General features: G+C 41.5%; 2 protein-coding genes across 2 annotated transcripts; both read right to left on the reverse strand.

The window, feature by feature from the left end:
- Positions 1-28,164: 28,164 nt before the first annotated feature.
- Positions 28,165-44,007, reverse strand: LOC127651263 (carboxypeptidase Z-like). Its single transcript, XM_052137014.1, has 11 exons — positions 43,820-44,007; positions 42,840-42,869; positions 41,998-42,372; positions 41,222-41,437; positions 38,873-39,108; positions 37,804-37,965; positions 32,838-32,999; positions 32,590-32,725; positions 32,104-32,243; positions 31,205-31,304; positions 28,165-30,094 (listed from the first exon to the last, which is right to left on the reverse strand). The coding sequence occupies exons 1-11, from the start codon at positions 43,959-43,961 to the stop codon at positions 29,748-29,750; spliced, it is 2,046 nt and encodes a 681-aa protein (XP_051992974.1). The 5' UTR covers positions 43,962-44,007; the 3' UTR covers positions 28,165-29,747.
- A 6,400-nt stretch (positions 44,008-50,407) lies between these two features.
- LOC127652133 (G-protein coupled receptor 26-like) lies at positions 50,408-53,313 on the reverse strand. Its single transcript, XM_052138191.1, has 3 exons — positions 52,646-53,313; positions 52,459-52,572; positions 50,408-50,689 (listed from the first exon to the last, which is right to left on the reverse strand). The coding sequence occupies exons 1-3, from the start codon at positions 53,311-53,313 to the stop codon at positions 50,428-50,430; spliced, it is 1,044 nt and encodes a 347-aa protein (XP_051994151.1). The 3' UTR covers positions 50,408-50,427.
- Positions 53,314-72,089: the final 18,776 nt, after the last annotated feature.

A 72,089-nucleotide genomic window follows, 5' to 3' on the forward strand; every position in this document is an offset into this window, starting at 1 on the left:
ATACTTTTAGATGATAAAGGCCTTGCGAATGACAAATAAGATTTGCAAACATTCCATTCCGGCCTATTAAATGATTGAACCAAAACTGTGAAAAGCAGATATACCAGAAAAGTCTAGGCTATTATTTAAACAATTATATTTAATTTTATTTCCTAATTGTTTTTGCCAAGCTTTGTGCTTAAATTGCTCCAAGCTTCTTAACAATTGCAAACAAAGATTTTAGTTTCCCCAAAGAACAGAGAATTTGATGAGCATACATATGATGTGATAATATTGTACTGTACATATTCACATAAATATAATGAATATATAAAAATATATTTGTCATAATATTATACACACGGTAATGTTTATTTTTGTGTAATGGAAAAAGCAATATACAGTAGGTTGCATCAGCTTTACTCACACTCCACTCTCACTGTACATTTTCTCTTTGCTACAGATATACTAAACCAATGAAATAAAAATGGCAAGAGAGAGAGCACATTACAGCCTACATTTAAATGAGACAGAAGCAAAATGTCTAGGTTACTGTTGTAACCTCCGTTCCCTGATGGAGGGAACGAGACGTTGTGTTGAGTTAAGCAACACTAGGGGACTTTCTTGAAGGCCTCGGTTACCTCTGAACTTAAGAAAAGGTCAATGAGAATTTGTCAGACAACATTTGCATGTCCCTCCCCAGGACATACGGGTATAAAGGGAGAGAATCATTAATCTGTTCATTCAGGTTTTGAACTGAGGAGCCGAGAATAACGTTCGGTCATTGCAGTGGCTCGGTTAAGCGTCGTGGCCAGGGGGACACAACGTCTTGTTCGCTCCATCAGGGAACGGAGGTTACAACAGTAACCTAGACATTCCCATCTGTCGCTCACTTCAACGTTGTGTCGACGTTGTGCGACGTGCCAAGCATTGGAGCAGGCAGCGCAAGCCATGCCTTTTCTCTCCCCATGTTTCTTGCATTGAGTTAAAGTGGATAAGGCCATCTTAACGCTATCACACACATCAGGGAAGGCGTTCTTTTCCAACTCCTATTTGTTTCAGGGGGAAAAGACCCCAAGGAGACCATCACCTGCCCAGGCAGGAGGGAGGTAAAGAGTGGCGAAATACATCACATGGGTTTTCAGGCCACACGTGGAAATGGCGCGGTGGTAGATCCTACCTGCTGCAAGGGAGGAGTTACTACAAACACGGCGATCGGGGGGCACCGTGGAATGCCCAAGGGAGATGGGGGTCCTCCAGTAGGGGGACTTTACTGAGGAAAATACACACAGGGGGATTAATCTACAAAGGCCCATCCTGTGGAGCACCTATTCCAGTACAGAGTAATTTTAGTACCCGTAGTGGGTCTGGTCGGGGAATTCCTCCGCTGAATTCGCAGACCAGAGGGCTAGGGAGGAAGAACATCCAGGGAGCGCAAATCTAGTGGACTCTCCTGGGGGGAAAGGTATGCAAAGCATGCACTGGACACAGCAAAGAAAAGGCTGGGTCTGCTTCCTCCCGGTGCAGTGCTTGCAGGTTCCCTAGGGACTTACCGTCCTCTGCGTCGTGGTGAGCCGATATGGCGGCTACATAAACCTTCAGCCTCTCCTACAGAAACGAAAGCACTGAACCGACTGCGCATCTCTGTGTCTTCTGATCGGGAAGGTATGTACCGAGGTAAAGCAGATGCCGCCAAAAGGAGGCGAAGGCCCGGTGAACTGAATCGCGTAGCTGAGTCGGATGGTCCTGGCCAGCCAGCGCGACGGGTTGGGAAGTGAGAGCCCCGCATCCAAACTCTGTGCGAGGGGTACTAAGGTGACGTTAGTTTTTGATGTACCTGGCGAGGCTTCGCAGCGGGTCGGAGCAGGTAGTTTGGCATCTGGAGGCAAAAGCGCATCCCGAGGCTTTGGTGCTGGGAGAAGACTCGAAGCACTTACCTTGCTCTGCGCACCCAGCAGGAGGCAGGTTAGTGACTGAGGAGGAGGTCCCATCAAGGCGTCCTCTAGACTTGTCAGAACCAGCCAGCCATCGGGCAGCAGTCGTGGGTCCGGAGGTGAGGGGTCCGTGACCGGGGTGCCGGGACTGCTGGAGTGTGGCATCGGGCTACCGTGAGAACGTCTCGGGTTACTTAACTGTAACCCCTGTTCCCTGAAAAAGTGGAACGAGATGCTGCACTGATTTAGCACTTTGGGAACATCTTTTAGGTGTGACCAGCTGTAAATATGTGTGCAACACATCAATTAAATTGACAGGAAATTATAGCCTCTGCTGGTGACATCATCAGGATGCGCCAGTACCAGGGGCTATAAATAGATGTGCCACAGGTGCATCGTAAGGTATTTTTGTCTGAAGAGCAGTCCTGGGGCATCCTCAGTGCGGCAATGAAGCGTAGCATCTCATTCCACTTTTTCAGGGAACAGTGGTTACAGTTAAGTAGCCCGAGACGTTCCCTATCAAAAGCTACACTTTGATGCTGCACTGATTTAGTGCTTTGGGAACGAGAATACCCACGCTGCCGTACTGCGGGTGTCTGGACCCTTACGGTTGTGTAGTTGTGCTCACAAGAGTGCGAGAGGTCTCGCCCGGAATCACCCAAGGCGAGCCGTCGAGGAGAGACATTATCTCTGAGAACCATACCCTGTTCGGACAACGTGGTGCTATTAGGAAGAAGCAGGACCCTTACTGGATATCCCTGAGCTGTAATGCCAGTTCTTGTGACTGTGTTAGTATCAGCCAGTCGTCTAAATAATTCAGAATGCAGATACCCCAGAGTCGCAAAGGAGCCAGTGCTGCAACCATGCACTTTGTGAATGTGCGGGGTGATAAGGCTAGGCTGAATGGAAGAACCCGATATTGGAAAGCTTCGCTCCTGAAAGTGAATCTCAGGAACTTTCTGTGTTGTGGCAGAATTTCTATATGGAAGTATGCGTCCATGAAATCGATCGTGACCAACCAATTGTGATGTTGGATTTGAGACATGACCATCTTGACAGTCAACATCTTGAACTTGAATGCCTTGACTGATCGATTCAAGCCTCGAAGGTCTAAAATCAGATGGAACACCCCATCCTTCTTGGGAACCAGGAAGTATCTGCTGTAGTAACCTGACTCTCTCTCTCTAGAAGGGGCACATGTTCTATGGCCCCTTTGACCAAGAGATATTGCAGTTCATTCCACAGTAGACATGCTTGTTCTGGTTTCACGGTAGTGGGAACCACGCCGTTGAAATGTGGAGGACTGCAAACAAATTTAATTCTGTAGCCTTTTTCTACTGTTCTCAGGACCCACATAGAACCACCTGGCAGTAGTTTCCATGCTGCCAGGTTCTCTGAGATGGGTATAGATTCTGACACTTCCTCCCGGCCCCTCCCCCTGAGTGTGGCGAGGAAGGAATTACCCGAAGGCTTCCTCATGACCGTGTTCATAGAGTCACCGAACAAGCCAGAAGGTGAAATCGGGGCATCAAGAAGGAACAATTTGTCCTTGTCTTTGATGCCCGAAAGGTTCAGCCATAAGTGTCTCTCCATGCTGACCAAAGCAGCCAATGGCGCGAGCCGTCTGTTTGGTCGCCCCGAGAGACAGATCCGTGGCTCGACGAAGCTCTGAGAAAGCCTCTTCATCGACCGTACTGCCCCGCACTCAGGTCCTTCAACAGGTCAGCCTGGTACGCCTGCAACAGTGCCATAGTGTGCAGGGCAGCACCAGCCTGACCTGTTGCCTTATAAGCTTTGTGGGGAGAGTAGGTCTCTTTAGAGACAATGCCGAGCCAGGCAAGAGAAAACCCGCAAGTGTCTCTTCTACCTGCAGCATCATGGAATACCTCCATAACTCAGCACCTGCCATAGTCGAATATGTTGACGTTGAAGGCACGAAAACACAGGAAGTATAAGATTTCCACCATAAGCAAGAAAGCTCGTCATGGAGGTCTTCAAAGAAGGGAAGGGACTGATTTTATGTTCCCTTCCCCTGCCACCAGACAGGAATCTGTCCTCTAGTTTAGAGCGTTTGCGGGTCTCTTGTTCATGCGGCCAGTCTAACTGTAGTCTGGCCACTGCACGATCTAACTCCTATCAGAGGAAAGTAGAAAGTTTGACAGTCTTGTGAAGCACAGCACACACAGAATGGTCTGAAGACAAAAGACCTGACAATGCACCTGTGGTGCATCTATCTATAGCCCCGGGTACTGGCGGATCCTGATGATGTCACCAGCAGAGTCTATAAATTACTGTCAAATTCATTGACATGTTGTACACACCTTCACAGCTGGTCACACCTAAAAGACATTCTCAAAGCACTAAATCAGCACAGCATCAAAGTGTAGCTTTTGATAGGGAATGGCATTTGCAGGCCAGATGACCCAGGGAATGAGTAAATCGCTCTTTTATTGAGAATGTGGGTACCGCAGCCTGAAGGGTATGCAGCAAAGGAAATCATTTAAAATAAGGATTCTCCTCCCGGCCCTCCACTGGGAGACGGAGTGGTCTGTTTACCAGCTCTGGAGCAAACATCTCGTTCCCTGGGTCGTCCATCTCAGGAACAATTGGGAGCCTTCCGAGTCCTCGAGGACGTTCGGGAGATGGGGGGCGTGAGCTTTCTATGGGGCGCTCGATGCTGGGTCTGAGATTTGGCCCAGGTTGAGGTGGAGCTGCCTGGTGTTTGGAAACCGCAGGAGGACTCCCTCGGCGAGCAGACGGAGCATGGCCCGGGCTGGAACGCTGGCAGGGCATGATGTGGGCAATGGCCTCCATCTGTTTCTTCACTTCATGGTGCTACATAAAAACAACAAAGGACCAACATAGGACCACATGAGACTACACAACGAAATAAAATACCTATATAAACTACCTATATATACCTATATAAAGTGCACGTGCAAACATGTGCAAAAAGTACAGGACAGTACAACAAATTACTGACAATGAACAGGACAATAGACAGTGCAGCGCCAACCAGTACTCAGTAGTGCAAAAAGATGACAGTTTCTAAAAATGTAAACATAACATACTATGAGATAATGTTCTATGCACATAGCAGTTATTGAGGTAGCAGACAGTTATAAAGTGACAGTAATTAAAGTGCAACTCAGGACACGTGTGTGTCAAACCAGTCTCTGAGTATTGAGAAGTCTGATGGCTTGGGGAAGAAGCTGTTACACAGTCTGGCCGTGAGGGCCCGAATGCTTCGGTACCTCTTGCCAGACGGGAGGAGGGTAAAGAGTTTGTGTGAGGGGTGTGTGGGGTCGTCCACAATGCTTGTTGCTTTGCGGATACAGTGTTTTTTGTAAATGTCTTTGATGGAGGGAAGAGAGACCCCAATGATCTTCTCAGCTGTCTTCACTATCCTCTGCAGGGCTTTGCGGTCCGAAACGGTGTAAGTCCCAAACCAGGCAGTGATGCAGCTGCTCAGGATGCTCTCAATAGTCCCTCTATAGAATGTAGTGAGGATGGGGGTTGGGAGATGTGCTTTCCTCAGCCTTCGAAGAAAGTAGAGACGCTGCTGGGCTTTCTTGGTGATAGAGCTGGTGTTGAGGGACCAGGTGAGGTTCTCCGCCAGGTGAACACCAAGGAATTTGGTGCTCTTGATGATCTCCACAGAGGAGCCGTCGATGTTCAGCGGAGTGTGTTCACCTTGTTCTCTCCTAAAGTCAACAACCATCTCTTTTGTTTTGTCGACATTCAGGGACAGGTTGTTGGCTCTACACCAGTTCGTCAGCCGCTGCACCTCCTCTCTGTATGCTGACTCGCTGTTCTTGCTGATGAGACCCACCACAGCTGTGTCATCGGCGAACTTGATGATGTGATTCGAGCTGTGCATTGCTGCACAGTCGTGAGTCAGCAGAGTGAACAGCAGTGGACTGAGCACACAGCCCTGGGGGGCCCCAGTGCTCAGTGTGGTGGTGGTGGAGATGCTGTTCCCGATCCGGACTGACTGAGGTCTCCCAGTCAGGAAGTCCAGGATCCAGTTGCAGAGGGAGGTGTCCAGGCCCAGCAGGTTCAGCTTTCCAATCAGGTGCTGGGGAATGATTGTGTTGAATGCTGAGCTGAAATCTATGAACAGCATTCGAACGTATGAGTCCTTATTGTCTAGGTGGGTGAGGGCCAGATGGAGGGTTGTGGTGATGGCCGTTGAACGGTTTGAACGATACGCAAACTGCAGTGGGTCTAGTGAGGGGGGCAGCTGGGTCTTAATCTGCCTCATGACGAGCCTCTCGAAGCACTTCATGATGATGGGTGTAAGTGCGACGGGACGGTAGTCGTTGAGGCAGGACACTGAAGACTTCTTTGGCATGGGGATGATGGTGGTGGCCTTGTAGCACGTTGGAACAACGGCGCTGCTCAGAGAGATGTTGAAGATGTTGGTAAGAACATCTGCTAGCTGGTCTGCACATCCTCTGAGCACTCTGCCAGGAATGTTGTCTGGTCCAGCAGCCTTCCGTGGGTTGACTCTACGTAGAGCTTTCCTCACATCTGCCGTGGTAAGACAGAGCACCTGGTCGTTGGAGCGTAGAAGTCGTTCAGCACATATGGAAGGGAGGCATCTTTGTCACAGGCAACTGATGTTGTCCTGTAGTTGGTGATGGCCTGGATGCCCTGCCACATGCGCCGCGTGTCACCGCTGTCCTGGAAGTGACTGTGGATTCTCTGGGCGTGTGCGCGCTTTGCCTCTCTGATTGCCCGTGACAGTTTGGCCCTAGCTGTTCTTAGGGCTGCCTTATCGCCTGCTCTGAAGGCGGAGTCTCGGGACCTCAGCAGCGTGCGGACCTCCGCAGTCATCCACGGCTTCTGGTTGGAGCGTGTGGTGATGGTCTTGGAGAAAGTGACATCATCAATGCACTTGCTGATGTAGCTGGTCACTGATGCTGTGTATTCCTCCAAGTTGGTAGAATCGCCATATGTTGCAGCCTCCCTGAACATGTGCCAGTCAGTACACTCAAAACAGTCCTGAAGAGGACGTTCGCCCCTCTCGTTGCAAAGTCCACATACTGATGGAATTTAGGGAGCACTGTCTTGAGATTTGCATGGTTGAAATCTCCGGCGACAATAAACAGTCCGTCGGGGGTGAGCGTTCTGCAGTTCGCTCATAGCCCCATACAGTTCACAGAGCGCTTCCTTAGCGTTAGCGCTGGGGGGAATGTAAACTCGGTTATGCAAACAGTGGTGAATTCCGTGGTAGATAAAAAGGTCTGCATCTAACAGTCACAAGCTCCAACAGCGATGAACAGTAACTAGAGACTAGCATAGAGTTCTTGCACCATTCCGTGTTGATGTAAACACACAAGCCACCACCGCGAGTCTTACCGTAGAGAGCTGTATTTCTGTCAGCACGAAACGAGGCGAGCCCGTCTAGCTGAATGGCGGCATCCGGAACTCTGTCGCTGAGCCACGTCTCCGTGAAAACAAAGACGCAGCAGTCTCTAAACTCACGCTGCGTAGCCTGCTGGAGTCGGATATAGTCCAGTTTATTGTCCAGGGAGCAAACATTTGAGAGCAGGATAGACGGGAGAGCCGGCCGGCTAGGGTTTGTTTTTAGCCTAGCATGGACCCCGCCCTCTTTCCGCGCTTCGCTCGCACACCGCTTACGACGTCCTCTCCCCGGCCACCGGCATCAGGCGACGCCTAGGGCTGGAGGCCTGGTCTCCGCAGCAAGCCGAGTACGCGTAGCGCCTCCTGCAGGTCATCATGCAGCTTGGTTTTTGCATGAGTCTTATATTTCAGTAGTGTCTGGCGATGGTAGACACGAACACTGGTTGCTCCGATGTCCATGTGTTGCAAAAGTCGTGCTTTTTTAACAAAAATAGCACCATTGTGGATCCGGAGTGGCCGCTGCATGCTACCGCGCCACCATCTTGGATCACGAGGGTGGCCATCGCCTGCCCGAGTGTCTGCGCTGTGACCTTCGTGACCCGGAAGTCGAGGTCTTTGAGTGCCTTGGCCTGGTGAACCTGCAGGAAGGCCATGGCATGCAGGGCGGAGTGGCCTGTCCAGTGGCACTTTAGGGTTTGGCATCATCCTACAGGCCTTGGAGGGGAGCATATGGCGATCCAGCCCGGTGGCAACGTTCTCGGGACACAGGTGGATCGCAACCGTTCTGTCCACCTGGGGGACCACCGAGTACCCATGGGCCACCACGCCATCGATGGTAGTGAGAGCGGTTGAGCAAGGAGGTCAGTTGCGGGCAGTGAAAGGTGCCCTCCACAACCTTGTCAGCTCATCATGCACCTCCGGGAAGAAAGGGACCGGCGGCCAGGCCAAGTAAATGAAGCCAATGAAAAGTCAAGGCGATGTAAAGCAGAGTGCTGATACAGTTGGGATGTAGAGCAGAATCTGAGCTGATGTGGTCAAACTCAGCACAGACACAAAAAAATTATGAAGTAACATTGATGAATACTTGGTAACAGGATTGAAAATTGTGGAACAAGGTTGAACATAGAGGAAGACTTGGTCTCTATTCACTCAGTTTACTGTGTTTGTGTTCTCTGACTTTGCCCCTCTTTTTCACCCCCTCATCTTCTTGGGTGAGTAACAGGATTGAAGATAACATGATTGAGTTTTTAGCATATAATTAGCAAACTATAACTAACTTAAAATACAGATTTTAAAGAACTTACCTTTCATATTCCCATGGCATTTAGGAAATTAGAATGATGTAACTTCCTTTTGAACATGTGATTTGTGGAATATTCCAAATATTTAGTGAGTGTTCAGGTAACAGGGTTCAGTCAATATTATGGGACACAACTATCCCCCAACCCCCGTCCCCCAATTCATTTCCTCAAATTGTTGTGTTTTCTTAGAGTCAAATGGGTATTTTCAAACACGACAGTTATCTCACTGACTGTCTATAGCTCTCTTTTCCCAAAGAGACACATACAGCCTTTTTAGCAGACACTTGGTATGAGTTACGCCATGAATAAACTCACTAAATAAAAAATCATCCCAATCTGATCCACTTTCACTCACTAAACCTTTTCATCCAATCTGGGTTGCCATGGGGATGACCAATTGAATATTGTATGCATGCCTGAGCTTTGGTGAGCTCAGAGCACAACACAGAAATGTGTTCTACTTAAAGTGCTAATTTTACATATTTAATGCCAGACACAGCCACTTTAATATGAGAGAGAAAAGGAGAAAGAGAGAAAAAAAGAGCTAGAACTAGATTACTCATTTCTTTATTCTATTACTGCACTTCATGTCATTTCTGTCCACTTATGGCACTCCATTTATAGCCTGTCCCATTCTTAGAAAATGACAAACTACATTTCTTTTTGATTTGTTTCACTTTAGAAGTATAACCTCTGAGCTTTAAGGAGAACATAAGCAGACTTAATCACATACACATTAGAGAATAAACTATTAAGGGGATAAATAATCCATAAATGAAAATTCTCTCATCATTTCTCGACCTCATCCAATGCAAGCGAATAGTGGCCAGAACTTTGAATCTAATAAAATCACATAAAGTCAGCATAAAAGTAATCCAGTGGTTAAATCCATGTCCTCTGAAGTGATACGATAGTTGTGGGTGAGAAACAGTTAAACTTGTATGTGCATTTTACTATAAATCTTTTTTAGTATCTTTCACTTTTACTACCACATTCTTCTTTGTTTTTGGTGATTAGCATTCTTAGTGGATATTGCCACCTATCGGTCGAGGCGGATCAAATTACTTAAATAATTATCTGTTTTTCTCCCACACCTATCACATGGATTCAGAAGACATGGATTCATGTGGATTACTTTTATGCTGCCAATGTGATTTTTGGAGATTCAATGTTCTGGCCACCATTCACTTGCATTGCATGGACCTGCAGTACAGAGCTGAAATATTCTTCTAAAAATCTTTGTGTTCTGCAGAAAAAACAAAGTCAGTCACATCTGAGATGGCATAAGTGGACGTAATTGATGAGAGAATTTTTTTTTTTTATGTGAACTATCCCTTTTCAGGTAAATGAAAAACTGATTTTAATTTATTTTGGTGAACTATACCCACTGCCCCCTGCTTTCATGGTTGATTAAGTTGATTAGTGTGTGGATGGGGGCATGTATCTGCCTGTGGGAGAGGGACAGCGGTAAGGCTCGTCACCTGGGGTTTCATTATCTCTAACACCTGTGTCTTGTTATAGTGATGGAGGAGGGAGACCTGAAAAAGCCAACAGATGCATCAGATAGCAGAGAGAGAATACAGAGAGAGTTGGCTGCGTGTGTCTACTATTATAGACTGAACTCTCATCGACTCGTTTGTGTATATATATATGTGTGTGTGTGTGTGTGTGTGTGTGTGTGTGTGTGTGTGTGTGTGTGTGTGTGTGTGTGTGTGTGTGTGTGTGTGTGTGTGATGCTGAAGGAGTAATACAAATATTCACCTTGACTGTTTGCTGCCTCCTGACTCCTCCATTGCCCCGAAAACATGAACATTGTCACTGTGGTGCCAAAACCTGGGAAGGCTATCGGAGGATAACGTCGTCATGGAAGCTTCACCACTGGACGAAGTAATCAAGTCCCTCATCAGCATCCAACAGAATCAACACCAAGCGCTCATGGACTTATGCCTGAAGCAGGAACAGCATTTCCAACTCCTGCTCAAGGCCAAAGCGGAGGATCGGCAGGAGTTCTGGAGCCTGATTGACAGAGAAGGGGCTGTAGCTGCGACCCCGGAGCCCACATCACCCTTTACCCTCATCAAGATGGAGCCGAGCGATGATGCCATGGCCTACCTCGACTTGTTTGAGAAGATTGCTGAGGTGTGGAAATGGCCACCCGACCAGTGGGTAGCCTGCCTGTTACCATTGCTCTCCGGAGAAGCGCCGTTAGCAGCCTAGCAACTTCCTGCTGCCAGCCTCCTCGACTACAGAGACCTGAAGAAGGCCTCTCAACAGGCCACGGTTAATTCCCGCCACAGCCATCCATTTATTTTAAGATTTTTATTAAGGGAAATAAGTGTGGATGAGTCCTGTGAAATTATGTCTCGGTGTGTGACGTGCAATACGGCTGGAGAGGCAGTGCCAGGGCCGTCTACATCTATGTGTCAAGATGATGCAAGGGAGGGAGTTCCCAGCTTCAGGGGGTTCCCTGATTGAGATTTCCCTCTAGAGCAGTCACGTGACAAGTCCTGCAAACACAGGTTTGACCAAGTGAGAGTCATCGATGGTCAACAGCTCCAGCCTAACGTCGTACTCACATACCCATATTTTTCAATTATTAAAGATTGGTTGTATTGAGTGACGCAGGACCCTCAAACAAAAGAAAATACAACCCAATTATTAGTACCTAAAAGCTGTTGGGAAACCCTCTTCCAGACGGCTCACCATAATCCAATGACTGGCCATTTAGGACACAAAAAAAACACTAATGGCCTGTTTGTTTTGGATGGACAGGGGTGGGTCATGTCAAATTTACCACCTCAACCTCCTAAAATCATGGAGGGAGGCGTCTCTGTGGCCTTGGCAATGGTAGTCCCAGAGAGGGTGGAGCTTGGGCTGGAGGTGATTCTCAAACCTAATTCATTCACCCCGGTCCCATGTGGAGACCACCTCTCACAGTCGCAGCTCACAGACGTGGCCAAGTTGCAAGTGGAATTCGCAGACGTGTTCTCCCCGGTCGCATAAACCTCATAGACACCAAAACGAGACCACCCCTGGAGTGATAGTTTGTAGCCACCACTATCACCCTCCTAAACACAAGAAAAGGGTTGTTCAGGAAGAATTGGAGGCAATGCTCAAGATGGGCGTAAAAGAACAGTTGCACTGCGATTGGGCCAGTCCGGTTCTGGTACGTAAGAGTGACAGGACTGTCTGGTTCTGTGTAGACTGTCGCAAAGTGAACACGGTGTCCAAATTTGACACTTTCCCAATCGTGTTGCTTGATCGGTTGGGCGTGGCTCAATTTAATTCGACACTGGATATAACAAAGGGTTATTGGCAGATCCCTTTAACTCCAATCTCCTGAGAAAAAAATTGCTTTTTCCACACAATTTGTGACTCTTCCGTTCGGTTCGTTTGGGGGCCCAGGCAATGTTCCAGCGTCTCATGGATACAATTCATATACCACATACAGCATATGCCACCACTTATTTAGATTCTATTATTATTTATAGTAATGACTGGTAGTGGTACATGCAACATCTGAGAGCTGTCCTGAGATCGGTGCGATGGGCGGGGCTCACAGCAAACCCAAAGAAGTGTGCAATTGGGCGGGTGGAAGTTTGGTATCTGGGGTTCCACTTGGGTCATGAGCAGGTGCAACCCCAAGTTAACAAAACCACAGTGATTAGGGCCTGCCTAAGGCATAAGACCAAAAAGGAGGTGTGACAGTTTCTGGGGCTGGCTGGCTGCTACCGGATGTTTGTCCCTTGTTACCCTGACGTCACCAGCCCTCTGAATGATCTTACTAGAAAGGAGGCCCCTGATCCAGTCCAGTGGACAGAGTTGTGCCAACAGGCTTTTTCTAAATGTGGAGGGCTGCTTTTTCATTCTCCTAATGTCTCTCTTCTTTATTTTGCAGACGGATGCAACCAACAGGTGGCTGGGTGCGGTGCTTTCACAGGAGGTGGAGGGGGAGGAACAGCTGGTTGCAAGCTCTCCTTGAGGGAGGTTAAGTACAGCGCCATCGAAAAGGAGTGTCTTGAGATCAAGTGGGCTGTCCTCACCCTCAACTACTACCTGCTGAGGTGGGCCTTCACCCTCTGCTCAGATCACACCCCACTCCAATGGCTGCACCTCATGAAAGATACCAACGCACGGATCACCCATTGGTACCTGGCATCCCCAGACCAAGGGCGCAGATGCTTTAGCTGACTTTCTCTCCAGAAATGGAGGGGGAGTTGGCAGGTCGGATGTTTCCCTGGCCTTATTCGGGTGGTGGGGGTATGAGGGGATGGGGACGTGGTCGTGTATCTGTCTGCAGGAGAGGGAGAGCAGTAAGGCTCATCATCTGGGGTGTCATTATCTCTAACACATGTGTCTTGTTATAGTGATGGTGGCGGGAGACCTAAAAAGGCAGACAGATGCATCAGATAGCAGAGAGAGCAGAGCGAGTTGGCTGCGTGTGTCCACTATTATAGACTGAACACTTATTGACTCGTTTGTGTATATATTTTGTTTATGTTTTGTGTGACACTGAAGGAGTAATAAAAATACTCACATTGACTGTTCACTACCTCCTGATTCTATTGTCCCGAAAGCATGAACATTGTCATTGATTTAGTAGTGTTATTTTTGGGGAGATTAGGGCTAAATGGGATGAGTGTAGTGAGGTTGAAGACTGAGGGGCTGGTCCCAGTTCTCACTGCAAAGAGTTTGGGTGGTACAGACTGAGTTAATAGTTGTTTTTATCTCTCCTCCAGCTGGGGTCTGACTCTCTCCCTCTCCCTCTCTCTCTCTCTCTCTCTCTCTCTCTCTCTCTCTCTCTCTCTCTCTCTCTCTCTCTCTCTCTCTCTCACTGCATCTGTGCCATATTTATTAAATCACATACACAAATATAACACACTGAGGGCGAATGTGCCATTAGAAATACTAAAGTGATTGTCTGGTGAGTAATGAGTATAAATGAGAATCAGAAATGGCAGAGCCACATGACATTTTACACAAATGACATCTAAAAGGAAACCCTCAGATGCTAAACTAAATTTAATAGGCATAGTCACAGTAACCGTAACCAGTGTTAGTCTTTTACCTAGAATTCCAATTAATGGTAAAAGCTGAAAACATATTTGTGCGTATTCAACCTAATGTATAACAATCTAATGTGTCTTTCTGCAGTTAGACTTGGCTCTGAATGCCTTGTCTCCAGATGCACAGATGGTGTGCTGCCTTACCCCAGTGTGGTCATGCTGCTGTCTTTTTGTCTTAAAAGTAGGATGCCAACTTCAGGCCCAGAGCCATACGGTTGCACTAAACCGGGGGTCCCATTACTGAAGCCTTCTAGGTTTAAGCAATTAGCTTGTGTATATGGGGAGGGGGCGATTGGCATATTTTGTAGCTATTTGATTAGTATTTATTGTCTCAGTAACTCAAAGGCTTTGGTTTTTATCTGAATTCATGTTCCAATCTGAATTTCTCAATTATAATTTCTCAAAGTACCATATAATGACACCAAGTACTGAGATTGATATTTATATTGCTAGGGGCCATATTTTACTCTCCAAACACACTCACATTCTCCTTACCTCTAAAAAGCTTTGCACTTGTTTAAATCTCTCCCTCTTTTCACCATTTCAAAGCTGAACATGGTGACTTTACTCCCCATGAGCTTCAACTTCAGTGTAATTAGATCACTTTGTGCTAGCAACAGATCATTGGGAGATTTTCTACTAGCTTACGGGTCACATGCAGAGGATTTGGAGGGGTTAGAGTCTTAAAGGTGCTGGAATATGCTTTACATCCTCCAAGTTCTGCAGGAGATTTAGTTTTAAAAAATCAGTGTTTGTGTAACAGTTTTTCAGAGTTTGTGTAACAGATTTACTGTGTGTTATTATTATGTAATGATCTGTATCTTTAAAGATATGGCTGTAGATTGATAAAAGTATCTGAACAAAGTTAATAACAATGTTTAATTTAAAGCACTTCCCCTTGATTGTGTACTGTTAATATGTTGAAGATTCTGAGACAAAAATTCCATCTCACCATCACACATGAGGACACATTATGACCTACAATTCATAATTTTCCTGTGTATCATTTCCAAAGACTCCCATTGTGGAGGAAGAATAATATTAATAAATATAGCTGCAAGCAGCAATTACGGGGCCAAGCACCAACATGGCAGCCATTGCACAAAATTAAGCACAACCCAAAGAACACATAGAGTGCATGTGACATACAGAGTAAACACACACCACAAGTAACCTCAGGTTGGATTCAAACCAATCCATTCAACATACTGTGCACAATCCACAGCATCACAAAGCCACAATATTGACAGTCACTAAAGGGACATACCAAGCAGTGAATAATCACAGCCAAGCAATAGTCACCATGATCAACTTCATAATCATATAAATTATTATTGTAACTCACTCTTCTATGGTTTACCCACTAAGACCCTAAATCGCCTACAATACATCCAAAATTCTGCAGCTAGAGTTCTTACTTCTAGTAAAAAGTCTGCACACATCACTCCCATTCTGCAACAGCTCCATTGGCCAATAATGACATATTGCATTCAATGTAACATATTGTTGATAACTTTTAAGGCTCTTCACACACTTGCTCCTCAGTACATCAGTGAGTTGCTTCGCCCTTACAATCCCACTGCCACTCTACGGTCTGCTGGTGCAAATTTCCTGTTTCTCCCGAAGTTCAGGCTGTCTTCAATGGGAGGTAGGTCATTTATGATTGTTGCTCCTCAGCTTTGGAATGCTCTCCCACAATCCCATGTCTGGTTTGAACCTACACATTTCTGTTCCACTGGTTAGTGCACAATCCACTGCTTCACGCAACCACAACATTGACAGTCACCAAAAGGACATACTAAGCAGAGAATAATCACAGCCAAAATATTGATGTGGATCTAAAAAAGTCCATGGACATGTTATACATCAACTACACTGAAAACAATTGGTAACCTGCAATTGTTACCACATTGATCTATTTATATTATATGGATACACTTTCTTTGATCTCTCAAAGGGGAAATGTGCTGCATTTTTGTCCCAGGCAGCAGAGTGATCAGGCAAGCAGATGTGTGACAGCTGAGTGTCTCAGGGCTCAGAGAGGCACTTGCAGAGCTCAGTTATTGTAACTCAGCCAGAGTGATGCACACAGACAGAGAACTGCAACTGAAGAAACAAAGCTCTGCTGCCTGCGCAATGCTCTGTGTTTAATGTAGCTTGATTCATCAGTTAAATCATCTATAAGTATAGAAGAGAGGGAAAGAGAAAGAGGAATGTGTTGTATGCAGGGTGAAGGTGAGAAAGAATGGATAGAATGAGCAGAGACTGGTTACACAGTCATATGTTGTCTTGTGACTCCCTTTATGCTGACACACTGCTTTCCATTCCTTCACCTCAAGCCTTATGAAGCTAATTATTATTCAACAGTTAGTCAGACCTCCAGTCTGATTGGCAAGCACTGTTTCAAAAGTCCTGATATTTAGTACAACAGCACTGGGATGCATCACTGTTTGTGTTACTCCACTTGTCAATGTCAGTGATTGATTCTGCTTTGGATGCATTTGGAACTATTTCGTCCACATTTTGATAATCTTCCATTTAGTGCTAAAGAAAGAGCAGAAAATAATTTTAATTGTTTCAGGTTAGGGGATACAAGTATTAGCAAAGGTCAGGGTTGCTTCAACAAAAGTGAACACATTCCTTGCCCTAAAGCCTCAACCCCAGGTAACAAGCATTAAGTATGATATATATTTAAGGTAACAGAATCCTGCCAAAGACGTACCTGAAAGCCTTCACTAGTCTAACTGAGCTGAAAGGATGCCATTGTGTGACACCTGAAAGAAACAGTCAGATAATTGATTCACTCTGTCGCTCACTGATGTGTAGACAATGGCCTCGTGAAGAAACGGCAGTCTGTTGCTTCACTTTAATATCCTAAAACCATTTTATTTGTTGAAAAATATATCATAATTCAATTTAATCACTAAATAGGCGGTAAGCCACTCAATCAATAGTTCTTTTGACGTGCTGGGTTGAGCATTAGACATGCGATGACAACTAAATCCAGAATCCTAATCCTTGGTGACAAGAAAATATAAATCCCCCAAAATAACAATACTTTCGAGCTGCTATTCTACCAACGCACAGCCTTCAACCATCTTTTATTTGTTATTCTCTGGGTAGAAGCACTTAAAAACAGTGAGTGTGCAGTAATGGATGGACTTGTTCCTGAGAGTTATGTAAGATAAATATGTGCGATGGAGAGACGCAGGAACACTACAAGCCTGAGGGCAGTATCTAATTGAATTGCATTTACTTCACTTGTCCAGGCCGTATGACTGAGATACACAAATAGGCACACATACACACACAAATGGTGCAGTTACATGAGGATGAAAGGAATGAAAGAAAAGCAAGGGAGAAGGGAATGGAAAGTCGAGAGAGAGAAATAAATTAAGCTTCATACGAGCAATTTTATAAGGCCAGTGACAGCGAAATGCAACAGGGAATGGAGTCCTGGTCCTGAAATGCAACAGCTTTTGTTGGGAGGACTGCGGTCACAAGACAGACATTCAAACTGCACTTCTCATCGAGCTGTCTTTAAAATATGTCCTCAAGTCAGTTTTGGAAAAACAGCACGGGACACTTAATTATTCCAGATAATCAATCTTTTTACTTTGTGACTCAAACATTCTATACATTTCATATCAATTGCAAATTAAGTAATCCAAGGAAGACCATGTGGCTTTTTTGCCATGCTATATTGAATATTAATTTAGTAGTTCTCAAACTCAGTTTGTATATATGTTGAAGTCTCAGTAGCTTGGATTACGTTTTATGTTTTTTCACTGGGTTTCAGTGACCTTCAGGCATCAAAACCATTAAGCTATTCAGAGGAGTTAATGCACCTAGAACGAGTCACTGCATTACCTTGCAAACTGTTCGGCTGAGTTAACTTGACAAATGCTCTTTGTGGTGGAGAACAAAAGAAAGTGCATACAATAACACAGAGCACTCATATTCCTTGATGATAAGGCATACTGAAGATTGTTAAAAAATAAACAGTACACTGCATTTTCTTCATATACTGTAAACCGGGTGGATTTTAGACAAGCATTTCATAAGATAGTAAGTGCAAACTAGAGGTTGAAGTGGGGCCACAACAATACTATCACACTATGTATTTCAAAGAAATTCAATTAGCAGTAGATGCTGTGCATTTTCCAAACACCTACATGACTTACTAAATTCTTTAGTAAGACTTGCAATCTTTACTTGCAGTTTATAACCAGAATCCAATAGTTGGTTTACTATTTCCTGCAATGTAACATGATTGTCTCTGTTTGAGTTCTTAATACAATTTAGTAGCAGTTACCAGCAAGGGCGTAGCCAGGAAATGCTTTTTGGGTGGGCCTCAATAAAAATGGATGGGCGAAGTTTTCGCCCAAATTTATTTTATCACATTTTCCTTAACAATAGAGAAGCGGTGCATTCAAACAGTTCTTTCACACTTTCAGAAATAATAATCTCTAATATACTGGGTGGGCCTGGGTCTAATTTGGGTGGGCCCAAGCTCACCCTTGCCCACCTTTGGCTACACCTACACTCAGGCCAACAAAGTATAGTATACTGTGTCAGTATAGGCCTATTGTATACTACAATATTATTTTACACTATTTAAAATCCTTTAAACAGATATTATGTTATTTTAAACATCTTTGATTTTGTTATTATTATTTATTTATTTATTTTGAAGAATGACCTGCCTCAAAATGGCAGAAATTAGTGGGTATTTAAGAAAAGGTTTTGGTGGAGGCACATGTCAGAATAATATTTTCCCAATGCCTTATGATTTTATGGCAGTCATTACCTTTTTTAATGTCATACATTATTTATGGCGAAGGGATATGGTAAATTATCAGAACATATCAAATTACACATAAAATGCAACATTTATACGTATCAGTAATGTTTGTTAGTGTCTAGTTGAACTGAACTGAAAAAGCTTCACTAGGGAAAATATCAACAGAGCCTCAGTTGAATAATCACATTACAAAAGGAAGGGAGAAATTCCAGAAACGTTTTTATTTTCCTTAAATCAACCAGATCTATAGGAAAACAGTGTTAAAAAGAAATCATCACAAATAGACAGAAAAACGAAGAGGAAATGTAAATAAAGACTGTTGACTGAAACCTCCACTGTGAAAAGACTTAAGCTCTTAAATTACTTTAGGGGTCAGCGCCTTAACTACGCATGCTTTGTGTCGGATGACACGTGGTCGTCATGCCTCTAGAGCTGAAATCAAATAAAACAATACCCACGTTTCAGATAAATCAGAGAAATTTCACTAAGCACCGTTGATGGCCATAGTGATTTAAGGATGTGTAACCGCCAATGTGTTTTTGATTACAGTAAGTATAGCATGTCAAACTGGAGCAAATGTCAACTTAAAAAAAAAAGAAACTATTTTATGTATTTCATAAACAATTATGCATCTATTTATGTCCAGAGTTCATGATGACCAATATAACATTATTTGTTCAAACAAATTTTGGAAAGTTGGGATCTGATTCCAGAATTCCTCACATCACTATAGCTTTCATAACACCAGTCACTCAGACAAGTTAAGCTGTGTGTTCATCGTTCGAAAACTCTCTCCCAACTCTGTATAAAGAGAGGAAAAGAAAAGAAAAGTGACCATTGTTCAGGGCCGAGTTTGCAGAAGGCGAGCCCTTTGCACTTTGTGAATGATTTAAGTCTCAATGGGTCTAATTCATTGTGTTTAGCCAAACCAGCATAATTTGCAAAAAAAGCACTTGATTTTCCAATGAAGATCCATTGTCATCTTCAATTGAGTCCTGCTGCTCAGTGGCAGTAATTACAGGGGCCTTCTCTGGCTCTCTCTCTCTCTCTCTCTCTCTCTCTCTCTCTCAGAGCTAATGCTAATACGCTCTTTCCAGTAAGCTACATAATACATGTCCACAAAGATAAATGAGAGACAAGTGTTCTGATAGACACAATATAAAAAAATGTGTTGTAATTGAACACATTAGTTTGCTTATACCAATGCAAATACAGAAACATATGTAAACAAGCATTCTGAAGAAAATGGTAACTTAAATATGGTGACTTATGACAGATATGTACATAGACACGAACAAGAGTTGAAACAGAGCAATGTGGTTCTGACCACACACACACTATTGTCTTGTAAAAGAATATTGTCAAAACTTCTGAGGCTTCACAAAGCCAGGTTTAGTTAGTTGAGAGATATGCCAAGACTTTGTTACAGTTTTTCTAAAATTCTAAAACATATTTTTTTGAAACCTTCACCCATTTTCTCACAACTTTAAACACAAAAACAAATCTTCAAATTACATTCACAAAATCCCTGAAACGTCTGGCAGAATCAAACAATCGCCTAAAAAACATTTAATCTGTTTTAAAAATCAAACAACGCTTTAAGATCATACACACAGCAAGTCAATATATAAGCACTACAAAGCATTCATTAGACACTACATCAGAGAATGGAGAGCACAGCATCCAGGGCATGTAATTAAATACAAAAATTTTATTAACGTATATAGTAAGCGCATTTTGCAATTACTGTCAAAATCAGTATAGTTCTCACGGTAGTAATTGAAATAGTAAGTTACAGTAGTACATTGAATATATTGTATACTGTAAGTACTGCAAGGAAAACAGTATTGAATGTCTGTATATTCAGCACTTGCATGCTGTAAAAAAAACATTAGTCCAACTGCAAAACCCCAAAGATCAAAGAACACTCTATGAAATGATGAAAAACACATTACTGTACAATCACTCAAAAATGTTGTGCAACTGCAAAGTCAATGAGAGATTACTGTAATTCTACCTCAGCGTCACGTTTTCACATTGTTAGAAACAAGTGTGAAAATGAGTCGTTGTGTGTAAATATGACAACTGATGACAAGATGTGTTTAACTTTTGCTGCCTGTGTTTACCGTTTTGCAAAACAAGTGCATCACAATGTGAAATGTGTATTAATGAGTGAGAATGTGTTTAGGGTTTTGCAAAAAGAGTGATTGATTTGACAAATGGGTTTAGGCCACTGAGCATTAGCTCAGGAATGGGGTTTAGTGTTTTAGCAATTCAGAAAAATCGTAAAATGAATGTAAAGTATAGATTTTAGGTGCCAAATCATGCTTTCATCTCAGTTTACAGCTGAATCACAGCTGTGATAAATGATATTGTGAGAAGTGAATTCTATCAGTTTTCTGATAAGAATAAACATGGTAGTTTTATGTGCTTTTGTTCTACATATGTCTCAGATTTCCTTGTTTTACCTGTACCTGACAGTATGTCCAAAAAAAAAAAAAAACGTTTTTACTGTATGTTGCAGTGTTTTCAAATGAAATATATTGCATGACTGGGCTATAACATAAAAGGTCCACTGAGCTGTAGTGAGGTCTGACTGGTGACTTCCTACCTGTAAGCAAGAAGACATTAATTCAACATGGCAGCTGTGGGTTGGCCCCTGCACCTTTCTCAGCCTCCCCAAGTAATTGGTGACCCCTGAACTCTGGCTCACATAGGGGAGCTGTGTATGCGTGTGAGAGAGAGAGAAAGAGAAAGAGAGAGAGAGAGAGAGAGAGAGAGAGAGAGAGAGAGATTTTGAGCTTTCTGTATAACTCTCTTTCACAGCAATTTTGAGGCAATCTGATCTACTATTTCATAATATTTTAAATGTTGCAAATTTATGTAGCTAATGAAATTAGCTGAAAATGTGCAAAATGTGAATGTGAAAATCCCTGAAATGTTCATATATGTTTTGAGACAAAATACATATTTGTTATTTTCAGTTTTGCTCAAGGTGATTAAATTAAAAAAAATTCAATTACTGTCCAGTAAATTAAAATATCATATTTGGGATAAAAAGTCCCCCTTTTGCAATGGCTAAAGGCCCTTATATAAGACATTGTTTGTCTTAATTGGGGGAATAGGTTCATTCCTAAAATGTTATGAAATGGCAAATGTGATTTTCTAAAATGAATTTTTCCTTAATGTGTGCCTTTAGCCCCATTTTACCCTAAACAAGTGTTAGTTTGGTGTACTTGTCTCTTGAGAGCCTGATCACACCATTCTGCATCGGTGTTGATTGTAACTGGTAAAACCTACACTGAAAAATACTTGTGAATGATTAATTTCTGTGATGCAAAGTGTATGGTAAAGTGTATGCACGCCAATGGGATGAAGTAAACAAAAATAACAAGGCACTATATGTCCCTGCTGCAGATAATTTTGGGGAGCAGAAGAAATAGGGAAATGGGGAAGTGACCTATGACAAAGTTTACATTTGACTCAAAGTAGCTAGCCCTTTTCCACCAAAATGGGGATGGTTTGCGTGCCGAGCCTGTGCTCCACTGTTTCACGGCCAGGGCAATCTGGAGCCTTTCGTAAGTTTTGCCATAGCATATAATATTATGTTTATATCTTGATTGAGAATCCATAAAGTTACTTTACAGACAGCCATGATCTTCCGAATTTAGAGTAGCTGGTCAAAAATGCCCTTACTGAATAAAACAATGTACAATTAAGATGACAACACTGTTAGAAAAGCTAACAAAGTTGACAAATATAATAACTTACTGAGATTCACATTAGAGTACACCTGCGATTCTGTGTTTATCTTGAGCGTGACTGGCTGAATTTAATGTCTCGGTCAGATAGTAGGCTGTTCGGAGTCCAAAACATTGTTGCTTCGTCCACTGTCTTTTGTTTAGGTCCTTCTTACGGTGCCTGCACTCCCTTAAGTGTTTTTCAATTAGTTTATTATTTGGTCAATTGTCTGATTCAAGTCGGCGTGCATCATTTCGTGCTGGATCTTCTCGTAGACTCTCTAGTTCATCTCGGATCTCCTTAAAGACCATATCACAAGTACATCACTCATTTCGTCATGTTATCTGAAAGCTTTTGATGTCTGATAATTTTGGAGGTTTTATTTTTGTTGTTGTTTTTTTGTTTTTATAGAGTGAAGAAGTACTCTTTGCTTTGTTGTTTGTGGAAAATTTGTTGACGAAACATGACGTAATCGGTTCCTGTGTGGAGACCAGCAAGTTTTTGGGGCCAGTATCGAACCAGGTTTTCAGCCCCGGTACAGCCTTTTCTGTGGTGGAAATTGCGTAGTGCATTACAAGAATTCGCTCCGACCCAGGAACCAGCACCCGAACCATGTCGGTGGAAAAGTGCAAAGGAAATCAAAAACCCAAGCCACATGGAGCCTTTGTGATTTGAACCCTGTGATTTGTAACAAAGCAATGGAAAAAAATGTTTTTTCTTTTTTTCACAGAATCTGTGAAAATAAGCAAAGCTTCATAGTTGTTCTTTAATTGAATAAAAAAAAATCCAATAATATTAGATTTCTTCTTATAGTATTGCAAAAGAAAATTAACACATCCATACTGGGATATGACTTTATATTAAGGTAGATTTGAATATAAATATTGAACTCTGTTCTCAGTATACAGTACACATACTGAAACGTGTGTTTTAAATTGCAACTTTATAAATTGTTTGTGCTTCATAATTGTTTTACTGTTTAAATTAACCTAAAAAGCCATTAAATATCCTATATAATGCTTCCCATTATGGCAAATTACCCCATACAGTGTACAGTACCCCGCTGTTGAGGCATGTTGTAAAGTCATTCAGTCACTCAGTAGTTAGTTATTATGAATGGAAATTGGAAAATGTTTAAAAAGGCTGTCTTTTTCAAACGTTAGTTTTCCAACTTCCAACTTTAATTTTCAACTAAACTTACACAAAAACTAGGAAATCAAAAGACAGAAAAGTATACAAATTTTAAATGAATTTTAGAAGAGCTGGCATCTCAACTTTACCAGCACATTTCCTCCCGGAAATATTGTATGTTAGTCATGCTAGCATGACACTCACTCACTTACTTAGAAAACAAACAAACGTAAAATACTTTTGTTCAATTTTTTATTATAAAATAGAGATAAAAACAGAATTTTTGACCAGTCATGTTCAGCTTAGGGTTTAGAAACTAGCATGGGCTAAATATCACACTAATGTCAAACTGAACAAACTAGACCTACAGTACTGATCAGGTGGTTGTCTCACTCTATCAAACTAATAGAGAATTAAATAAAAATGTCCTAGTGCCAGTTACTGATACAGTCATCCACACTGGTCTCTAACTCAGTAACTCTCATAAAGCCTACAACATTTTACATTGCCCAAACTGAAATTTTAGATTTTAGAGCTCTACAGTTGTTTTCTCTTAGGTGCACCATCCACTGAGTTCAACAGATAGTGAATGACAGGAACAGTGCCATTGTCTGTCAGACGTTGGCATAAGCAAGTTAGCGCTGATCTGTCTGAGCTGCTTAGAGCGCACTCTGACTGCCGCTTTATGCTGTACGAATCAATTTGTCTCCACTGATGGAAAATAATTGCAAAGCAAACAAATTATCTCTGCTACATTGCGCGCACCTCACTGCCGAGACAGAGAGAAAGAAGAACGCAGGAGAGCAAAGAGCTCTTTGACACAGAAGCGTAGGCCTAAACCGTGGATTCCATACTTACATGCTCTAACTGAAGCTGCTTTGTTGATGTTCTGCCTCCAATTATACAGAAAAAAAGGAAACTGGGGAAGGGTTTGAATTGCTCTTCAAAGGGAGGGGAAAATAAAAACTGAGAAAGCAGGAGAAAGGAGAAAATGCGAAAGAAAATGATGACAGTTGGTCGGTATTCACTGTATATTCATGATATGCTAAAAACAGTAAGATGATACGGCCATCCAAAACTTAGCAGTAAAATCCATTTTTATTCTGTTAAAAACTACATAAACTGTCAAATTTACAAGATACTTGAGGCATTATTTGGGGTTCCTCACATGCCACACTGGAGGGAAACATCTGGAGAACCTCAAGACACTCTTTAAAGGAGTCTCAAATATCCAAGTATGTACTCAAGGAACTTAAATGTTTATTTCCCTATCTTAACTGTGCAAAAGCTGAAAAATCGGCCATCTGACTGAAGGGCCCTTACAGATGTTGAACATCACTATGTGTTGATCAAGAAACAAATAATAGATGTGGTGTTTGCTGCATGTACAGTACATTTCATCAGTATGTGTTTGGATGTGGTGATGCGGTTGAATTTCAGGTGATTGGAGACTCGCTGGACAGCCACTGGGACAGACACCTGCTCAACTGCAAAGAATAGGTCTACTGCTGCAGCTGCAACTTGCACATCAACTGCATTGTACTCCAGGATAGGCTATGCAGATTGTGGATGCCTTATAATAGAGGGCTACAATAGCTCTGAAAGAAGCCAAATCTTCAACCACAACTCAATCTTTGCACCATTCTCATGGGTTTGCACTAGAGGCGTTTGTTCATGAACAAAACGGTTAATTGAGTGAATAATTTACAGCAAGTTAACTTATTACACGGTTCTCTGAAATACTGATTCTGATTGGTAGATGGTGCCCTCTAGCAGTCTGGTATTTCTCTGTAACAACCGTACAACCATGTATTGGACCTTGCACCCAGGTATTTGCGAGTCATCTTTCCTGCTTCTGAGATCACTGTGCAATCTTTACAAGTATCAATTCAACTCAAATAATGTTTCATGTGCATTTAATTAAGGAATGATCCAGGTTCAGTACAAGTTAAGCTCAATTGACAGCATTTGTAGCATATGTTGCATGTTGATTACCACAAAAATAGTTTTCGACTCATCCTCCTTTTCTTTAAAAAAAAAGCACAAATCTGGGTTACATTTACATTTATGCATTTGGCAGACACTTTAATCCAAAGCGATTTACAGTGCATTTATTACAGGGACAATCCCCCCGGAGCAACCTGGAGTTAAGTGCCTTGCTTAAGGACACAATGGTAGTGGTTGTGGGGATCGAACTGTCTGCTTAACAGTTTAGTGCTTTAGCCCACTACGCCACCACCACTCCTTACAGTGAGGCACTTACAATGGAAGTGAATGGGGCCAATTTTTGGAGGGTTTAAATGCAGATCCTCATGTATTATTTGAGCTGTAAAGTTGTTTAAATTGTCATTTTAGGGTTTGTTGACATAACATCGTCATGGCAACAAAGTTGTAAAATTGGCTATAACTTTACACAGAAAATGTTAGTAAGTGATTTTATCTAACTAAAATCATGTTTTAATGCATATCGTCTTGTCTTGTGGCTATACTTTTGAAAAAGTGAGTATTATAATGTTTATAAAAACTGGCCCCTATTGACTTCCATTAAAGTGCCTTACTATAACCCAGATTTTTGCTTTTTTTCAAAGAAAAGGAGGGGCAAGTCAAAATAATTTTTTTGTGGTGATCAATATTATGGCACAAATGTTGTCAATTGAGCTTAACTTCTATTGAACCCAGAATATTCCTTTAATTTATTTGGCAACTAGTCTTTCAATACGATGTACAGTGAGCAGTCAGACAGTCGTTAATCACAAAATAAACACCAACAGAATTCTGACGCAAACCAGAGGTGGATTTCAGCTGTTCAGCAATTTCTTTCTTCTCACATAATTACATAATTTCAATGCAAATCAATATTTTATGTCCATGTATTTATTTATTTGGTTAGTAGCCATGTAATAAGCAGGGTAATGTACAGTCAGTCAGTTGTTATCGCAAAATAAACTCCTTCAGGCAAATACAAGACTCCTCTGATTTGCATCAGTCCTGATAACCCTGTCGGGGTTTCATTTGCAATAACAACCGGCTGACTGTACATTATCCCTTATGTATCATTCTCGTTTATTTCCATTGTTTCAGTGGTGAACCGTTGCATTTTTCAATGAATCAAATGAGTCTATGACTCACTCATAACATATAAGACACTTATTTGTCACCACCTACTATATGTAATCTACACAGTTGGTCACTGAAAGAAATGAAATTAAACAATGAATCAAAGTCTGTTTAGAACGCCATGCATGAACACTGTCTATTTGACTGTGAATCTAAATAGTCATTAGAACACTGATGTGTGTGTATTGTAAATCAGTGATTAGCACTCTTGAAACGATGCTTGTCCAATCAAATTCGAGGGCTGGATTTTAACAGTTCTATAAAGAAAAGCACATGAAGGAACAATGAACAAGGCAGTCATATTGGTTAGCACAAATGGAACATTCAGAAGCCTATCATTTGTTCTTGTGGAAGGAAATAGGTTTTTTATACATTGATAAACATCATATACTGAACGTGTAAGCATGCAGCAAGCCATTTTTATTTGTGTTTATTATACATGCTAATTAGAACATTTTTAATGCCTCAAATATTCAGAGGACTTTGTCCTCCTAAGCCATGTAGTGCTGAAATATAATATTCTATGGAGGGAGGATTCTGTTTTTGTAGCATGTTTGCACTCTCAAATTACTGCTATAGCCTATACACTTTACATTAAATATTGGGCTCTCAGTTTGGTGGTCAGATTATTGTTCTTCTTTGAAGGTGTAATATTCTGAAATAATACTGTTATAGTATAGCTTTGAAGGCTAGTGCCTTACATTACGTTAACTGAAAAACAAAATGTAAAGCTACAATACCCCTCCTTCAACACTTGGCTAATGCCATACTTAACTCTTTCATCTACCGGAGGATCAAAGTGTATGAATTCTTATGGATATGTTACTATACTATAGGTCTTTCTAAACTTAATTAAAGTGAATGGGGCATTGGATTAACCCATGCCACTGAATCATTTATGGGTCAGTCATAAAGTGGTTTGAAGGCAAATGGATCATGGCGTGCTAAATCCAGCAGACTATGGCTTCTCAGACAGAGCCAAGATCAGTAATTCAAGGCACAGACTTTTGTTTCTCTGTTCTTGGATTAGTTTAAAAGAACAACAGTCAGGTCCAACAGCAAAACTAAACCAAACATTCAAGCAATAGACAGAAATATCCTGTTTGTAATATAGCAGAAACACTATAGCTATTTAGTAACTTTAGCCACAGAAACACTACAATATTCAAAGTATAAGAAAGTGAAAAGTGTTGTAGTTTACATAGTAAATAGTGACTTTGCAGGAATCAGGCTAAGATTTAACAAGAGCAGAAATTGTGTAGTTTTGTTAGACTTCTGTGATAGATGAGGTGCCAAAGATTCCAGCAGAGCTTTTGTTAGCTTGATGTTAAAATGTATTATTTATTTTACATTAACAAAATGTGCTCAAATCATACTGTAGCATTCTCAGCAGTGGCTTACTTACACTTATGCTCCATTAGCTTACTCTAGACATCAGGCTCAGCTGGACTTCATTATGAAGTCTTTGTTGCCATCTAGTGGGTCAAGAAAGTAGCATGCAAAGTGCATAATAGGATCATGCATGGATTTTACATAACAGCCTTCTAAATAAATGTTTAAGTGAAATTGCCATAAATAAATAAATAAAAAAACACAGAAAATTATAAGAGACTTAATGAAGAACACTTTATTGGAACTAGTGTCAAAGATCATTATATATATATATATATATATATATATATATATATATATATATATATATATATATATATAAAACAGGTTTTTAAAATTGTATTCCTTGATTTGCACAGCATTTGCTTGCCCTATCTCAAATATTGGAGGTGATAAAACTCTAATACTAATAGAATAGAAAGAATGTAAAAACAATAAAGAAAATCAGAAATTTCACTGAAGTTGAAAGTTTGTTCTTTTATTTACCTCTTGCAAACTAGTGGACATTCAGTTCTTCGTGTTTAAAGGGCAATACAAAATTGCTGGTTTAATTAAAATGAACAGTTCTTCTAAAACTTAAAGGGATAGTTCACCCAAAAATTATCATTAAATTCTCATTATTTATTCACCCTCATGTTATCCCATCTCTGTATGACTTTCTCTCTTCCTCAGAACACATTTGAAGCAAAAAATTGAAAAATAGCTTAGCTCAGTAGGTCCTTAAAATGCAAGTGAATGGAGATTTCTCATATGAAGCTTCAAAAATCACAGTCAGCATAAACATCACCGAAAAGACTGCAGCAGTTAAATGGATGTCTCACTTTTGTTGCAAAAAATATCAATATTTAAGTACTTTTTTATTATAATCCAATGCTTCACGACAGCGTGGAGACCAAGCAGTCTCTTGAGTGATATATTCACGTTGCCATGGATACAGATGTAATCTCACGTTCTCCACTCGGCTGAAACATGCAGGATGAGCACACACCATTGTGAGTAAAGAAACAGATCAATACATATCTAAACCAAAACCAACCAACAGCGTTCCTCCTTCTCACATGTAAACAGCGCTGCTCTTCCAGCTGTGATGCACTTCCATCAGTTTTCCTTCCCGTGTGTTTCAAATGCCAATGCGATTACGTCACGTGTGCGTACCACTGCTCACCGGAAAGTACTTACATACTTATGTTTTTCACACCAAAAGCGATCATGTCATATTAGAAGACATAAATTTTACAGCTGGTGAATGGATGAAGTTTATGCTGGCTGTCTGTGATTTTTGGAGCTTCAAAAGTGAAATCACCATTCATTTGCATTTTAAGGACCTACTGAGCTTAGATATTTTTCTATTTTTGCTTCAAATGTGTTCTGGTGAAGAGAGAAAGTCTTACACACCTGGGATATCATGAGGGTGAGTAAATAATGAGAGAATTTTCATTTTTTGGTGAACTATCCCTTTAATGACAGCCTCAAATATTATGTCCTGATTATACTTAATGTGCTTGAAAAATATACAAATGCACCCTGATAAGAAGAGACTACAAAAGCCACAGCAAAGCTATCATTTATCATTTTACAGCCAACCGTTTTCGAGCTGCCAAACTTTATCAGAATATGCTGTTTATAACTTAATTTGGGGTTTTGTGATCTGGTGATGTCAAATTAAAATAGAAAGGTACTTTTGCTTACTTTTATGGCAGAATTATGTTACTATGATGCCAGTCTGATTCTTACAGTAAGACAGTATATACTGGAAGGCAATAATACCTTCACCATGCTCAGTGGCAAGCTGCACATCTTGTACTGTATGTCAAGTGAAGTTAATGTTACCATCATGATGAAAATCATCAAGTAGGGCTTGGGTGCAAAATATTTGAGATCGGGTTACTCTCCTGTAGTGTCCTGAGGGGCCTTAGTAGTTACGCAGAAGCCAGGTAGGTGCAGATATTCCTGACTGGCTGAAATAAGCCCACCACCATGGCTTCTCAGTCCTCTCCTCTCCATTCTCACCAAGCACCCTCTGGCTGTACTGCTCAAACTGATTAAATGGGTCGAAACGCTCATAGTTGTCCAGTTCAGGGATGTTGAAGTAGTCAAGAGAGGGTTCTCGTGGGAGTTTCTTCAGCACAAAATCTACCCGGCCAACCTGCACGTTTCTTGGCAAGTTAATGCGCTTGGTTACTTTAGAGTAGCCAGAGGCAGCTGCGGTCACAATGTTGATACCTGGATTCAACAATCTCCAGTAATCACCATCTTCGGCTTTAGAGAGAGACAACAATTCTCATTAATATTTACATCTGTTCATTTCAGGTTATTTGCAAGGAACATAAAACATTTGAAAAAGTCTGTTGAAGGTTTTAATTAGGGACTAAAATGAGCAGAAACTATATTTTTCACTTTCTGGTTCATGCGTTCAGCTTTCTCCTTTCCAAATGAAAATCGATTCGAATTAAATAAAAGAATGGTTAATTACATTATTTTTAAAATGAGCAAAATGCACCAAAATAAGAGAAAATATACAATCAAATTGTATCTGTATGGAAAGATTGAACAGCATAGAAATCATAACAAGCATAGTATACAGTAGCCTGTATAAAATAATGTATTTTCAATAAATGTATTCTTAATATTAAATATATCCTCAAAATCCATTAAAATATTACAAATATACTAGGAGCACACATTCATTTCTTTTGGCTCTTTAGCTATAATAGGGCATTTGAAACCAAACACTATTACAAAGTATGGCCTAAATAATATAAAATAAAATACTGTAAGGGAGATTTAATTTTACTCACAGGTCTTATCAGTCAAAATCCGGAAGCAGGTAAATAACATGTGGATTAACGTGCATTTATATGTAGAAATTATACATAGTTGTCAAAAGGGTCTTTATCATGTCAAGGATAGCTACATGCACAACATCCAATTAGGCAAAGAAATGTGTGATGCTGCAGTTTCCTTCAGAATCAAAGTATTTGCTCATCATGTTTGACTAAAAAGAGATAAACCAAATTTTTCGAGCAACAGGAAGTGGTGTAATCCCCCAAATTCACTGTGATGTAGCCTTTGGTTTCATGAAAAAAAAAATATCAGAACAAAATAATACGTAATAAAAAAAATCTAAAAAAGTTTTCACTTTGGAACAAATAAAAGGGACTTCATTACAGTTTTTGGTTATGTTCTGCAAAAATAATAATAATAATAATAATAATAACTGTTTGTTTTTGGTTTTCCATCCCTGGTTTTAATGCAACCTAATCAGCGATATGAGATGGATGCGCAAAGCTAGAATAATAAGTTATGACTGCACAACTGATATCATTAGAAGTGTATATTTACCAAATAGACACCTTTTAAAATTATTACCTGTAGTGATGTCATGCCGCATTCCCTTAATAGATATTGTGGCTCCTTTAATGCCATTTCCGTGTTCATCACTCACAATGCCCTTTATACCTCTGTGGACCTGCATGCAGGGAAATTAATTACAGGTTGCAGCAATTAAGTTTTCATCTTCCATATGTTTCCATAAAGTACTTGTCAATTAACATTCTCCCCAGTGTTGTTACCAGTGTTGTTCAGCTGTCGGTAGCTACGAACAGGCATGACTCAGTGGTTCTCAACTGGTTTGCTTCAGAAAATGAATTTTACATTGGAAATTGGAAAAGTGGCACAAGAAGAATAAAAATGGTTGAATATACAAAAGATGACAAAAATGCTTTTATAATCAAATGCTGAAATGTATTAATATTATCATGAATTGCACAGGCCGCTCAACAATATGCTAAATTATTGAGTGTTTAGTTTCTAAATATGTCATGACATTTTATAATTTTATGCTCTCTGGAGGAAATAATTCACCACACAAGATGCATTTTGGTCAGCACAACCCCTGTTTATCCTTGATGCAAGTGAACCTGCATGTAAGGTAGTCTAGGTCGTATTTTACTTTGACCTTGTATAGCTTCGTTCTTGGTTTTCGAAGATGGGGGCATGTCATGCAACCTAAATTCTACCAAGTAACAGATTAATTTCAACAAAATACCATAGATTAACACAACAGTTTTCTCCTCTTTTTTACAATTTGATAAGCCAGTTTCTTTTGCTATTCCAACAACACAATTACATGGTTAGTAGCATTTTATTACTGGAATTGAGAATTGCTTTTCTACTGCTATCCGTGACCCAATCAAGAAAAAAATTATCAGCTAAATGAAAATATTTTTTACACTTAGCTCAGTGATACAAAAGAAAAGTGGACTCACAGACTCCATGAAGCTGAGAAGTGCCTCCTTATTCCGGAGCCATTCAGGGTAGAGCGCCTCCTCAGAAGGGAATTTATCACAGCCCAACTCCACGGTGATCTCATAACAGTTGCTGTGCAGGTAGTTAAAGTCTGACATCCCTAACATGATTACAGAGACAGATATGGACAACAGAAAATGAAAGATACATGTATGGACAACATGTGGACTTTAATATCATATACAAGCATGGCCGGGTCTAAGGGGGACTAAGGGAAGGCAGATTTTCCATGTGCCCACCAAAACTTCTGACATCCCCCTCCTGCTCCAATGAAGAGAAAACCACTTGCCCACCCTAAAGACCAAAATGACCCCCAATATTAGAACAGGCCCTGTATGCATGTGTTGGTAAAATAACATCATCTGAATTTTCTCTAGGTCTGTGTCTCTCCCTTTCATTTTGTTTGATGCTAAGTTAAACATATTTAAATGAATTAGACTTTATACCTCCAGCAAAGCTATACCACTGTGCTCCATTGGTTATCCCTCCTTTATTGGCAAATGAGGCTCCGCATCGCTCTGTGTCATTGTTGGACATAGTGGCATGTGAATCTGCATATATCCTAGCCAGCTGCCTAAAAATCTACTCACAGGAAATGTCTTTGTTAGGCAAATAAAACAATATCCATTAACATGGTTGGTGATTGACATGCAACAAAAGAATATAATTAAATTGGGAGGATTTATTAACTCACTAGTTCATCAGGTGTGGGTGAGTGCATCCTGTATTCGTGGGGGGGTCTTGAGAAGTCAAAAGGATATGAGATAACCAGTTCTCCTCCATGCAGACTAGCAGATATAACAAAAGGATTGGATCTTATCCATTTCATTATAGCATAGGTCTCAGGTGCAATCACCTGAAAAAAGAAATATCCATTTGTGTGAGATCTGAGAAACATTCTCCAAATAATTCTCTCTGTTCTCTTTACAGTTTCACTGTATAATAATTGTTCTTGAGAGTAAATGTTGTTCTTGGTACAAACATGATAATAATGAATGTAAATAATGTAGTGTGGTAACATTGGCCATACTAGCACTGACTTTAACCCTGTAACATTCAACCCAACAACTGTGGGGGGGAGGGGCAGGTGTTGTCATGTTCACTGTTGTCTTTTGTTTTTGTGCTGTTATTTTGAAGTTTAGTTTAGTTCCTGTTTGGTTTATGTAGTCCTCTGTAGTTTCTTTTTAAGATTGGTTTTAACCTGATTGGTTCTCCTTCCCTGATTGTTTCCCAAGGTGTCCCTCATTCCCTTGTTTGTTCCTTCTGTATTTAAACCCTGGTTCTTTGTTCAGTCTTTGTCGATTGTTGATGTTTCTGGATGCTTGTTTTGCCTGTTTCCCAGTTTATGTCCTCCGTGTTTTTGTTCCTCCGTGTTTTGTTTTATTTTTCCCATTGTGGATATTTCCTTTGTTCCTGTTTTGTTGTGTTGTCATTTTTGCTTAAATAAAGACCCACTGCAGTTAGATCCTCGCCCCTCGTCTGCCTCCCTGCTCATCGTTACAGAAAAATCGACCTAAAATGGATCTAGCAGTGTTCCTCAAGGAGCCTACACTGGCAGACTTGTCTGTTCGAGAGTTCACCCACTTCTTCGCCAGCATGGCCAGTTACACCGGCTGGGATGACAATACCCTGAAGGAGGCGTACCGGCTCGGTGTACCCAAACACCGATGGTGGGAGTTACCGGAGACCGGAGACTACACCTGGCAGGAGTATGTGGGACTCGTCGTGGAGGAATTCGCTGCCGGGGAACCACATATCTTGATCCCGGCTCCCGCCTCTGGGCTTTCCTTGCCAGCCACGGTGAGTGAGCCAACCCCCACACCTGCCGTGGTCAACGAACCAGCGCTGCCAACTTCGTCCGCCCGGAGGAGGAGAAGAAAGGCTTCCGCTCCCCAGCTCACGCCAGCCACGGTCAGCAAGCCAGCGCCTACGCCTGCCACGGTCAGCAAGCCAGCGCCTGTAGCCTCGAATGTCAATGAGCCAGCGCCTGTAGCCTCGAATGTCCCTAAACCAGCGCCTGTAGCCTCAACCGTCCCTGAACCAGCGCCTGTAGCCTCGACCGTCCCTGAACCACCACCTGTAGCCTCGACCGTCCCTGAGCCAGCGCCTGTAGCCTCGACCGTCCCTGAGCCAGCGCCTGTAGCCTCGACCGTCCCTGAGCCAGCGCCAGTAGCCATGACCGTCCCTGAGCCAGTGCCAGTAGCCATGACCGTCCCTGAGCCAGCGCCAGTAGCCATGACCGTCCAACAGCCAGCGCCAGTAGCCACGACCGTCCCAGAGCCAGCGCCCCTCGAGCCTTCAAGGGCTCCGCCTCCCGAGCCTCCCAGGGCTCCGCATCTCAAGTCTCCCGAGCCTTCCAGGGCTCCTCCTCTCGAGCCTCCCAGGGCTCCGCCTCTCAAGCCTCTTGAGCCTCTCAGGGCTCTGCCTCTCAAGTCTCTCGAGCCTCCCAGGGCTCCTCCTCTCGAGTCTTCCAGGGCTCCTCCTCTCGAGCCCCCCCAGGGCTCCGCCTCTCAAGTCTCTCCAGCCTCCCAAGGCTCCGCCACTCAAGTCTCTCGAGCCTCCCAGGGCTCTGCCTCCCGAGCCTTCCAGGGCTCTGCCTCCCGAGCCTTCCAGGGCTCCGCCTCCCGAGCTTCCCAGGGCTCCGCCTCTCGAGTCTCTCGAGCCTCCCAGGGCTCCGCCTCTCGAGTCTCTCGAGCCTCCCAGGGCTCCGTCTCTCGAGCCTCTCGAGCCTCACAGGGCTCCGCCTCTCGAGCCTCTCGAGCCTTCCAGGGCTCCACCTCTCAAGTCTCTCGAGCCTTCCAGGGCTCCGCCTCTCGAGATTCCCAGGGCTCCGCCTCCCGAGCCTCCCAGGGCTCCGCCTCTCCAGCCTCTCCAGCCTCCCAGGGCTCCGCCTCTCCAGCCTCTCGAGCCTCCCAGGGCTCCGCCTCTCCAGCCTCCCAGGGCTCCGCCTCTCCAGCCTCTCGAGCTTTCCAGGGCTCCGCCGCTCGAGCCTTCCAGGGCTCCGCCTCTCGAGGCTCTCGAGCTTCCCAGGGCTCCACCTCTCGAGCCTTCCAGGGCTCCGCCTCTCAAGTCTCTCGGGCCTTCCAGGGCTCCGCCTCTCCAGCCTCCCAGGGCTCCGCCTCTCCAGCCTCCCAGGGCTCAGCTTCCCAGGGCTCCGCCTCTCAAGTCTCTTGAGCCACCCAGGGCTCCGCCCCCGAGCCTCCTACGGCTCTGCCTCCCGAGTTTCCTAGGGCTCCTTCCAGGAGAGCCTTCCAGGTCTTCGCTTCTAGAGCCTCCTACGGCGCCACCTCCCTCGGCTCCACCTCCAGAGCCTTCCAGGTCTTCGCTTCTAGAGCCTCCTACGGCGCCACCTCCCTCGGCTCCACCTCCAGAGCCTACCAGGGCTTCACCTCTAGAGCCTCCTACGGCGCCACCTTCCTCGGCTCCATCTCCTGAGCCTTCCTCGGCTCCACCTCCCGAGCCTCCCACGACTCCAACTTCAGAGCCCCCTACGGTTCCACCTCCTGAGCCACCCATGGCTCTGCCACCCAGGTCTTCCATGGTTCCGCCCTCGCAGTTCCCCATGGCTGTCCCATGGCCACCTCCCAGGCCTCCTGAACCTGTCCCTGCCCTGTGGCCGCCTCCCAGGCACCCTGAACCTGTCCCTGCCCCTTGGACTTCCTGCCTGCCCTCTGTGCCCCCTTGGACTTCCTGCCTGCCCCCTGTGGCCCCTTGGACTTCCTTCTTGCCCTCTGTGCCCCCTTGGACTTCCTTCTTGCCCTCTGTGCCCCCTTGGACTGTCTGTCTGCCCGTTGTGCCCCCGTGGTCTATCTGTCTGCCCCTTATGCCCCCTTGGACTGTCTGTTTGCCCCTGGTGCTCTCAGTTTTGTTTTTTCGTGGGTTTTTCTCATTTATTTTTGTTTTAGGATCGTCTAGAATCCGATCCTTTGAGGGGGGATTCTGTCATGTTCACTGTTGTCTTTTTTTTTGTGCTGTTATTTTGAAGTTTAGTTTGGTTTATGTAGTCCTCTGTAGTTTCTTTTTAAGATTGGTTTTCCCCTGATTGGTTCTCCTTCCCTGATTGTTTCCCCAGGTGTCCCTCATTCCCTTGTTTGTTCCTTCTGTATTTAAACCCTGGTTCTTTGTTCAGTCTTTGTCGATTGTTGATGTTTCTGGATGCTTGTTTTGCCTGTTTCCCAGTTTATGTCCTCCGTGTTTTTGTTCCTCCGTGTTTTGTTTTATTTTTCCCATTGTGGATATTTCCTTTGTTCCTGTTTTGTTGTGTTGTCATTTTTGCTTAAATAAAGACCCACTGCAGTTAGATCCTCGCCCCTCGTCTGCCTCCCTGCTCATCGTTACAGGTGTTGTAGTCTTCACAATGTGGTGAAACTCATAAATATTAATTATCATATTTGACTAATTTGTTAAATATTCATTTGTGTTGATCCATTCAAGTGCTCCAATAAATATTTCACATAGTTTTTTTGATAACTTGATCCGCACATCTAACACTGTCATTACTGGCATTTTGTTTGTAAGTGGATAAATACGTGGATCAGTAAGATTAAGCCAGAATGACTTAAAAAGAAGATTGCAACTGTATGTCAATGGATGTATCTCATGAGCTGGGACATGTCTGTTTGCATTTTGCTTTGTGATTTAACTGGAAAGGAGCGTGAGCTTACAGCGAGTAGAGCATGTTTGCTTTAGTTTTTTGTACAACGTATGTGTATCACAAGAATCCAAGTCTCACTTACATTAAATTACACAAAGAAACCTAAAATGAAAACACAAAAAGCAATATATGTACAGGACAAGGGAAAGGGTTCGTAAATGTAATTATAGACAGCATTGTAGTGAAAGCATTACAGATAGTACATCTCTTTAAAATGCAGGGTACATAAACATCACTGAACATAAAATGTTGAATTTAGAGCATTTGACTGATGTTTTGGTTGCTTTCTTGTTTCTAGAGTTTCTTTCCATGAATTTCACCTCAAATTAAATCTCTTTTACCTTGTTTGTGAGGAAGAATGTTTGTGGCAATGACCAAATTTGAATACAAATTTTATTATAAAAAACATTGTTTCAATAAAATTGTGGAGGGGTAGAAACATTTTCTTTTAGAAATAAAGATCTTATTTCATAATTATTAGCATTCACCTTGGAGAAACATATGAAACTAGGTAGTTTCAGGTTTGGGAGGGCAAACAAAAAGCGATGGATGAGCTTTTAAATTAGCAATGGTAACTATATTAAATTCTTTTAATGTTATTGGTATTTTGTATTTTTAAATTAAGTCTGAAAATGTAATAAAAGTAGAGCACGTGTCTGGATGCACGAGAGAACATCGCTGCTCGCTGTCACTCAACGCCCTCATAACAGCCGCATGGAGCACGAATCATAACATGAAGAATAACAAACTCCAGTGCTAGATCACCATTTATTATAACAAACAGGAATGAAATGAAATCTCCTGCTCTAACCTAATGAAAGCTATTTCAAAAAGTGGTGGAGACAAAATTGCAAGTTGATATTTGTCCCACCCATCCCACCTGTATGTGACACCTTTGCCCAAAACACTTTCAGTGTGATAGGGTTGGTGGGGGAAACATTTATTTCTTAAGAGTTAAGCAGTGATATTTTCAAATGAAAGACATAAGACTGTACTGTACTCTTACCTTATTTAACCAATAGGAGTCAGGGATAGGGATGTGGTCACTACGGAAATGCCTGAAGCGACGGCGATTGTAGAAGATGGAGGTGAGGTCAGGGAAGTTGCGGTTCAGATCAATATTCTGGGCATTGGCCCTGCCACTGGTCCATGCATTGTACTCATGGCCCTAAACATTACAAATCCCACCAGTTAAGAACAATGAGCAAATATTTCATGGGGGTTTCAAAGAGAGTCACTAATATTGATACAGGAACATTCCTATTACTCTACCTACAAAGTATTTTGAGCATTTATTTCCATATAAGACATTTGCTACACATCAAACTATCATTTCTTCTAATTTAGAAGTTTGGAAGGATCTGAAAGCTGAAATGAGAGACAAAAATAGTGATAGAACCGGAAGATGAGAGCAAGTTTTTAAGGACTGCAGCTGATTACAGATAGTCAAAGAAAATAAACAAAAACACGGAAAACATCAGAACCAGGCAAATATGTCTGTTAGTGTTAAATAAAGGGACCAGCATGTTTTTTTTGTGTCCTATAATCCAAAATTTTATCACAAACTAAATAAACAAAGTAAACTGAATGATAACATCACACTAGCATGAGCTGTCTGACAATTGTTTCCAACGGTGGTGATCAGTTTTGGATATTTTGAGAAGATTTAAAGTAATCTAAAATTAGTTAATGTTGAATGAATTAAGTTAATACTACTACAAGATAATGTTAAATAATTTTGAGTGTTATATGACAAAGACAATGCGGGTATTGCCCATTAGAGTGGTTAGTCAAGGCCTCTCTCAACCAGTTGTCCTTTTCAGTTCATAGTTCTATCAGTAGAGGAATTTTGTCAATTTTGTATTTCTCTGTTTGTTTTTCTGTGGCTTTAATTTCAGTGAAAAGTTAAAAGAACTAACGTTGTAAACACAATTACTCCACAACAACATGGGCTTTTGTTCCCTTGACAAAACTCCCTCTGAGGCCTGGCCTGCTGTGGAAGACACTCTCTGGTGCAGGGAATATGAGATGGTTAGTAAGCTGACAAACAGGCACACGGACAATGGGATATTTACTTCCTGATAGATGTTTTCAGGGTCGTTCCTGTCGGCTACCTCAGAGGCAGCAATCTCATAGCCATCGGGATTCATGGAGGGCAGTATATGGATGCGTGTGGTGTTGATGATGGTCTGAATCCGCTCGTTCCCAAGCAGATACTCAGAGCACAGATACTGAACCAGATAGATCAACAGCTGCCTGCCCAGCACCTCATTTCCATGCATGTTCCCAATTAATTTCATCTCGGGCTCCACTACAGGGCAGTGAAGAGACAGATAAAGTAATGTTAATTAATCTGTCCAGTAGGAAGGATCAACAGCCTTTTTGCCAATTTTTCGCCAAGCACACTTGAGCATACTGAGCTCTTCAAAATGGGACGGGGGTCCCTCGAGGATCATCCTCACCAATAAAATACAGTTCGTATAGGATGTAATCATTTCAGTCAAAATACAGGACAGTAATTAACCCAAATCAACAGTTATATACAAACAGTTTACTATATATATACACTCACCTAAAGGATTATTAGGAACACCATACTAATACTGTGTTTGACCCCCTTTCGCCTTCAGAACTGCCTTAATTCTACGTGGCATTGATTCAACAAGGTGCTGAAAGCATTCTTTAGAAATGTTGGCCCATATTAATAGGATAGCATCTTGCAGTTGATGGAGATTTGTGGGATGCACATCCAGGGCACGAAGCTCCGTTCCACCACATCCCAAAGATGCTCTATTGGGTTGAGATCTGGTGACTGTGGGGGCCATTTTAGTACAGTGAATTCATTGTCATGTTCAAGAAACCAATTTGAAATGATTCGAGCTTTGTGACATGGTGCATTATCCTGCTGGAAGTAGCCATCAGAGGATGGGTACATGGTGGCCATAAAGGGATGGACATGGTCAGAAACAATGCTGAGGTAGGCCGTGGCATTTAAACGATGCCCAATTGGCACTAAGGGGCCTAAAGTGTGCCAAGAAAACATCCCCCACACCATTACACCACCACCACCAGCCTGCACAGTGGTAACAAGGCACGATGGATCCATGTTCTCATTCTGTTTATGCCAAATTCTGACTCTACCATCTGAATGTCTCAACAGAAATCGAGACTCATCAGACCAGGCAACATTTTTCCAGTCTTCAACTGTCCAATTTTGGTGAGCTCTTGCAAATTGTAGTCTCTTTTTCCTATTTGTAGTGGAGATGAGTGGTACCTGGTGGGGTCTTCTGCTGTTGTAGCCCATCTGCCTCAAGGTTGTGTGTGTTGTGGCTTCACAAATGCTTTGCTGCATACCTCGGTTCTAACGAGTGGTTATTTCAGGCAAAGTTGCTTTTCTATCAGCTTGAATCAGTCGGCCCATTCTCCTCTGACCTCTAGCATCAACAAGGCATTTTCGCCCACAGGACTGCCGCATACTGGATGTTTTTCCCTTTTCACACCATTCTTTGTAAACCCTAGAAATGGTTGTGCGTGAAAATCCCAGTAACTGAGCAGATTGTGAAATACTCAGACCGGCCCGTCTGGCACCAACAATCATGCCACGCTCAAAATTGCTTAAATCACCTTTCTTTCCCATTCTGACATTCAGTTTGGAGTTCAGGAGATTGTCTTGACCAGGACCACACCCCTAAATGCATTGAAGCAACTGCCATGTGATTGGTTGATTAGATAATTGCATTAATGAGAAATTGAACAGGTGTTCCTAATAATCCTTTAGGTGAGTGCAAGAAAAATATCTATGAAAAATACAAACTATTAAAAGGGAGGAGAAAAGGGGAGGAGAAAATGCTCCCCATAACTTTTGTTGACATAAAAGATCCACTTAAACTCTACAGCTTTTTTGTGGGAATGTATCTGCCACTTTGTAGAAGCTAGCCAAATTAAGCAGATTAAGCAGATTCCCTCATCCTTGAAAACCATGAACAAAATGCAAGATAAAAGAAAACTCAACCCAACCTAAACCCTTTTACTTGCAACAAGTATGAAAATGGTTTGTGCTGACCACAATGTGTTTTGTACAAAATGTACAATTTAAATGTTTTATGTTTCTTGTTATACAAACAATTTTGGTACTGGGTTGGGTCACCACTTGATGTCCAATGTAAATTTAAAATGTAAAATGTAAAGCAAATTCAGAACCACTAAGCAGGTACAGTCCTATTGGATAAACGTGGGGTTAAAAAGTAGGCGTATAATGGTTAAAATGAAGGATTGTGATGTAGTAACTCTCCCATTTCTGCATCATTACCACCTGTAACTGCACCATATCCTCAACATATAGGCCACAACTAAGGTGCAACAATGAATCCACTGTTGATGTGCTTCCACTTTGAAAACAGTGTTGAAAAGGACCTGGTACTTACATAGGTCGTGTTGTCCAGGGTTAGTGGAGAATTCAATAACCAGTAAGTCTTTGCCCTCCACACTGCGTCCAATGCTGTATGTGCGTGAGATATGGGGGCATTTAGCTGCTGTCTTCTTCAGGATACTGAACATCTGAGAGTTTGTGTGGTAAGTGAACTGGAGGACAGTGGAAAGACCACCATCAGATATGTTGGCCAAAGCCACCTCCTGCTTTACTGTGGGAATTGAATGAGAAAGGGAGGCATATTATAGTCACTGTACATGAAGATGCTACACATTTCAAATATGCCAAATACTTATACAGTATATAAACCTAGTAAAACTTTATAAAGTCATGACAATCAACATATTATTTCATATCTTGACAACTGTTAGTTGATCTATGTATATTTATGATTTTTTTTTTTTTATGTGGAATTCAGCCATCTCAGCTAAAGCCTGTAATTAATGTCCATGTATCAATTTTTATTTCTTAACGATGAACCGTATAAAATACTTTCTCATTTCCCAAGCTTAATATGCAATAAGCCATTCATACAGTAGGTTGATTCCCCAAAGGTGTAAACACAGTGGCTCTGTGCCAGACTATTCCAAAATAGCAACATTGACTTAATCAAGAGTGTCCGTTTTGGACAGGCTAACTTTTAGTTCAACCAGTAGCAGACTGGAGGAGTTAAAGAAATGGACAAGCATGCCTATGTGAACCATCATGTTAGCTAATTATTTTCATTAAATTGGGATTCTAATTTTACTTTCATTGCTTCACAAGTCTTACCTCTCAGCTCTGACAGTGGGTCATAACAACCCTCCTCGTCACCAACAAAGAATCGGTCACAGTCCAAAAAGTATGGCCATGCCATTTCGATGGCTTCAAAGGCATGAACACAACTCTTTTTCAACATCTCACATGAGCTACGGCACGGCTTCATAAGTCTGTTGTCTTGACAGCGGGGAGCCAACACTGAGCAGCCTAGCAGACGGATGTCTGGACAACACTCCCCTTTCAGCAGCCCATGGATCACACTTAAGAGTAGGTACTCTGCACCCATCTCTAATTCCTCACGTGAACGGTGGCCCACAATGTTGGGGAATGAGGTGGAACTGTAGGGCACGTCCTGGCAGTAGCCGAGCACCATATTTATACACTGCGCTAGGGATAGGAAAGACAGGATTCAGATTTAGGATCAGAGTGGGATTGGTTTATGAACTGTAGTGTATAGATGAAAAAATAGTTGTCAGACACTGTAGCCATCATGACAGGGCCATCCCATTTGACATTACAGATTAATTTTGGGGCCATTTTTTTAGGGATTATGGATCTCAATAAAATAGGAAATTGTTAAATCCTTGACACTAAATCACCTTGAGGCCATTGACATATATCTCATCTTTCTGTCTCCGTCTCTCACACACACTTTGTTTAAGTATACAATATCCATCTTGCAATGGTGTATTGGCATTTAGAGTACCTTTCTCCCCCATACCTAACAGGCCAGAGCCTGGATTAGAAAAACCAACCAATATGATATGACAATTATGAATAAGATTGTACTATATTGGTAGCCTACACACAAAAAACTGACTCAGCATGCACAATTGAAAAAAAGCAATCCTTACGTCTCTCTTCTGCAGGTTTTCTGCATCTTCCTGAAAAACAATTATTCAAGGAGGATGTTAAAACTGGTGAAGTCGCAGAGGTCATTGAAGGCTAGATGGCAGCAGAGTTTACAGTGGGAAAGAAATACGTTATTTCCTGAAAATGTCAAGCCATCGCACACTGGTACAAACTGTGACGCGTGCATGGGTTATTTTTAAAATATATCTCATAAAAAAAGAGATCCGTAAAAAAAAAAGAGCACAAATTTGAATGTACAACTGAGCATTTAATTATTTTTAAATCCCAGCACTTAAAATAGAAGGATGTCATCACTTAAAATTTCCATTATTTTCCATGACTTTTCCAGTTGTTCGTAATTAGGCTACTTGTTTTTTTTATCAAACAGATGCACAAGCAATTTCTAGACTACTTGGTAGCCAGTAACTAGAAGTGAAAAAATGGATTCCACTTTCAAAATGTTGGTAACATTTTACAATAGGTTCCATTTGTTAACATTAGTTAACAACATTAGCCAACATGAAATAACAGTGAACATTATGCTAATTGTTAATCTTAGTTCATGTTAATTTATAAGCATTTATTAATCTTAGTTAATGTTAATTTCAACATATACTAATACATTTTTTAAATCAAAAGTTGGATTTGTTAACATTAGTTAATACACTATGAACTAACAATGAACAATCGCATTTGTATGAACTAAAACTAACAAAGATTGCTAATGATACCTGTTAACCAATGTTAACTAATGGAACCATGTTGTAAAGTGTTACCAAAATGTTCACAAGTTTTTAATATTGTATTAATTCCCATGACATTTCCAGTCTTACACAATTGTATAATCCCTTGATGTTTCCAGGGGTTCTATTATTGTGTGAACCATTTGTATTTAGACTATTATCCCTTAAAAACCCCTCGGGTTTCCACATAAAATGTATTCAAGTTCGTGCAACGGTCTTTCAATGAATGTTTACGTTACCTAATGCTTCCTCCTCTGGTGCACATCGTGGTGGTGCGCTCATGCATGTCGCTAGAGCACTTAAAAGTACCAAAACCGTGACCATTTTGTAGTTCATTAACGGAATGATGTGGCAGTCGCTGCGACGTACAAAGTTGATCATCTTCCGAAGAGTCCCGCTACCCCCATCGCTTAGGGGAGAGTCTGCCCTAAGCACCACTGCCAAATGATCAAATTACAGCAAAAACTTTTCACGCGGTAGGCGGCCGCTCTTCTGCCTGTGATCCACTGTAATAACAGTCCATTCAGAAAGCCTTCAGAACCCTTCAAATTTGCCCTTTTGTGGTAAAGATTTTGTGCTTTATACAAAATAATTGAGGCAGGCTATTGAAAACGTTTATAGACTCTATGAGGGATAGAACTGAACGAATATAAATCGCTTTAGCAAAAGCAACCCTTGTTTGATTGCTTTTGTTCTTATTCCTTCAAGAGGGCATTTTACAAAAACATTTTCACCACAACATGTTTGACAGCTGGCATGTTGGGTCTGATGTTCTCAGGGGCATAGATTCCAGAGGGGATGGCTGGGAGGTAATCAAAACAAGCATAAACAAGCACTTTAAAAAAAAAAAAACACTATACAATAAGGTTCCATTCCAGCATACTATTATGAAAACAAGTCATGTCATTACTATTGTGCTGCGACAGAATATCTGCTTCAGTTGAGGCTTTATTGCTAAAGCCACAGTACTGAATAAACACCTAGGATTGTTTTGTTCTTTTCTATGAGTTTGCTAAAATATGCTGACATGGCAGTTTTTAATTTCATTTCTGTCGGTAGGCACTATCCTTCCATGCACTGCGAAATACCTCTTAAGTTTGTTAACTTCCACTTCCGCTCCATTTTCCGAGCTGCTCTCTTGAGAGCATGAGTGTGACCATTGTACCATGGTGAAGGAATGTTTTATTTAATTTTCTTTAATTGAACATGGTGATATAATCAAGAGTGCTAAAGAAAACAATTTATATTTTATGTGATTACATCAAGTTCTTCTAGACTTTTTGGATTACTGCATATTTCAGACAAATCTGGAAGATTATTAGTGAAGCTATCTTAAGAGGTCAAAAGAATAGTTCTAACCTGAACGATAGAGTGGTGTAGATTGAGTAACATTAACTAATTGCAGCATACAAGAGACAAGATACTGATCTTAGATGTCATCACTCTGCAGCAGAATTTCTAGTGGCAACATCAATTTCATATGCAGAATTAAATCAACAATGAGTTGGTCCTGTCACATTTTGTCTGACTCCAAGAGAGTTGAGAATATCGATAAATGCTAATCCCAATATATCATTTTCATTATCTATGTGAATGTTGATGTCACCAACAAATACAGCTCTATCCACAGTAACTACTAGATCTGATAGAAAATCTGCAAATTCACCTAGGAAATCTGAATATTGCCCAGGTGATCTATATACAGTAGCAAGTGCAAAAGACGACTGAGATTTTTTATTTATATCTGACAGTGTCATATTAAGCATTATTAGTTCAAAATAATTAAACTTGTATCCTGTTATATAAGTAAGCCAAAAACTTAATTGTATATTGTAGCAACACCTCCTCCTTGAACCTTCAGATGAGGCTCATGTTTATAACAATAACCTGGGGGAGTAGACTAATTTAGACTAATATATTCATGTGTTTTATGCCAGGTTCAGTCAGACAGAGCGCATTCAAAATATGATCTGTAATTATTTAATTTACAATTAGTGCTTTGGTTGAAAGAGATCTAATGTTTAGATTTCTATGGTGTTTATCTTAAATTCTTTTCTTCTTTTTTTTTATTGAGGGGTTTGTGTTTGGTAGTTTGGGGAATAGACAAAGTCTCTATAGGATGTCTAGGTGGTATAGTCTCCATGTGTTGTAGTTTATGTGACCTGTGTGATGTCTCAAGGCAGCTTGCAGAGAGATGGTTAAGCCATTATGTGTGTTTCCTGACCTGGGCCCCAGTTAGTCAAATACTATCACTATTAACACTATGAGTCAAATTACTATAGAGGAGAGCAGCACCTTCCCTAGTGGCATGGAGTCAGTCTCCCTTTAGTCAGGTCTACCCCAAAAATTCTTCCAAATGTCTATGAATTCGGTGACACTTATCTACTATAAACTTCATCACCATGACAAGCAAAGAGGGGGCAAGAACATATTACAATATCTGATTTTGTTTTTGCAGGTTCACACACCTCTTTAACATTATCTCTAGTATCTCCGACTAGCAAAGCCAGACAACGTTAGTGCTGACATGAATAACAATTTTTGAAAATCTACGTTTAACATTAGCCAGCACTTGTAAATTTGATCTGATTTCAGAAGCCCGAGCCCCCAAAATGCACTTAACAATAGTGGCTGGAGTCTCAATTTCCACGTTCCTTACAATAGAATCTAACCAGTGCTCTTACAATATGTTTCTCAGTGGGTACGTCACTGAGTGGAGCGAATCAATTGGAAATCCTAACAGGAACAGAAGAGTGGTGTTTGTTTGCTGAGCGAGTATGCTGCCGAGACGTCACCCAAATGCCCTGCTGGGGGTCTCTACAGCAGAACCAAAATGTGTGTATTGCTCAATGTACTATATGCATCTGAAACAGTCTCTATCAGCTTCTCTTTCTCACTGACCTCCACTAGTGTTCAGATGCATGTCTCTAACTCATTAACCTTCTCTGTCAGCCTGACTGATTCCTTAAATTTATCACATCTGTATCCCTCACTGCTGATAGAAAAAGCTATAGTAAACATATGGTATACAATGCAGGAAGCGTTAATATGAGCGGATGCCATGACATAATCAATTGTTTGTTGTTGTCATTGTTGTGGTGGTTCTTGAGCAGCGAGATTTTGAGGTGGATGTGAATCCTGCATGCATTTGTTTGCTGCTATTGTGGTGATTCCTGATCAGTAATGGTTTAAAATTGATGCAATAATCCCTGTAAAGCACAGAGGAGAATATGAATACATGCAATCGAAACACGAGATGTAGACAAGCGGGAGGGAAAGAAAAACAGGTGTGTGTGTGTATATATATATATATATATATATATATATACGTATATGTCAGTGGGGATTTCTTTGAGACTGCAAGGGAAGCTCAGCTTCCCCTATAATGTCAAAAAAATAATGGTCAAATATGTAATATTGTGTAAACAATTTATTGACTAAAAATGCGTTAGAACACGTTCATCTCGAAGACGAGTTCGTTCAGAATCAGCTACATTACATATAGCAGGTCGGCTGACTCGATTTACTTCTCATACATTCCCGTAGCGTCAGTGCATTTCCCTGTTGAAGCCGAGCGTCCATTGACTTCAATGGGGCTGCTCTGAACAGTTTTTTTCAGTGCTCCGAAAATAGACGGTCATTGGATAAATGCTGCGATTATGTCCGCCCACGGACGCTCAGCGTCTCTGGGGGTGAATGAGGAGTGGGCTGGCCTGGACTCCGGGCTTCAGCGTGATGATTGGAGGATCTGTCGAAAGACTGCATCTCCTTTTGATTGACAGCGAATCTGTACTATAAGAAGTCACTGAAGCTATTTCACGCTCAGTCCCATCGCGGATTTCTCAAGTGTAGTCGAAAGACAAACTGCTGCAACCTATTTCTTTATATTTGTTTGGCTGAAATTGCTAGTCAATTTGCATAATACATTTCACACAATTATACACCACATTCCTTGTTTCAGTTTTACCAAGTTTAATATATTTTGTTTCAGAGCGTTCGTTCGTTCGTTCGCTCGTTCGTTCGTTCGTTCGTTCATTCATTCATTCATACAGTAGGCTAGGCTAGCGTCGTACGGGTGAAACTGCGCACGATGGCAGACAGTGCTAATATTGTCGACCTGATTTTGGCGAAGCCATTTGAAAGTCTTCCTTACGAGGAAAAAATTAGAATTAAACAGCAGGGCAGATCAACACCTAAGATTGATTTAGTGCAAAAAATAGGGTAAATAAGTTTATAATGTAGGCCGAAAATGAGCTTCCCCTCTTTGAAAGACCAGCAGCCGCCACTGGTATATGTATATTGTTTATTTATTTATTTTTCGTGAAAAAGCAAATGGTTCAAGCTGGAACACTTTAGTATTACAATACAAACCAGGCTTGTAGGACTAGGCCAGTCAAGGTCAAACCACTGGCTTCCGGTCACATGAATCTTAGTAGGCAGTGTGCCTCCCAGGTGCATAAAAGAGGTTTTCCTTATAGTAACTCAATATGGACAATAAGGCAGTAGTGGCAGTGAAGTTGTCAGATGTAGCAAAACTGGTCAAAATGAACAATTCTGTTCACCCTATCAATTAACAGCACAATGACCTACCAATTAATATGAACACAGTGTTCAATGCTCTTCTGGTGATCTCCCTGGAGATCCCTAGCCTTCTGGCACCAGGCAATACAACAATCTTTATCTAACAACTGTCCTAGAGTTTGCCAAATGGCAATTAAATTATTCTGAGATCATGAGGAAAAGGATTATCTGGTTAGATGAGGCAACAGTTGAACTCATGAATGCCAAATGTCATGTACCGAGCACATGAATGATCAAGCTAAGTTGTATTTCCCAGTGGGAAACTTTTAGATGATATCCTACACTAGTTGTAACATTAGAAGGAGCGAGTTGGCATGAAAGATTATTTATTTTATTTTTTTTGAAACATTATTTCAATTTCAGTGCTTTATTTCAATAAAAAGAATTTGTTATATATAACGGATCATTAAGTTAACTAATGTAAAGCTAATGACTCACCCTTCACAGATATACAGATCAATAAATAATTTGTTAGATATCATGCATTAACAAATCATATGAGTTGGATAGTGATGCAGGTGTATTATCTCCACATAAAAAAGAGCTTTAGCTATGGTTAATTGTGTATTTTATTTAGTTTGGCTTCTTCCATATTTGGTTACGGACTTGAAGGACCTGATGCAAGAACGAATGTCTCAGTCGGACGTAGGAGACTCCCAGGTCCACTTGAAGGCAACACTTGATATGCTGTTTTCGGTAGTTTCTAACCGGTAAATGTGCATTGTGAAGGTAATATGCTGCAGATTCATTTATTCATGCAATTCCAAACATTCAAAGCTGATTAAAGTTATTATACAAATCTAAATTCCCAATACAGGAATACAGATATGTAGAAGGTGATAGTGTTCACCAGATTTTGTAATGACGAATATGGCAAACTGTCAAATACACACTGACACTCAGAGGCACAAACACTATACTGTATATGCAACGTATGCATCGCATAGGGGCGCCACTCAAAGAAGAGTGCCGACAGGGCCTTTTCTGAAACGCTCCCCGTAAGGCAAAAGCAATCCCCCCACACAATACAGTGTCATGCAACAAAAACAGGAACGATCATAATCAGGTTGATTTCATATTAATAGATAAATATGGTGGTGGTGTCGGTAGAATCTTGCTGTGGGGATGATTGTCAGTAGCAGAGACTAAGAGATTGAGTATTCATGGAAAGCTCTTAAAAATGTCTAGACTAGGACAGTTTAACCTTTCGGCATGACAACACCCTGTCGCACACTGCCAAAACAACAGTGGTTTGGGACAAGGTTCTGAATGTCCTTAAGTGGGCCTTGGCAGACTACGGTTCAGTTTTACATTTTTCATGTTTGTTTTACATTTACATTTAATCATTTAGCAGATGCTTTTATCCAAATCGACTTACAAAAGAAGGAACATAAGCAGTTTGTCAAACTAAAGCCAACAATATCTGAAGTATCACACTGCCCATTTCTAATCGTAGCTGGAGTGGCATAGAGGTTTGAGCAGAAGACAGAAACAGAAGAAAGAAACAGACATTTGCTATTTTAATGTCTTCTTCTCTGAATACCTCCTGAAGGCACTCTACTTATTACTTTGATTCTGAAATACTGATAAACATACTGTAAGTGATGTACATTGAATTCTCATGGCTATGAGTGGGTTAATGCAGTGTTTCTTGACCATGGACAGTTTATCCTCATAAATAAATGAATATAAATATAATAATAAGTTACTAAGTAAAGAATAAATGTTTTACTCATCTGCTAATTGATTTTATTTCATTATGTACATTATAACACACATTACAGGACTGTTGTGAATCTTGAAAATCCAGTGACTGGAAAAGTTCCCACTTCAGTTTTCCTCTCCTTGCTCTACAAGAATAAGAGCTTGAAAAATCTTTAAGTAGAAGCTGTTGGCCCATTCTAAACTGTGTGTCAATCATAATATCACTTCTTCTGGCCAATGCTTGCAATCTCACGGAATTATTCTCTTAGATATGAGTCTGACATCCTCTTTTTCAGTCAGAGGTATAACAGTGGTGTGTGTTGATGGAAAATATGTAATTGTCCATGTTGAATGCATTAATTGGTATTCTCTTCATAAATGTAGACAGTCTGTGGTCCCACAAAGATATAATGGAATTAGGAATTATGCATTGCTAGTCGTAATCTCAGAAAAAGAGGCCAGTATTTCAGTTTTAATTCACCTCTAATTAATTATGGCCAATTTGATTTGGCATTAACTAAGCACAAACAACTACTGAGGTTTCAGTCTTTTTTTGCCTGCTTTAGTAACTGTTATCCTTTAGAAGCTTGGTAACCCTCTGGGTGTAGCATTCATTTTTTGTGCCTGAGGGGCTGCAGTTACCAGAGAGCGTGTATGAGTTCCGTCCCAAAATCCTATTGTACACTCCAATGAGGGCCTTCTTATATTGTTGCCGTAACAACGAGTAGACGAAAGGGTCAGAGGCAGCTTTGCTGTACACCAGGCACTTACTCAGCACCCCCCAAAAATGGTCGATCTTTACTGAAGGAACCAGTTCAGTCAATCTGTGGGGGACATAATGATCTTTTTATCATACACACATTTAAAATGGTAAACAGGAATTGCATATTTATGATCATGCTGGAAACTAATTACAATGAATTGATCTTGTGTATAACCTTTACCACTGTGGTAGTAGAATTAATACAGAGGTTGATTTAATTGTCATATTACATAATACATGCATGTAAATATAATACAATTATATGTTGATATTACTTGGTTAATACACTGTTTGTGATATCAAGTATAAAAATATCTCTTTGATTGGAACAATTTTTGGTAATATCAATCAACCAAACTAAACTTCCAATATCATCATATTTTGGCTATAACAAATGTGGTAACTGGTAAACGAGTAAACACAATAAACACCACTATAGCACTGCCTACAATCAGGCAATTTTAACTGAAAGGTTGAACTGTGTTCTCATGACAAGTATATTTTTCATGTAAGGTCATGATAAGTTGTCAAATGTGTTTAAAATATTACAAATATATGCAGTTTATCTATTACAATATTTGTTTGCCAAAACAATGCTTTGATATTTTTGGACGCTACCATTAAAATGTTTAAATTTTCATAATTGTGTTGTGTTTTATAATTGTTTTACTTTATGTAGTTTGCTGAAAAGCCTACAAATGGCTGTTTAATTGCACTTTCCAAGGTGACAACTTGCCCCAGAGTGACAACATGCCACGGTATTGGGTCAACGTGTGTTCAACAAACTGTAGAGTACAACAGGGCTAAATACTTGTCATTTTTAGTTTTGTTCAAGGACATTAAATCAAAATATTTTAATAACTGTCCAATAACTGATAAAATAGTGTTAGGGGTAAAAAGCCCCCACTGTTTTTCTTAAGTGGGGGAAACAGAATGTTCAAACTCTGCTCACATTTACTAGTCAAATCACAGTGGAGATTAATTTGTTTATAGAATAGGCTACCTGAGATTTTATGATATGCCAAACGTGACTGAAATTTTAAGGAAATGGTGTACCCTATTCTGAATAAGCATTTTCTTAATTTGTGACAAAAAAAAAAAAAAAAAAAGTTTCTAAAGTATTTGCATAGGTTGACAAATTTTGCCCTATAACTACCGCAAGTAAAGCCAAAAGGGGTAAAAGACCCCCTTGCCACTATTTTATTATTATTATTATTATTATTATTATTATTATTATTATTATTATTATTATTATTATTTTATGAACTTTAATCAAAACAAACTTAATTTATTATTTCTTTCACACAAATTATGTTACTCCATCAATATTTAATATTCAAACAAAAACAAATCAGTCTTGAAACACTTTGTGTTTAGAAAAAGCACACATTCTTTTTGCTCTGTTGTACACTATATTTTTCCCTAGCCAATAAGGGTACAAATGTTCAATAGCTTTTTAGTAGCCATAACTTTAAGTATATGCATATATAGAAATTGAGGGTTATTATACTTTCTTAAAAATATACCCTGAGAAATATGTATATAGTCTACCCTGAGTAATATTAACATGGAGTAAAAAATGACAGCTAGCCCTGGTCTCCCCTACAGTATCTATACTTGTATAGACTTTCTATAGCCGTATCTGTTATATATCTTACACCAAGGGCAAAATTATATCAAATTGTTTATAAATGTTTATACATACACTCACACAAAGTCCAATGCTCCATATATAGCTTGCTGTAAGGTTTTAAAGTATATCTCTAGATAAAATGAACAAGAAATAAAGTCCCCATTCAACTAAAAAGCATTATAATAATAATGTATTACCGTGTTATGACATATGGGGCGAAGCATAGGATGAATGACCCGATGAATATGCAGATTTTCTTGATGGCTCTCTGTCTTCGCTTTTTCTGCTCCAGTAAACATCGTTGTTTCACACTGAAAAGTTTTAAAATGTACATTAAACATAGAATTTGTGTTGTATTTGTATTTATTTTTCTTATCTCTGTACCTTGGGTGAATGTCGACAAGGAGCAAAAGAGTCTGCACCGTTATAACATCTATTCTCTTGCAATGGAATCGAGCAACCTGTAGTACTTTCAGGTAGGTAAAGCACAGGATGAAAAGCGAGAGTGCAAAAGTCGCTGCGTGAAACACCACAGTGAACACCATGAACTGACCCCGGCCACCCTCTTCTGCAAGGTGCACCGTGCATGACGCGTAAGCGGGATTATAGTCGACCCAGGACAGCAGGATAGCAGTAAGAGGGAATGCAAGCGAGTGTAGCCAAGCGTAGCTGACTATTAGTACAGCATCTTTGTGTCTCATTTTGCTGGAATAGGTTAAAGGAAAAACCACCGCTATCCAGCGGTCTATACTGAGAGCTGCCATGCTCAACATTGTGTTGGAAGTCAGAAAAGTGTCCAAAAAGCTCACTGTGTAGCAAAAGCAGTCGCCGAACGGCTTTTGACGTCTTACGACCCCAAGTAAGGTAGATGGCATGTTGAGAACGGCGATAAGGATGTTGCAGAAAGAGAGGTTCGTGATAAAGATCCCCGGCACCTGCGCACGGACTTCTGCGCTGCAGGTGAAACATACTAACACCAGCAAGTTCCCCACGAGCGACACAATGGCAATGACGACGATTAGTAACTCCAGCAATGCTTCTAATAAGTTCATGTCTCTTTCCAAAGTCAATAACAGCTGATTTTTCAAGGGGTTTTGTCCGTGATACCCTTACTGGTCCTCGGCTGTTCATATTTACTGGTTTCCATTCTTGGTCAAAATGAACACCGTTAAATAACAGACACTGTCGAGGAGTGCTGTCCAGTGTGCTGAAGAGAGCTTTGAGTGAGTGACTAAGTTTAATAAAGCTAAACCCGTAATCGTCCACACTTAATTGTTGCACGCTGTTAAATTAGCCACTGTAATGCAACATGTTCGACAGTAGAAGGTGAATTAAGAGCGCTCCTCCACCGCGCTCATGCGCGTTAACATTATTCTTCTCTGAGCGCTCACGTGTAGCCAATTTATTGCATGTGACGTTTGCTCGATAAACAGCGAGAGATACTGTAGACGATGGCTGAGATGAATCCTTCTGAGCTGATGAGGCTTCAGTGTTTCTTTACTTTCTTCCCCTAGACTCTGCGTAGCATGCATTAGATAACTATTAGCCAGTTCTATCCTGTAATGTAATTTCTGTATTTTAGGGGAGATCAGAACCAATTACACACATTTATACTTTTCCCTTCAGCGGTTCTACCTGTTGTTTTCAAAACACTTAGTTTATAATATTTTGTGAATATCCTGTAAACTAAAATTCAAATATCATAATTTTTGGTGAGAAAAAACTAAATATAACCCTTTTCACTATAAATCTTGACATCTGCAGTCTCCTTGGTGATCATATAGCACTCTGCACATGAGTCAAGCACTAGGAAGTGTAATTGAGCTTGAAATGATGATGGTGCATAGAGACTGCAACAGCAAGATTTAGAGTTACATTTTGGTCAATTCTCACCCAAACCAATTAAATCACTTGAGAAGACATGGATTTAACCACTGGAGTTGTATGGATTGCTTTTGTGCTGTGTTTATATACTTTTTGGAGCTTCAAAGTTTACATACACTTAGGTTGAAGTAATTAAAACTCCACAGATTTCATATTAGCAAACTATGGTTTTGGCAAGTCGTTTAGGACATCTACTTTGTTCATAATTGGAGTCATTTTTCCAACAATTATATACAGACAGATTATTTCAATTTTAATTGACTATATCACAATTCCAGTGGGTCAGAAGTTTACATACACTAAGTTAACTGTGCCTTTAAGCAACTTGGAAAATTCCAGAAAATGATTTCAAGTCTTTAAACAATTAGACAGTTAACTTCTGATAGGAGGTGTACTGAATTAGAGGTTACCTGTGGATGTATTTTAAGGCCTACCTTCAAACGCAGTGCCTCTTCCCTTGACATCATGTGAAAATTAAAAGAAATCAGCCAAGACCTCAGAAAAAGAATTGTGGACCTCCACATGTCTGGTTGACCCTTGGGAGCAATTTCCAGATGCCTGAAGGTACCACGTTGATCTGTACAAACAACAGTACGCAAGTATAAACACCATGGGACCACGCAGCCATCATACCACTCAGTAAGGAGACGCATTCTGTCTCCTAGAGATGAAAGAAGTTTGGTGCGAAAAGTGCAAATCAATCCCAGAACAATAGTAATGGACCTTGTGAAGATGATGGAGGAAACAGATAGACATGTATCTATATCCACAGTAAAACGAGTCCTGTATCGACATAACCTGAAAGGCTTCTAAGCAAGGAAGAAGCCACTACTCCAAAACTGCCATAAAACCCCAGACTACCATTTGCAAGTGCACATGGGGACAAAGATATTACTTTTTGGAGAAATTTCCTCTGGACTAATGAAACAAAAAATTAACTGTTTGGCCATAATGACCATTGTAATGTTTGGAGGAAAAAAGGGTGAGGATTGCAAGCCGAAGAACACCATCCCAACTGTGAAGCATGGGGGTGGCAGCATTATGATGTGGGTTAGTTAAAGTTAAAGCTCGGTCGTAATGGGTCTTCCAAATGGACAATGACCCCAAGCATACCTCCAAAGTTGTGGCAAAATGGCTTAAGAACACCAAAGTCAAGGTATTGGAGTGGCCATCACAAAGTCCTGACCTCAATCTGATTGAAAATTTGTGAGCAGAACTGAAAAAGCATGTGTGAGCAATGAGGCCTACAAAACTGAATCAGTTACCAGTTCTGTCTGGAGGAATGGGCCAAAATTCCAGCAACTTATTGTGAGGAGCTTGTGGAAGGCTACCCAACGCATTTGACCCAAGTTAAACAATTGAAAGGCAATGCTACCAAACACTAACAAAGTGTATGTAAACTTCTGACCCACTTGAAATGTGATGAAATAAATAAAAGCTGAAATAAATCATTCTCTCTACTATCATTCTGACATTTCACATTCTTAAAATAAAGTAGTGATCCTAACTGACCTAAGACATGGAATGTTTTCTAATATTAAATTTCAGGAATTTTGAAAAACTGAGTTTAAATGCATTTGGTAAGGGGTATATAAAATTCTAACTTCAACAGTAATATATATATATATATATATATATATATATATATATATATATATATATATATATATATATATATATATATATACAGCAGTTAGTTCTAGTCCTCAAATCTGATTGGACGAGAGACATTCCATGAGCACTGATGGTGTGACACATCAGCATTCGGACGCTTCACTGTGTGTATCACTCCGCTTGTGTTCGTTGTCCTAAATTGAAGTGTAAGAGCAGTGCATATGTGTTCAGAGCTAATGTATGCTATGTGTCTCTTTTTACATTTTTTTTGACATTACATATGTTAGCCAGCAAGTGGTGGCAAAAGATCATTTTTGTGTGTAATATGAGCCAGTTGGTGACGTGAAGTGAATCTGTTAGTCATTGTTTAACTCGTATTACTACTACACGACTAAACTAGGAAATAGCTTTAAACGGCTTTAAACGAACAACTTCAGCATTGAGGCTCATCACAGCTGAGGGACACAACATACTGATTGATTACAGAACTCAAGGTACTTAACTCTTACCAGAGTTTCCACATTGGATACATACTGTTTAAAATGGCAGAGAACATTGCGGTTTCTATAGGGAATGACTCTTGCGCACCGGCTACTGCGAAATAGAGATGAATACCCCTGCTTGGACGGCTATTTTACCACTGAGAAAGCTGATCTTCAGAAAGCTGACAGCATCTCTGCTTGGTTGTGGAAACAAGTGATTGCACACGCTCCGTCTCTCTCACTCACTCACTCACTCACTCACTCACTCACTCACTCTCTCTCTCTACTCACACACACACACACACATCCGACCATCATTGTTTGTCCAATAACTTGTTCAAAACATTACAAGCTGTGATACAATTTCTGAAGTGACATTTTTGAATTACTAACAAGGCTTGGACACATCAATTGTTTTGAACCAGCAACGGCAGATTATAAACAGTCACGTAATAAAGTAGTTTCATGCACAAATGCATTCTCATGACCATACTCAGTTTCTCCTAATTTTTAAAAATGTTCTTGTTCACTGAACCGTTGTATATAAGCAATATCACTATCACAATCGTGCTATATGGCCCTAAATCAGCAATCTTACTCGTGTGCTTAATGTTCAAAAGCTTTTTTTGTACCCATGACTTTACAAAAATATTCAAGCAGAATGCAGAATTTGACTTTAAAAAATAAACAAGAGATATGTTTACTGGTTGACATCAAGCAATAGACACATCACATTTTCCATTTCCTTCTGCTTTTATTTATTTATTGGGAGAATACATGTGAAACACATGTTCCTTTAATACACACACTTTTCCATCCACTTTTTTTCATCATTGCCATGGAAACTCATAATGGCTGGTGTTGACTCTTTTTTCAATGACGAGTTATTCCAGCCCTTACTGTTTTTTATTCTCTAAACAGTTGGGAAATGCATCTGTCACTGTAGTATTTTGATCTGCTGCTTCTACACAGAAAAAAGAAAAGAAAAGTAAAATAACCTGATATGTGCACCATGTGTTAACATCTGAATGAACTAGATTTATTTAAGCCAGATATATTATAAAATGTGATTAAATCAACTTGAATACATTGTTACATCAATAAAAAGTATTTATTGAGAGTCAGATCAGGTGGAAAAAGCTCCTCAAGATACCAAATGCCTGTATTCACTTCTTACACTGAACATTAGCTGTTATTTTGACTAGCACTTTGTGTTAAGGGTCATATGAGAAAACCAATGCCTGACCCTGATTTGCTAAATTCCAAATGGCATAAGCATGAACGAAAAAAGGAAAGAAATAAAAACTGCAGCATTATGTTTCTAGATGGCTCTTATTAAATATATTATGAAATACATCATGGCCCTCTGTTAGTGACCTCAGTTGTATTTTATCTGTATCGAAGGTTTTCTATGATTTTCTCAGAATAGTTCAACTACTTTTATTACATAAGAACATTCCAGCTTCTGTCTGTCATAATTTATTTAAGATGGTTTTAGACAAGACTCCTTGGCATTCAAGCGCCCTGAGAGAGTGGGCTGAAAAAAACAACAACTTGTTCCTTGTTTTTTGAAAGACCAAGTACAAACAAAAAAACCTAAGTGGTATAACTTAATTTACAGTTCAGTGTAATACTAAAGCATGACATATTCACAATGCAGTAGTGACACAGAATAAAACTGGAAAAGTCTGAATCTGTTGGAATTTTGATTCAATTTGTAGGTAAACGAAAAACAGAAAAAAAGACCATGTTCAGAGACTGTAAGTACAGTAAGTAAGTGATAAGTACAGCGTTCTCATTGCGTGTTTAGCTAATAGTTCTTATCATGGTCATTTTAAATGTCTTGATGGGAAACATCTTTTGAGTGCACAGGAAGTGCCCAGTGGTAAAGAAGTTCACATGTCCAGATAGACCCTGAGAGGATGTTACGCAAGAAAGTGCTGATGGCAGAAGCACTTAAGATGTCAATGTTGGTACCTCTCTCTATATGTAGTGAGAGAGAGAGAGAGAGAGAGAGAGAGAGAGAGAGAGAGAGAGGGGGGGGATTACATAACAGAATGTCTAGAAGTCAGGACCTTTAGTACGTTTTGTATATATAGTGCATTAACAAAAATTATGCTAAAAGATTTCTTAGACAGACAAACACTCTCTCTCACACACACACGAACCATAATCACATTAGAAATAATAATTTATTGTTTCAATAACAGTAATAAACATACATTTAATCCAATCCAGATTAAGATCTGCTGCTATATGTATCTTTATCAAATCAAGCAGCTTGACTCAATTTTGTAGATTTAAGAGCCTGTTTGCAAAATATTTAATCTAACTAAAGTAAACCCCGAGTTCCAGTATCACATCCTGCATCTAAGACACATTAATTAACCACATTGTTGTTTAAATTTTTGATAATTAAGTTTCATCTAATTACTGTAGGTAATATTAAAGTGGAACAAATATGCACCCATATTTACAGTACAAGAATAGAAAAAGTGTGGAAGGGGAAGAAAAGACTGGTCCTGCTTTTGTGGCTGCAGTATATAATAATAAGATAAGACAGGTTGACCATCCACTCACTCACACACACTCACACACACTCACACACACTCACACACACTCACACTCACACACACTCACACACACTCACACACACATGTTGGTGCGGCTATCCTTATGAGGACTCTCCATAGATATAATGATTTTTATAGATTCATTCTGTCCCCTAACCCTACCCCTAAAACTAACCCTCACAAAAAACTTTCTGCACTTTTACATTTTCCAAAAAACATAGTTTAGTATGTTTTTTAAACGATTTGATTTATGGGGACACTAGAAATGTCCTCATAAACCACATATATGGCATAACAGTCTTGTAATTACCAGTTTGTAACCTAAACAAAACATCCTCGTAAACCACCCAATCCCACACACACACACATACTGACTCAAGATGACTGGATATTCCTGAAGAGGAATATCAGATACAGAAATCTGAAAATTACAGAGCTGTTACCAAATAATAATAATAAAAATAGTAGTAGTAATAATAATAATGGTAACACTTTACAAAAAGTTCAATTTCTTTACATTAGTTAACAACATTAGTTAACATTAAGTAACAATGATATATTATAACTAACTAGATATTACTAACAAAATATTTTACAGCATTTATTAATCTTACCTTAAATAAATCTTTAAAATCAAAAGTTGCACTAGTTTACATTATTTAATGCACTATGAACTAACATGAACTAACTTTTAAAAATGAGATTTGTAGTAACTAAACTTAACAAAGATGAAGAAATGCTGTAAAATATATATATTGTTAATTTATATTGTCAAATGATACATTATACCTAATGCATTAAGTAATGTTAACATATGGAACCTTATTGTAAAGTGTTATCGTAATAATAATAATTTCATGTCAGTATATGATGCACTGCACTGTAGACATCAGTGTATGGCAGTAAATCATTTTATCTTTAAAAGTCGCTATAAGTGCAGAGGAGACTAAAGCACACTTCACACTTCCTACAAAATCAAAGAACAAATGGGTGTGACATTATTTAGAACAAAATCTGTCCAAAATGAAGGTGTTTTTGTGTTAATTTCGGATGGTTCGTAATAGCTTGCCATGACGAACTTTCAGGCAAACATCGTACCAGCTGCTAAACACCTTACTATTGTCCTATGTTATTGTTTTGTGTGATCTGCAGCTCCATCTACTTTGAAACTGACAGTTAATTCCAGTTTAGTAAGTTAAGATAAGTCAACATGAACACCATGCAATGCACATTTATCTACACCTGAAAGATTGCTCACGTAGCAATATTTTCCAAGAACGTGTCATGTGATTTTATAGTTTAATTAGTCTACAAAAGGAATCAAATCTACTCAAATACTTTTAAGTGCCCAGTTACTCATGTGCACTCATCTTCATTCTTTTGTCTGTATTCTACCCATTAACACTCTTTTATGCCCATCTTTGCAGTAGTATCTGTAACGATGTTGCTGGCACTGGCAATGACAAAGACGATGACGATGGAGTGAAGAACCCAAGTCCAATTCCAAAAACCCTAACTATAAACTTGAATGAAACATAAACATGAACTAGACTTGACTTGACATAAACTTGTCTTGACATAACAACGTTACCAAACACAATACCTGACCAAGGACAATGGAAAACATGAGGGCTTAAATACATGGACAAGGGGTAAAAAAATGACGAGGGAACCAATGAACAGACAGAACTGATAACAAGATAACAAGACAATAACCCAATGAAAACAAGACACGTGAACATGGAGGGAAAAAGGAATCACATGACTAGGGAACCACATGACATGAAACAGGAAATAGGATTGTGTAGGATTGCGTGAGAAGGACACGGGAGGCAGGTTGCTCCAAACCAAGGTAAGACTTACAGCTTCACAAGTAACAAAGTCAACATAACATCTCAACAGGATTCTCTCAGTCTCTGACTCTTTCCCGTCTGGTGGTTCTGTGACCGTTTATATGCCGCTCTCCCCATGCTCACTGAAATTAGAGACAGGTGTTAGACATAATTTAGCTCAGGTGCAAGCGCCCTTACCGCTTTCTCTCTCCGGATGGGCGCTTGACCACACCCCCGCTGCCACAACATGAAATACATGAACAAACACATCAAACATTACAGTATCCATGCCATAAAAATAACAATAACAGAGTGTAATCAGCACATATTGTGGCTGCGTATAGCGTGTTAGCACATTAGCGCCATGAATGCAAGAAAGTAGGCCTATTCACATTTTAATGCCATGTTTGTTGATGTTTTACATGTAGTCTTGACTGTTCCTCTAAATGCCTCCACCAGCAGCATGGCTGGTATCTGAGTGTTTGCAAACAGTATGTCATTGCTCATTTGTTTCGAATTTCGTTTTACCTCTTAAAGAATGAAGAAGAACTTCACTGTGCTTTTTTGGTGTTATTTCAAGTGTGTAGCAATTACTGTATCATATCCATTTGTAATTGTTTTTAAAGATGAAATATTTAATTGTGGCATAGTCAACCTAGTCTCACAGAATCACTTTAATATACCTACATCTTTGTAAAATCATTTTTAACATGGCTCATTGTAGGTATTGCAGAACTTCCCTGTGAAATGAAAGATAGAGGTGCTACAGAAACAATGACTTGTATTCCCTTTAACACTAAAATGGCAAAACGGCAAATAATCAGTTCACTTACATTTCACCCTGTTCCTTAGACAATGATATCTTATAACATTTAAACACTTTTACCATAGCGCATGACTTGTAAGATGATACATTTTCATTTGCATTACAGAACCTAACCAATTTACAAGTTTGAGTGTGGTCCAAAATGTGCAGTTGCACAGCTGATAGAGCGTTTCTCTCTATCATAGAGATGCAAAGGACTTGGGCATGAATCCTGAAGAGCATTGATTCAACATGCTCAACTCAAAAGTGTCATAGAAGCACCACAAAATTATGCAGTTGTTTCAGTTTTTCATTTTTAATCTCACAGTTTAGGTTTAGGGTAGGGAGGTTTTATTGTTTTAAAACTCTATAGAGAATTAATCATAAAACTTCATCTGTTTGGGAAACATTATACTTGCTATTAGTGCCAAACTGAACATTTTACCTCAGAACTGCTGCAATATGTGCAAGGAACCACGTAAAATAATTTTACAAAAATCTCACCACAGTAACACAAATGACACAAAATTTCATTCACATTTTCATGAGTATAAAGTTAAATATTAGTTTAATATAAAGTATCTCCAATCCCTTCCCAGCTGAGAGAAGGCTTGCTGAAACAGTTTCCTCCAAGTTACATGGTCTCATCTGAATTGTTTAGACACATGTGTCATATTTACTGAGCTTTCTGCAGAGCATCTTTCACACAACACACCTGCCAATTCTGTATAACAGTCAGTTCTCTTACGAGAGGTTCTCTCGTATTGCGTAAGCTAGCTTACGCTACGGGAAAGATTCATCTTTCTGAGATATTGAAGCCAAAAAAGTATCCTTAATTTTTGTATCCATTGTCAACGCAGTGCGGCAGCTGCAGACCTTGAGCGGGCTAGCTAGCGAGCTCATAGGTTGCTCTGCGGCAACTGCTGCAGCCTATAGACGAGCTTGGGCGAACTCGCATCCAATGAGAGGCGTCCGCGCGCTCACTGCATCAAAGCCCGCCAAAATGGGCGTGACTAGAGTGCATATAAGCGTAGTTCGTAGGCTGGAACCCTGATTTTGAAGCTCTTCGCATCACTGAACTGGAAGCCGCGTCGCCGTTCGAGGGGCATCAAGCAAGCGTGGACAGCGCTCGAAGAAGCCGGCCGTCTTCGCCACCTTCAGCCATCCTGCGAGCTACGCCATCCGGCGACGTATCCTTTTTAAAAGCAAGCTAGTGAAAAACTTCACAAAAGAGTATCGAGCGTCTTTTTTAAGATGCCTCGCTCCACTTGCGCCTCATGCCGCGCTCTTCTCAGCACCGGAGACCGCCACATCATCTGCGCTCTCTGCCTGGGACTGGGGCAGGCAGAGCTCGCCCTCGCCGAAGGCGGATGTGATCTCTGCGAGGAGCTGCCGATGTCGACCCTGCGGGCTCGACTCGAAGCGCTCAGGACCGAAGCCGCCGAGCCGCCTTCCGTTCAGCCGCGCAGAAAAAAGCGCCGCTTTCAAAGGCTGCCGGAAACAATGGTAGAAGCGATTGCCTCGCCGGAGCCCATCCCTCGAGCATCGCCTTCACCCTCCCCACCCACCCGGGACACGCAGTTGCCGCCGAGCGGCTGCTCTGCTGCCATCTCGGACGAAGAAGCGGAGGATAAGGTCTGTTCCATCATGGCTTCGGACAGCGAGGAGTGGTCAGGCTCACACGCCTCCTCCTTGGCCCAGGAATCCAGCAGGACCTGCGCCGGAGTCGAAGGGGAACTAACACGCCTCCTCACACAGGCCGTCGACCGCCTCGGGCTCGAGTGGTCACCGCCCCTTGAGCAGGCACCCAACAGACTTGACGGCTGCTTTCTACAGAGCCGCCGCCGCGCAGCACCCGCTACCCGGGCCGCTCCCTTCCTGCCAGAACTCCACGCCGAGCTTTCCAAATCATGGAACGCGCCTTTCTCGGCCAGGGTCCGATCCCACGTCTCCACCTCTCTTGCTTCGGTGGACGGCGCCACTGAGAAGGGCTACTCTTCCATCCCTCCGGTCGAGGATGCGGTAGCAGCACACCTTTTGCCCGCCCTCCGCGAGATGGCGGTCTAAACCAGTGCTCCCGTCTAAGGCCTGCAGAACAACTTCCGCCTGTGTTGGCCGCGCCTATTCCGCCGCCGGCCAAGCTGCATCTGCTCTGCACTCTATGGCCGTCCTACAGATCCTCCAAGCGGACCTTCTGCGGGGGTGGGATGAGGAAAGTAGGCATCCAGAGGCGGTTGCAGACATACGGAGTGCTACGGACCTCGCCCTCCGCGCTACCAAAGCTGCAGCCCAAGCTATAGGGAAGTGCATGGCTGCGCTGACTGTGACCAAGAGACATCTGTGGTTAACGCTAGCCGACATGGGAGAAGCAGAGCGCTCTACGTTCCTCAACGCACCGCTCTCTCCATCCGGTCTCTTCGGCTCCGCGGTAAGTGGTATCATTGACCGGTTTTCAGAGGTCCAAAAAGCCACACAAGCCATGAATCTCTTTCTGCCTCGTCGCGCTAGCTCCTCTGCAGGCCGCTCACGTGATCAGCCTCCTGCACGAGCCTTTTCACAGCGCCCAGCTCAACAATCTCAGACTTCTCAGCGTCGACAGGGCGGCCGCCCTCGATCGCGCTCAGACAGCCGCCGCAGACCGCCGCCCCCCCGCGGGCCTCGATTTAAGGTAACGCTGAAACCAGAGCAACCGAAGTCTTCCTAACTTTGTTGATCAAACGACGGCTCAGTCCCGCCGCGGCCGGACCACCGTCAAAGCTTTGCCCCTGTCAGTCCCCTTCTCTCAGGCTACTACAGTGGTGAATTTAGCAGCCAACAAGCCGGTGACACTGCCCGCTTGCCTGCACTCAAACGCCGTTTTCACGGCGACCCAAAGAAATCTTGTAAAGAGCAAACATGTCTTATGTGTAGAAAATGTGCCCACAACCCAGTGTTCGCCCCTACACACAAGCATAACACATCCCGTGCCCCTATCAGAGCACGCTCTCATAAAGCGGTTACGAACCGCTCGAGCGTCAGAGTCAATGAAGGCGCCCACGAATACGTGCGCGCGCCCATTCTCTGCCCGCTCTGTTACACGGCCAGCAAACATTCCTCTGTGTGTAAGTCCCGTGCCCATGACTATGCTTGCGCATCACGTAACAGATGTGACTCTTTCCCCATTCATTCCAATCGGGAAGTCACTCACAAAACAGCCTGTTCATGCTGTCTGCGAGCAATCATGCATGAACACACTAAACGCGCTCACACATTTTGTTCAGCGCTCTGTGTGCGGCAATCAGAGCGAATTGGCCATTCACCCTCTAGCGTTACGCTTCAAAGCGTGGGAAGCTATTCCAGGGATATCCAAGTGGGTGTTAAGCACAATACAACAGGGCTATTTGCTACAGTTCGATCGCCGCCCTCCTCGCTTCAGAGCGCGGCTCGAAACCACTGTGAACACGGAAGCAGCGTGCATGCTTCGTTCAGAAATAGCAAGCCTTCTGTGCAAAAGGGCCATAGAGAAAGTGCCACCCTCTCTGAGCGAGTCGGGGCTTTACAGCCGTTATTTTCTTGTTCCCAAGAAAGACGGCGGCCTCAGACCAATATTAGATCTCAGGGTTTTGAACAAGGTGCTTGCAAAAAGACCGTTCAAAATGCTTACAATCAGGAAACTCCTCGCGCATGTGCGCCAGAGGGACTGGTTTATTTCTCTCGATCTGAAAGATGCATACTTTCAGATTCAGATAAATCCCCGTCACAGGCCATTCTTGAGATTCGCCTTCGACGGCCAGGTTTATCAATACACCGTCCTCCCGTTCGGCCTGTCCTTAGCACCCCGTACTTTCACGAAGTGCATGGATGCGGCGCTCGCATCCCTGTGGAGTCAGGGTTTGCGAATTTTGAACTATTTGGACGACTGGCTGATTATGGCACAGTCATATATGGAGATTCTGTCTCACAGAGCAGTTCTCCTCAGCCATCTGAACAGTTTGGGTCTTGCAGTCAATTGGACCAAGAGCTCACTACAGCCCAGTCAGACAATTTCCTTCCTTGGAATAGAACTAGACTCCGTGGCAATGACGGCTCGCTTATCTACACAGCACGCGCGCCGTGTTCAGCGACTAGCCGCATCTTTTCAGATGAACAGCCTCACGCCTCTGAAGAAATTCCAGAGAGTGCTAGGTTACATGGCCTCAGCCGCAGCAGTACTTCAGCTGGGTTTACTGCACATGCGCCCGCTTCAGCATTGGCTAAACACCCGCGCGTCTCGCCGGGCTTGGGCCACAGGCCGCCAGCCCATCAAGGTGACTCAGACCTGTATATCAGCTCTGCAGCCCTGGACAGTGGCCGAATGGTATCAGCGGGGAGTGACAATGGGAGCTGTATCTCGCCGAAAAGTCATCTCGACAGACGCGTCCAACACGGGTTGGGGCGCGGTCTGCGAGGGCTCTCCGGTTTTCGGCCTATGGTCAGTTCAGGAAAAGCTCCTTCACATAAATTGTCTGGAAATGATAGCGGTCGAGTACGTGCTCGTGCGCTTTCTCCCGGTCATTCAGGGTCACCACGTCCTGGTCCGTTCGGATAACAGATCTGTGGTATCCTACCTAAACCGTCAGGGTGGTGTCAGATCCAGGAACCTCTTCCATCTGACGAAACGCATACTGAGTTGGTCCCAGTGCCACCTGCGCTCGCTGAGGGCGACGCACGTGCCAGGCCACCTGAACGACGGCCCGGACAGACTGTCCAGAGACAATATTCCCCCAGGGGAATGGTCCCTGCACGCTCAAACAGTCCAGACGTTATGGCACCTATTCGGCAGAGCAGAGATAGACCTCTTTGCGTCCAAAGAGAACTCTCACTGCCCAATATTTTTCTCGAAAAGCGAGGACGTGCTGGCCCAGGACTGGCCCAGATGCCTGCTTTACGCCTTCCCTCCCATCTCGCTATTGCCACAGGTAATGCAGAGGATCAGGGAAACGCGTAACTCGGTGCTCCTCATAGCCCCGCATTGGGAGAATCAGACATGGTTCCCGGAGCTTACGCAGCTGTCACTGACAGCGCCGTGGCCCATCCCAGTGAGAGCAGATCTCCTCTCTCAAGCTCGTGGCACAATCTGGCATCCCCACCCAGAGCGCTGGGCGCTGCATGCGTGGGTGATCAACGACTACCCGTCGCTCTGCCAGAAGGAGTAATAAACACCATCATACACGCTAGAGCCCCTTCCACGAGAAGACTCTATGCGTCAAAATGGTCTGTGTTCTCAAATTGGTGCACCGACAGAGACCTGGACCCGTGGACATGTGGGGTGTCGTCGCTGCTCGTATTCCTACAAGAGCTGCTGGATAAGGGCAGATCCCCATCCACGCTCAAAGTGTATGTGGCGGCCATTGCGGCGTTCGCTGAACCCCTGCACGGCCAGTCATGGGGTAAAAACGAGCTGGTCATCCGCTTCCTCAGGGGAGCTAGAAGGATGAACCCCCCACGCCCCCCATCGGTTCCTATCTGGGATCTTTCTATAGTTCTCGAAACTATGAAAGCCCCCCCTTTCGAACCACTTCAATCCGTGGATTTGAAATACCTTTCACTCAAAACCGTTTTTCTGACTGCCCTGTCATCAGTCAAACGTGTGGGAGACCTTCACGCGCTGTCTGTCAGCGCTGCGTGTCTTGAGTTTGGACCAAGTGACTCCAAGGTCATTTTAAAGCCTAGACACGGCTATGTTCCCAAGGTGATCGGTACTCCTTTTCAGAGCACAGGTCATTTCCCTATCGGCGCTGCCAGCACCCGATAGCGAACGCGACGCCAATCTCCTTTGCCCGGTCAGAGCACTGAGATTGTATACTGCGCGCTCCGCCACTTTCAGACGCTCTGAGCAGCTTTTTGTTTCGTTTGGAGGGCGCACCAAAGGTCTCGCCGCCTCGAAACAGACACTATCTAGATGGATAGTGGACGCTATTGCTGCTACATACGCGTCAAAAGACCTGCCATGCCCGTTGGGCATTAGGGCTCACTCCACTAGAGGCATGGCATCCTCGTGGGCATGGTCCAGCGGGATTTCCATTCACGACATATGTGTGGCAGCGGGATGGACTTCCCCCTCCACCTTTGTCAGATTTTACAATATGGAAGTGCCCGCTCTGCAGGCAAAACTACTAGCGGTTTAATACGCTACAGCTCCCCTGGTGAGCTGCACTGATGGGTCACATTCCACACAGACCGGCACCGCCGCTCTGTCGTTCCCTTCCCACTATGTGCTTATGTATTACACAATCAATGACCCGCATTCTTGCCGGCCAAATATTATTTCCCCACTCATAAGGGCTCCCCGGGTCCCCCTTAATTCCCTGGGGCTCATACAGTGGATGCTTGGCGCGCACGGCGTTGACAATGGGTTCCCGTAGCGTAAGCTAGCTTACGCAATACGAGAGAACCTCTCGTAAGAGAACGTATCGGTTACCTAACGTAACCTCGGTTCTCTCTAGATGAGGGAACGAGTATTGCGTAGCCGGCTGTGGTCGCGCCATGAGCGACTTTTCGCTTCAGTCAATGAAAACCAGGGTTCCAGCCTACGAACTACGCTTATATGCACTCTAGTCACGCCCATTTTGGCGGGCTTTGATGCAGTGAGCGCGCGGACGCCTCTCATTGGATGCGAGTTCGCCCAAGCTCTTCTATAGGCTGCAGCAGTTGCCGCAGAGCAACCTATGAGCTCGCTAGCTAGCCCGCTCAAGGTCTGCAGCTGCCGCACTGCGTTGACAATGGATACAAAAATTAAGGATAATTTTTTGGCTTCAATATCTCAGAAAAGATGAATCTTTCCCGTAGCGTAAGCTAGCTTACGCAATACTCGTTCCCTCATCTAGAGAGAACCGAGGTTACGTTAGGTAACCGATACGGTAAGTTGAGCATGCACATGCGTCTTCATTCATTAAGTTAAAAACAGAAACAATAAAAATATTTGAGATTTTTATGCTTTTATATGTAGCCAAGTGGAGAAATTTCATGTAATTTAGCTGCAGTCATAAACTGGATGTGGCCCCTTTAAGAGTTTTGCGACACCCGCTTTCCTGCACTTGTGTTAGAGATGTGAAAGCAAACATTGTGCAAGAGAGATCCCAGTTGTGTTCATTGGAGTATTCTTTGGGTAGAAATCAAATTTTACACAAAATGCTGATAACTTGCATCAAATATGTGTTCACAAGAGTTGTATGTTAAAATTGAGTGTTTGTTATGGGTTATTTTTGAAGGATGCATATGGACTGCATGTATGGAGTTCGACCTCGTTTTGCATGTAAATTAAGAATTAATCTTATTTAATGATTTATAGCCCAGTGTTTTTAGTGAATAAGTGGAATACGTGTTATATGTGAAAATATGATAATTCTATTGTTTTACACTGTTATGCATGTCCTTAAAGCCTGGTTAAATATGCATAAAGTTGTTTGAGCAATTTAAGCATGTATTAAATGCATAAGATGCTTTGAGTGGTTTGAGCAAGAACTTAAGAGCATAGGGTGCTGTGATTTATATAATCAATACCCTGTTTGTGTTTTCATTTAACATTAGCCCTCTACTGTATTTCGTTTAAACATATTTTTTTTTTTTACAGATGCCAGATTAAACCTCCAAAATATATTTTTGTATCCTGTGTTGTTTATTCATAACCAATCAGCTACACATAATTTATTCAAGTTAAATATGAGATAATGGTATTTGCATATCCATGGGCTGTGGGCCGTGTCCAGTTGCTAACTGATAGTCTAAGCACTGTATAATTCATTATATATTTTTCTATATTTACATATTTTTTATTTGAAGTCCTTTAGCTGTCACTATGTGTGGCTCCAGATGGTCTGAATGTGGAGGAGGATGGGTATTGTCTCAGAGCACAAGTTTGAAAGAATGAAATTGATAAAATAAAACAATATTTAATCACATTGAGTGAGTGCTGACCCAAAGCCCAGCTAGCCTGGAGTGAACTCAAAGCTCATTGTAAAATACTCCTCAAAAATCCCATTTATTTTCTAACCTCTCAAGCACTCTGGGGTTTGAGGGAGTTCAGTGCTGTGGGTGATAGTTTGCATCTAATCCCTTTGTTAATGCTGGGTGTTCCACTAAAACATCTGGAATTTCATATTTGCAATAAACGTGTTTTGGCCGCCAAATTGTATTTTTTAAAATGAATAATCCCTTATTATAAGGGATGCACCCGAGAGATGCCTGTTTAATTTGGAGTTTGTCCCCTGCTTCTTCAACATTTGCATTTTGCTAAACATTTCTTCACATCTTAGGTAAAATCTTTGTAACCAAACTGACTACATTGGGTTCTGGCATATAACGAATGTTATTGTATCGGCTGAATGAATTTTAAAGGTGCTGTAAGCGATTTTAGTCGTTCTGTAACTTCCACGATCTAAGCTGTTTGATTAGCCACGCCCCCTCTTTACAAAACCTGCACTAGTCCTCTCCTCCATATCAGAATGCACTAATATGTTCGAATAAGTTCAAGTACATAGAGTTCAAGTTCAAGATGAGACACAAGTCATGAATATCGTGACTTGAGTCAGACTTGAGTCTGAGTCCAACAACACTGGCTTAAGTAACAACTGTTTGGCTACATTATTTCTAACAGCAAGTTACAGTTCATTTGTATTTAGTTGATTTAATTCATCTGACAGAGCCATACTTGCCCTGCCTGTAAAGCCCTAAAATCTCTCCTTTGGTTTTTACAAGCCACTAAACTTCTTTTTTGGCTTGTTTATAATGAGATTCCATAAGCTCCCCTGAAATGCATTCAATACAAACAATACAAGCAGCTCTGTAATCAGTACGTGTAACACAGGCGTACCAAAATCCTCCCAGATTCTCCATTATACGTACTGTAATGAGCCATACAGATGGAATGCATTTGACACAACTCGCTGTTAAAGAAGTATACTAATGAAGAGACTTGCCTCCAGATCTCATACAATAAACATTGTGGTTAGTGTTTATAGATGGAACATGTTTTGCTGTTTTTGCAGTAGATTCTCAGAGGTGAGGAGAGAGAGAGAGAGAGAGAGAGAGAGAGAGAGAGAGAGAGAGAGAGAGAGACTTGTGGAAAGGAAAAGAGCTAAAAAGGGGTTCAACACTGTTAAAATTGAAAGAGTGTGCTGTTGTTACAGTACCTTCAGGAGCAATTTCTACCTGATCTGACCCTTAAAAAAAGAATTTTTCTTTAAATAAATGCAGTCAACAGATTACCTTGCAAAAATTACATTGAGAGCTTTCTGAGCATACAGAAGAAAAAAAAAGAAGAAAAAAAGCAATGGCGGAGCATCAAAACAAAGTGAGAAAAACTGAAAGAGTGAATGAAAAGGGTATGACAAGCATTAAAATGAATATCTTAACAAGGATTCCAATCCAAACCAAACCACATTTATTTTTAACTCTGTGAAGCCAACGATCTTTCATTTGATTTGAATGCTGTACATAATTTTTATTATTATTATTTGCATAATGCATTTTATGATGTTTAGATTATTAGACTGATGTTTTTATTTATGTGCATCAATCTTTCTTATTAAAGGTATGACTTATTATGACAACATAATTACACAGGAACTTGACATGTTGCAACTGAATGTTCTGGAACCCTAATATCGAACCCATTATGCATAGTTTTTCTGCTAATTTAATAATTTCATGATATGGCGATTAATTAATCAAATTGCATTTATCAATATTTGCTGACAAAGGCATTCAATTAAGATAGTATATATACTGTACGTATATACAGTACTAAATAGGCCTAAATATATATATATATATATACATATATATATTTAGGTGGTGGTGGTGTAGTGGTCTAAGCACATAACTGGTAATCTGGTAATCAGAAGGATGCTGGTACGAGCCCCACTGCCACCACCATTGTGCACAGGTTGCTCCAGGTGGATTGTCCCTGTAATAAGGGCTCTCTGTAAGTCGCTTTGGATATATATACACACAGTGCATCCGGAAAGTATTCACAGCGCTTCGCTTTTTCCACATTGTGTTATGTTACAGCCTTATTCCAAATTCTACAAACAATAGCTCATAATGACAATGTGAAAGAAGTTTGTTTAAAATCTTTGCAAATTTATTAAAAATTAAAAATGTAAAAGTCCTCAAGTCTTTTTGTGAATGACGCTACAAGCTTGGCACACCTGTTTTTGGGCAGTTTCTCCCATTCTTCTTTGCAGGATCTCTCAAGCTCCATCAGGTTGGATGGGGAGCGTCGGTGCACAGCCATTTTCAGATCTCTCCAGAGATGTTCAATCGGGTTCAAGTCTGGGCTCTGGCTGGGCCACTCAAGCACACTCACAGAGTTGTCCCGTAGCCACTCCTTTGTTATCTTGGCTGTGTGCTTTGGATTGTTGTCCTGTTGGAAGGTCCAGAGCGCTCTGAAGCAGGTTTTCATCAAGGATGTCTCTGTACATTGCTGCATTCATCTTTCCCTCAATCCTGACTAGTCTTCCAGTTCCTGCCGCTGAAAAACATCCCCAAAGCATGATGTTGCCACCACCATGCTTCACTGTAGGGATGGTATTGGCCAGGTGATGAGCGGTGCCTGGTTTCCTCCAGACATGATGCTTGCCATTCAGGCCAAAGACTTCAATCTTTAGTTTCTCATGG

Source organism: Xyrauchen texanus, chromosome 11 (genome assembly GCF_025860055.1).
Source record: "Xyrauchen texanus isolate HMW12.3.18 chromosome 11, RBS_HiC_50CHRs, whole genome shotgun sequence".
Taxonomy (NCBI): Eukaryota; Metazoa; Chordata; class Actinopteri; order Cypriniformes; family Catostomidae; genus Xyrauchen; species Xyrauchen texanus.

Coding starts and splice junctions, on each gene's coding strand:
- LOC127651263 (XM_052137014.1), bottom strand. CDS start 43,961: ATGATCAACTTTGTACGTCGCAGCGACTGCCACATCATTCCGTTAATG. Junction 32,726..32,837: donor CACCCACACCTGATGAACTA/GTGAGTTAATAA, acceptor TCCTGTGAGTAG/ATTTTTAGGCAGCTGGCTAG. Junction 31,305..32,103: donor TTCTCAGCTTCATGGAGTCT/GTGAGTCCACTT, acceptor CCCTGCATGCAG/GTCCACAGAGGTATAAAGGG.
- LOC127652133 (XM_052138191.1), bottom strand. CDS start 53,313: ATGAACTTATTAGAAGCATTGCTGGAGTTACTAATCGTCGTCATTGCC. Junction 52,573..52,645: donor CTTGTCGACATTCACCCAAG/GTACAGAGATAA, acceptor AAAACTTTTCAG/TGTGAAACAACGATGTTTAC. Junction 50,690..52,458: donor GCCCCATATGTCATAACACG/GTAATACATTAT, acceptor TGTCCCCCACAG/ATTGACTGAACTGGTTCCTT.